Source organism: Panicum virgatum, chromosome 1K (assembly GCF_016808335.1).
Source record: "Panicum virgatum strain AP13 chromosome 1K, P.virgatum_v5, whole genome shotgun sequence".
Taxonomy (NCBI): Eukaryota; Viridiplantae; Streptophyta; class Magnoliopsida; order Poales; family Poaceae; genus Panicum; species Panicum virgatum.
This window is the reverse complement of record NC_053136.1, coordinates 35853378-35915522: the sequence shown is the minus strand read 5'-3', so window position 1 is coordinate 35915522 and position 62145 is coordinate 35853378. Positions and strand designations below refer to the sequence as shown.

General features: G+C 50.2%; 5 protein-coding genes across 9 annotated transcripts in view; 3 read left to right on the top strand and 2 right to left on the bottom strand.

Moving 5' to 3' along the window:
- Positions 1-5319: 5319 nt before the first annotated feature.
- Positions 5320-9841, top strand: LOC120704686 (DDT domain-containing protein DDB_G0282237-like). 3 transcript variants are annotated; one of them, XM_039989183.1, is made up of 10 exons: positions 5320-5468; positions 6204-6335; positions 6493-6665; positions 6969-7327; positions 7400-7476; positions 7570-7906; positions 7991-8407; positions 8604-8765; positions 8853-8941; positions 9418-9841. In XM_039989183.1, the coding sequence occupies exons 2-10, from the start codon at positions 6223-6225 to the stop codon at positions 9566-9568; spliced, it is 1878 nt and encodes a 625-aa protein (XP_039845117.1). In that variant the 5' UTR covers positions 5320-5468; positions 6204-6222; the 3' UTR covers positions 9569-9841. The 3 variants fall into 3 exon arrangements, with proteins under 3 accessions (XP_039845117.1, XP_039845105.1, XP_039845111.1); XM_039989171.1 differs by having other exon boundaries at positions 7400-7481; positions 7572-7906; XM_039989177.1 differs by having other exon boundaries at positions 5357-5468; positions 6209-6335; positions 7400-7481; positions 7572-7906.
- Positions 9842-10282: 441 nt separating this feature from the next.
- Positions 10283-11636, top strand: LOC120704712 (protein MAINTENANCE OF PSII UNDER HIGH LIGHT 1-like). Its single transcript, XM_039989197.1, has 3 exons — positions 10283-10689; positions 10832-10966; positions 11031-11636. Exons 1-3 carry the CDS (start codon positions 10465-10467, stop codon positions 11376-11378), a joined length of 708 nt encoding a protein of 235 aa, XP_039845131.1. The 5' UTR covers positions 10283-10464; the 3' UTR covers positions 11379-11636.
- A 54-nt stretch (positions 11637-11690) lies between these two features.
- Positions 11691-15712, bottom strand: LOC120704703 (eukaryotic initiation factor 4A-III homolog B). The gene is made up of 8 exons (XM_039989189.1): positions 15290-15712; positions 14042-14282; positions 13880-13960; positions 13396-13503; positions 13202-13321; positions 12950-13117; positions 12720-12806; positions 11691-12160 (listed from the first exon to the last, which is right to left on the bottom strand). Exons 1-8 carry the CDS (start codon positions 15592-15594, stop codon positions 12047-12049), a joined length of 1224 nt encoding a protein of 407 aa, XP_039845123.1. The 5' UTR covers positions 15595-15712; the 3' UTR covers positions 11691-12046.
- Positions 15713-17337: 1625 nt separating this feature from the next.
- On the bottom strand, positions 17338-28592 carry LOC120704666. 3 transcript variants are annotated; one of them, XM_039989145.1, is made up of 12 exons: positions 28217-28592; positions 22210-22331; positions 21684-22128; positions 21341-21447; positions 20441-21236; positions 19835-20284; positions 19443-19631; positions 19130-19357; positions 18801-19034; positions 18561-18636; positions 18295-18481; positions 17338-18178 (listed from the first exon to the last, which is right to left on the bottom strand). In XM_039989145.1, exons 1-12 carry the CDS (start codon positions 28400-28402, stop codon positions 17683-17685), a joined length of 3516 nt encoding a protein of 1171 aa, XP_039845079.1. In that variant the 5' UTR covers positions 28403-28592; the 3' UTR covers positions 17338-17682. The 3 variants fall into 3 exon arrangements, with proteins under 3 accessions (XP_039845079.1, XP_039845087.1, XP_039845093.1); XM_039989153.1 differs by lacking the exon at positions 28217-28592 and adding an exon at positions 22502-23977; XM_039989159.1 differs by lacking the exon at positions 28217-28592 and adding an exon at positions 22410-22625.
- Positions 28593-60441: 31849 nt separating this feature from the next.
- Positions 60442-62145, top strand: part of LOC120704658 (ran-binding protein M homolog) — a 6268-nt gene continuing 4564 nt past the window's right edge. The window contains exons 1-3 of the mRNA XM_039989137.1: positions 60442-60584; positions 60750-61142; positions 61510-61656. Of these exons, the coding sequence (XP_039845071.1) occupies positions 60754-61142; positions 61510-61656 (536 nt within the window). The 5' untranslated portion in view covers positions 60442-60584; positions 60750-60753. The remainder of the gene's footprint in view (positions 60585-60749; positions 61143-61509; positions 61657-62145) is intronic.

The following is a 62145-nucleotide window of genomic DNA, read 5'->3' as shown; positions in this document are numbered from 1 at the left end:
GCTTATAAGCACAAAACTTACTCCGTTCATCAACATTAGAATTTATTGCATGCAAACACTCAAAAGCAATAAGGGCATTGTCTGTTATCAAGCGCCCCGGGATAAAAGCGCTTTGGCTAGGAGATATCAGATCCTGTAGGAGCGGTCTCAGTCTATTTACTATGCACTTAGACACGACCTTGTAAATGACATTGCACAGACTTATTGGCCTAAAGTCCTTAAGGTGTTCTAGGTGGGGTACCTTGGGGATGAGCACGATACATGTATCATTAACTCCAGGCGACATGACTCCGGAGGCGAACTGCTCGTATGATATCCTCTTTCAGTAAACCCCAGTTTCACTGAAAAAAATCGTGCCGGTAACCCATCCGGACCTGGTGCTTTAAGTGGGCCTATTTGGAACAAGGCATCACCGATTTCCTCATCATTGTACTCTCTACAGAGATCCTCATTTGCTTGAGGCGTGACAGACACCTCCAACAGATCGACTAGCTCCTGTGGATTAACCTGTACATCACTCGAGAAGAAGTTCTCAAAATAATTAACAGCCATACCTTGCATGGATTTTTGGTCTGTGCACTAGCTGCCATCTTCCTTCTTAAGCTTCTTAATGTGATTTTTCCTTGATCTCCATCTGGCTTTCCGATGGAAATATTTAGTATTACGATCTCCCTCCTTAAGCCAACTGATTCTTGACCGTTGCAGCCACATCATTTCCTCTCTATATAGCAATTCATCTAGTTCTTGCTTTGTCTTTAAAATGGCTCCTCGATTAGATAAGGGGTCATCCCTTTCCAGCATCTCTAAATTGTTCCTGAGCTGTTCCAGCTGCCTGGTCACATGACCAAATTTCTCCTTGCTCCATGTTCTCAAATCTTGGGTGATGGTTTGTAGCGCCACAGCTAGAGCACCCAAATCACTGCCCGGATTTCGCTTCTTCCAGGCATTTTCAACAACAACACCTAGTTCTTCCTCCCGTTCCCACATGATTTCGTATCTGAATGTATGGCAGCGTGGCACTTGTCCATCGGAGCGAGGGACAAGTAGCAGCGCTTTGTGATCAGAGCGCGAGGAGGTGAGATGCTTTAAATTGGCCCCTGGAAATAAAGCCGACCACACAGTGTTCGAAACACTCCGATCAAGCCGAACTCGCACATTACGGTTGCCTCCCTGGTTATTGTTGTATGTCCAAGGAAGACCGGAAAAACTAAGATCATGTAAATCACAATGGCTAAGAACTTCCCTGAAATCCATCATTTGTCGCTCCGCGCACGGTGTTTCAGAAAAGTGTTCGTACTGCCACATAGCTTCATTAAAATCTCCAATAACCATCCATGGCCCAGTCCATGCCCCACACAGCAAGCGCAAGCGATCCCACATATTCCTTCTATTTTCAACTCGAGGCTCCCCATAGATAAATGTGGCTCTCCAAGGTGCTGCATTGGGGTTCTCATACACCAACACGTCGATATAACGCTGACCTTGTGACAGCAAAGACACGTTTATATGTTCATCCCAAAACAAAGCAAGACCACCACTCAGGCCATCACTATCTATTGCTAAACAATGCTTTAAACCTAATTTCCAGCGCAGATTCTTACTTCTATTGGCACTCATTCTTGTTTCTGAAAGAAAAACAAGCTTGGGGTGATGCAACTTGACAAAGTTGCAGAGTTCCTGAACTGTCCGGGGGTTCCCCAGCCCCCGGCAGTTCCATGCTAGAGTATTCATTGCTCCTGACGGGGCTCCTCTCGAGCTCCCGTCAGGGGTGTCGCGTGTGCGGGGGAGCGCCTACTGCGTTTCGCAGGAGACTCACCTTCCTCCACCTTCGCCTTGGTTGTTGCACCAGCTGCTGCATTACCTTCCTCCCTTTTCTGCATGTCGTCTGCCATTAAACCGTTGCGCTCGAGTTCCTATATGGAAGCTGCAATGTTGGAATGCGCAATTTTCTTACTTCGCTTTGGCTTCTCAATATCTTTTGCAGTGCCACGTAATCCCATCGCACTCTTCTTTTCAGTTGCAGCGGCTGCCTTCATGTGTTTTGCTCCCCTTAATCTTTCAAGCATACTCAGATGCTCGGTTGATTGCAGTTCTGTCTTCATGTTCTCCGATGTGCCACTTGAATCAATAAAGGAATCTAGACCAGAAACCTTCCCACCCTCAATATGGGATGGGTGTTCATTTAAATCAGGTATCTTGGCCTCCATTGCCATGTTCTTCACGCCACTAACAAGTTCATCTGGAATTTCTCCTTGTCTGTTAGCCTGCGGCACATGATCCGCCATATCCTCTTCCCTATTCCTTCTCCTTCCACTCATGACTTCATGCTCCCTCCAACTATTGGCTGAACTTGCAACCGACATCATTCTCCTTCGCTGGTCACCACTGAAATTCAGGGCGTGCTTGGCTCCCTGGTTATCTGCAGTAATAGTCATGCTCCTTCCCATGCCCTTTTTCTGAGAGGAGCACCGCAGTGCTTTCCCATAGCGAACTCCTCCAGCCACAAGCCCCTCATCTGGGCATTCACGCTGTGCATGACCTATTCTGCCGCATCCGAAACAAAAGTGAGGCACATTTTCATACTTAACTACGAACTCCAAAATTCCTTCGCCCCTCACTTTCTGTTCAACGGTATGCATAATAGGTTTTGCTAGTGGAAAGGCCACTCTCACCCTTTTGTAGTCCTACACCGCCTTGCCCACTTGCAAAACTCTCCCTATCTTAGCTCCCAGTGCCCTAGCAAACCCCTCCGTCATCATGTTCTCTGGAATATCATAAATCCGAACCCATAAAGCAATGGATTCTATCTCCACCTCCGACATACGTTTAATACCATCGTATGGAACAAAAATCACCGCATCATCCTTGTGCTTCCAAGGACCTCCATCAATAACACGCTTCCACAACTGTTCAGAATCAAACTCAACGAGAAATCTATTCTCTCCAAGTTCCCTCACAAGAATTGACACTTTCTTACCCCACATTGCGCTTAGCTCACTGAACATACCCCAGGTAGAGTAATCCTTACCAGAGTAATATCTAGCGATCGCCATCCAGCGGTGTTTCATTTGGACTGCTTCCTGTCATCCTCGAAGGCGTACTCCTCATCATCTACTCCTGTCTCCTCTTCATGGTGCTGCAATGCCAGAACAATCTGCCGCTCTGAACTAGCGATGTTCTGCATATCCAAAACACCTTTACCTTTTGCAATCTTGGCCTCCAGTCTTGAAGCCGCCGCCGGAGCACCATCAGATGCAGAATGCGCTCTGCCCTGCTTGGTGCTCAAATCGTCCCGTCCATCTTGCTGCGCCGGTCCTGCCATCAGTGCGAAGCTGTAACCCTAGATTGGTGCTCCAAAACAACTTTGGCTTCGGGTGGGCAATTTCCTCACCGGAAATCCCTGATCACCCCCACCGCAGTGCGTTAGGAAGACAATCAGAGGAAAGCAGCTTTTACCAGGCAAGTAGGCAAGAAAGGCGCTGTGCTATCAAAACCTAATCTCGCAGAGAGAAAAGGTGAAGACGCCGAACAGCCCGAGTTGCGAATAGCTCCAGGAGCCGACTAGAGATAGTAGATCTCCGAAACCGATCGGAAAGAGTCCAGCCGTGATATGAGCGAACTCCTCTCCACCTGTCAGCGAAACAATCCGCTCCCAGAATCCTAACGGAAGGACCTGCAGCGGTGCAATCTAGGGACTTGTTCCTAGCTTCTGCCCGACGAGCATGCCGGTAGTAGACCCCGAACGCCGGGGAGGATCTAGATCGCGTGCTCGTAGGCGGCGTCGCCCCCGAGTCGCCTGCTCCGTCATTTCCGCGAGTTCGGTTCACGAGCTCGGTACCGCGTACCTCGCTCACCTTTTGACTACACCACATAGAATCAAGCCATGTTTACCCATAAAAAACACGCCGGTGCATCAAATCAAAGTTTACTCCTTTGCTTGTTGTAACAACGCTGTTGCAAATTATTTACACAGCGGTCGCGAGACTATTTTTTTTACTACTTTGGTTGTTGTAGCTTCTTTGGATGGTAAGGAATATCTGAAGCCTGAAACTCCTCTGTTTGAAGAGTCCGTTGTTGCAGAGATAACACGTCAACTAAACCTTATACTTTGTAGATAAGAAATGATTTTTTTTTGCGGGTAAGAAATGAAAATTTGGATGATTCGAAAAGCAATAACGGGAGTTTTTTTCATCGTAGACAATTACGAGAGTATTTGAATGAAGGAAACTGAAATGAGCCACGAGTGCGGTGAGATTTCGTTTACCGCCTTCCCTCTCCTCCCAACCCCCCTATAAATTTAATAAAAAAACCTATAAATTTCATTTCACCCCAATTTTTCCCCACCCCGCACTTTTTCAACCCCCGCTCCTCTTCTCTTTCTCTCCACTTCGCGACCCTGAAATGAAGCAGCCCAAGGCTGTGTTTAGATCCACAAAAAGGTGGTAAAAAAATCACATAGGATACTCTAGCACTTTTTATTTGTTTATGATAAATATTGTTTTACCATAGACTAACTAGGCTCAAAAGATTCGTCTCGCAACTTACATCAAAATTATGTAATTAGTTTTTTATTTATCTATATTTAGTACTCTATGTATGAGGCAAAAGATTTAGGGAAATTGGTGTTTTTACCCTTGCCGAGGAAGCCAATTGTGTTTTTACCCTTCTTTTTGTAACTTTGTGATTTTACCCTCACGTTTCAAAAATGAAGCTTCTATTTGCCCCTACTTTGAGTGTTTTTTAAGTGTACCTCTGTTAAATGAATTTAAAAGGTAATAAATTTTTTAAAAAAATCATAAAAATATGTAAGTACCCCTTATTCAACCATCCCAACCCTAGATAACTATCTAAAACTCTCCTGCTCCTTTGCACCACCTCCACCTCCCTTCTAAGCCTAGCAGCTTCTGCGGCCAATGGCAGCAAACTAGCATTCGCAGCGGCCGGTGAGCGCACATAGGGCGGTCGAGTATACTTATGCAGACAGATTTGCTGAATGTGGTTGGACATAAAGTTTTTCTTTTGCAGTTAAATTGATGCCATTAGCTTTTTCTAATAAAATAGGGGTAAACTAAATCTTCAGTTTAAAAAAGCAAGGGCAAAATCACCAAGTTAAAAAAATAGGGGCAAAATCACCATTATCACTTAAAATAGGGGTATAAACGCAAAAGCCCCAAAGATTTAATATGATAGGTGAATAGTGAAATTAAGAGAGAAAGATTTTGCAATAAACACAGCCCAACTCGAAAACGAAGGCGCCAAACCAATTCCCCAAACGCGCCACCAGCTCCGCCCCCGCGGCGACCCCCTCCGCCGTCGCCGCGTCCCTCGCCGCCTCGCGCCCCCGCGCCGGCGGGGGGACTCCTCCCGCGCGGACGCCACCCCCCCGCCCCCCCCACCGCCCCCGCGCGCGGCGTCGGCGCGTCGGCGCCTCGCCTCGGAAGGCTCCTCCGTGCCCGCGTCGAATCGAGGTACGTGTCGGTGAGATCCGGGAACCCTAGTGCTCTCCTTGGTTTCGCGTCCTGTTAGATTCGGGCTGGATCGTCCCGCGGCAAGCGGCCGCGGCGGTCCGGGGTTCCGCGGGGAGTGGCGCGGTCGGTGCAGCCGTGGTCGCGTGCGTGGCCGGCCGGCGAGCTGGGGTAGAGGGGAATCGGGGATTGGGTTCTGGAGGCGAGCTGAGGTGTGGGTGCTGCGGGGAAAGGCGCCGGGGTTGGGAATCCACGGGCGTGGGAAGTAGAGTCTCGGGATTGGTGGGGTTTCTGGGTTCCCAGATTACGGGCCGCCCTGCCCATTTTGCCAGTTTAGGGTCCAGGACTGCTCCTAGATTTGTTCACCTTGCACATTATTCATGTCGCACGAGTGAGGGTGGCTCATTGTGACCCATGATGGTGTTGCATTGAAGCACCAGGTGCTGTGTACGCGTTATGTGGGTAACAAAAAGATGAGTTTATGATTTTTCTGCTAGAATCGTGTCTAAATTAGATGCTACATTAAATTGCCTTTCTTGTGGGTACAGGAACAGAGCGTTAGATCCTACCACTATATACACCCTTGTTACTGTTCACTACTCATTCGTAGGCCCATTCGTGACCAGATGCTGTTGGCTGATTGCATTACTAACCAGCTTCTTTGCAGCATTCAAGAATTTTTTTCCATGAAAGAGCTTTACTGGAGTAATGAAAGTTGTCCTTTGTTTTCTTGGGCAGGTCAGATCATAAGGCCCAAATGCCTCTCTTCAATAGGAAACCTTTCTCCTTGCTGGAGCCCCCTAAGGACTTGGATTCAAAGGAGAAGGTGTTCCAAATTCGCTTCACAAAGGAGATATTCCGAGATTATCAGTATCCTTTTTGCATGACGCTGCTGCATGCCAATTTGTTAAAGTCTGTCCAGAAGCATCGTTGCAAGTTGAATGCAAGATTTTTGTGCCTTTTGCATTTACAGAAAAATAATTTAGCAATGCCAATTCGAATGCTTGTATCCTTAACAACCCATCAGAGAATATCTAAAGAGGCTAAACCTCTATCGCCAAAGAGTTTGGACATGTAATTTGTCTGGGAAATCTAATTTAACTTTCGAAGAAGCTTTGGTGTCTGAGCATAACGCGATGGAGAAGGCTCAAAATATGCCAACTGAGCTGATGGCTTATGTTCTTCGGATGACTCAGTACAGTAAGAAGATATTTTTCTGTATTTATCATGTGTCATGCATCTTGAATTTTGATTGTACATTATAACTTATTTTTGTTTCCTCAATAATATGTCTTTGTGATTTAGACTGTTCCATGGCATTGATTAGCTGTGATGACAAAACTAAAACGTTACTATTTCCATTCAATTGTACCATATAGCTTCAAGTCATATGCTTGGAAGCTGGTAAACTGGGCAAATAATGGACTGCTTTTTGTTTACAAAGCATCTATGTTATTGCACTAATCAGAGTGGAAATATATTTCATGCTACCTTTTGTTTCAGGCACTCTTGGCTTACATGAGCTTGTCAACAAGATTTATGCTAGTCTGCTGGAAGAAGTATTTGAAGGAATAGAGTTACATGCTAAAAAGGATGGTTCTGTGGTACCTTGCAAGATTTTGAAGATTCTAGATTCTGATGGCACAAAGATGTGTGAAGTGGGTTGGCTTCGTCGAGACAAGACGTTGATCAACACATCAGTAGTCAAAGCTGCGGATCTCTTCTACCGGAGAGCGCCTGTTAGCAGGAATACACTGAAGCTTTTTATTAGGGATTCAACAACACAGACTATCCCGTGGGTTATACATGAGAATCTCGCCAAAAAATATGGGATACCTACTGATCCCCCTAACGATATGATGGTGAGCACATTTAATTTGTTTCTCATAAATGTTACAGATTTATATAGTGTTAAACTTCTATTCTTTCTCTAGCATTATGAAGGTTTGCACAAGAAAGGTAGAAAAAGAGAAGAGAATGGAACTATTGAAAATGGGAGAAAAAAGATGAAGAAAGGTGATTCAGCTGAACTCATACGACTTCTAGCAGCAGTTTTTTTTTTCATTCTTCCAAGCTTCTAACCTGTGATCCTTGTGTGGTTGGCAGATGAAGGACATGTGCCAATTAAGTATCCAATCGACGATCTGTTAGTAAGGCCCGATGGAGATGATCCAGCTTTATCTAAAAGACCTCCTCTGGCTACAGATTTTAGAGTCCCAAGATGTTCTGTGGGCGATCTCCTTATGGTATGGGACTTCTGCTTGTCTTTTGGAAGGGTTCTGAATCTGTCCCCATTTCTGCTAACAGATATGGAGAATGCAATTTGCCACAAAGAAAGCAATGTTCTTGTTGTGGAAATACATGCATCCATGTTTCACTTGCTCATTAAGGACAAAGGTGACTATTTCACTGTCCTGCAGAACCAGAAACGGAAGTTAAAGGTTCTCCCTTAGACTTTTAAGATTAACTCCCTCTCTCCATTGAATGTGCCCTTTATCCTTTTTTTTACTGTGGATCCTCTGCAGGTAAGTTTAGTAACATGGGCTGAATATCTATGTGACTTCTTGGAAATGACAAAAAATGAAGAACTATTGAGTAACATTGCAACAATAAGAAGGGGTTATTATGGTCATATTGACACTGATATAAAGCTTAAGATCCTCCATGAGCTAGTGGAAGAGGCTATTAAAACCTCTGCCATAAGAGAGATACTAAGTGAGCGGGTGGACCAGAAACAAGCCCTTAATGCAACAAGAAGAGAGAGTATTAGAAAGGGCAGAGAAGAACAAAACTTGAACACTGAAATTGCTGTGAAAAATGAAGAGAGCCAGACAGATGCCGTGAAAGATGGCAATGAGACTATTGATGAGCTGGCTAGGGGAAAAGAAGAAAAGGAGAAGGGCAATGTTTCTCGAAGCAAGACAGAAGGCAAACGACATCTGGTGAGCACGGTGTATTTGCATGTGCGGATGTGCCAATCTATGTGTTTGAGCCATTTTTTATTTTAAGTGACAATGATTAGTACTCCCTCCATTCCAAATTGTAGGTCGTTTTTGGCAAATCTAGATATATAGATTTTGCTATGAGTATTAGCCTTGCTGTTTTGCTTACTATATTGAAATTTCTGTGTATTTGTAGGTACGCCATGTTGAGATGGAGTTTGATAAACTATCCATCCGTTCTAGCCCTCTTGGTAAAGACAGACACTACAATAGGTACTGGTTTTTCAGGCGTGAAGGAAGGCTTTTTGTTGAAAGTGCAGATTCCAGAGAATGGGGTTATTACAGCTCCAAGGAAGAGGTGACTGCAATGCTCTAGTTTCAAATCTCTATGTTCAGAATCTTCGATTGATATGATGATAAAGATATTTCTTTTCTGAAATGACAGCTTGATGCACTCATGGGTTCGTTGAATGTGAAAGGTATAAGGGAGAGAGCTCTGAAACGGCAGCTAGAGAAGTTCTATAATAAGATAAGGTATGTAGAATCTGACTGTTCGTCACTATTGGGCATTTGGGCTATGATTCTGTTGATTGTGGAAAGTGACTGACATTGTACTTTTTCCTGGTACGAAAATTTGTTCTTTTGCCTTCATAGCCCCCATATTGTGGTTTTTTAGATAAGGCTTTTGTGACACGCGATGGTAGCTGGCACATTTTGACTATTGTAATGGCAGGCTTTGTGTTCAGTTCATGAATCTCTTAGTTTATCTTTTTGATACTGGAAGAATTTGCCCTTATACTCTTTATTTGCTCAGAGTTTCATTTTCTGGTCAAAGGATTTCTGCCACTTCTGATTCTGCATCGCCTTTTCTGCGTGGCTTGATGCTAATATTTTTGGCTCCTCATTTTGTAATTGACATCTTTTTTTTTTCACGTACATAAGTCGAGAAGGCATCACGGCCTTGTGGTTTCACTATTACTGGGTAATTCTTTTCCTGGTCCATGTTTCAGTAACGCCTTGGAGAAGCGAACAAAAGATATTGTAAACAAGATGTTACTTGAAGAGGGCGTGCTGCGCCGCTCCACGCGAGTCCGAGCACAGCCGAAGGATAACCCTTCCATGGCATTCCTCAAGTACGTCAACAAATGGAAGGATAACTGACCTGCTTCAAGTTGACAGTGTATCTCAAAATAAGATGGCAGTCTTAACTCGGTCGGCTGGAAGAACTGAGCAACCCAGGTGATAGGTTTGGCCGTACGCCGGTACCCGTACCGCCGTAGTAAGTTATGTAGGCTTGCGATTCCCCGTGGCTGGTCAATCGCGTCCTCGCTAGCTCCGATTTTTCCTTTCCTTTTCTGTTTTGAACATTGATTCGCAAATGAAAACACTTCTTTTTCTCTCCTTGAGTGAGCATCTATTGAGCCAGATTTCACATGTTATTATGCAAACGTGACGCCGCCTGGAGCTCGATGCATGCGGCTGTGGAGAAGTCTGCTCTGCTGAGACTTCATTTTTTGAAAAGAGTCTGCTGAGACATCGATTTGCCATGTTGGCGTGTTCGTTTGTCGGGTAAAGCAGTTGTCTCCACGATGACTTTCGGAGTTGTCTGTGGTTGCAGTCTTGTAGCAGCTCACATCCATCTGCCTTGCAGAGTTTCAGTATTTCTGCGTTTTTGTATATATAAGAAAGAAAAAAGGGATTTGTGTTTATACGGTGCCTGTGCGATTCCTGAATCGGATTCAGGAAGGCCAAGGCCTTGGGTCGCCGCCTGGTTCGCTGGACGAGCCGCTCCGTCCAGCGATCTCTGCAGCGGCCAGCGCGGCAACGTGGACGAACTGGCGTCCACAGATAACGAGCAGCTGAAGTACCAGCAGAAGATATTTATTTCTCCCCCTCACGCCTGCTCACAGAACAGAAGCCACCGGCAAAGAGAGAGCCTCTGCCGATTCAGTAGCAATTCTCTGGTTGGTGTTCGTCACTTGATCTCAGCTGCTGCTGCTGCTGCTGCTGCTGTGTGTGTGTGTGTGTGTCTGGGAAGAAACAAGGAGAGGGGAGAGATGGCTTGCCCTGCGCAGTACATGCTCTCGTCCAGCGGCTGCATCTTCCTGGGGAGCTGCAAGCCTCAGACGAGCCTCGTCCGAGGCGCCGTCACCGGCGGCGTCAGCGGCAGCAGGCCGTTCCTGCTCACCTGCAGCGCCTCGTCGTCTCCGTCCCCTTCCTCGCCGGTGCCGGCGCAGGAGGACTCCGACTGCAACGAGGAGGAGTGCGCCCCGGAGAAGGAGGTGCCGCCTACTGCCACCTAGCTCCTCTTCTTTCAATTCCTACTTTCAATTCCTTTTGGTAGCAAAAGCCAGAAGGAGAGGGAAGAGGCAGGCAGGCAGCAGCAACTGAGACGTGCCTTTCGTGTGCTGTGCGCGCATGCAGGTCGGGAGCCTGAGCGCCGAGTGGCTGGCGGAGGAGCGGACCCGGGTCGTCGGAACCTTCCCGCCCAGGAAGAGAGGGTGGACCGGCCTCGTCGAGAAGGACACCGCCGGCCAGACCAACATCTACTCCGTCGAGGTACGCCAGCCATAGACGAGATAAGATAGCACTAGCTCTGCAACTGACGCCTGGACCTGCGCAGCCGACGGTGTACGTGGCGGAGAGTGCCATCAGCTCCGGCACGGCGGGCACGTCGGCGGAGGGGGCCGAGAACACGGCTGCCATCGCGGCGGGGCTCGTCCTCATCACCGTCGCCGCGGCGTCGAGCATCCTCATCCAGGTGAGCAAGCAGCAGCCGCAGGTGCCCGAGGCCGCCTACAGCGGCCCGCCGCTCAGCTACTACGTCGCCAAGTTCCAGCCTGCGGTGGAAGCGCCGGCGCCGGCGGAGCCCCTCGAGGCCCCCGCCCCCGCGGAGGCGGTCGTCGCCCAGGACACCCCCGCCATCGAGGCTTCTGCGCCGGCACCGGAGGCTGATCTGCTGTCCTCGTGAGCTCGTGTTGTAGTCAAGATTCAGTTTTCGTGGCAGCTTACACACATGAGCTTGTAGTGAAGGATACGGTGGGAGAGAATACAGATGGTCCTCGTGAGCATTTCCGAATTGTAAAACTTTCGTGCATGTATATATATACAGTGCATCAGCATGGCTATATGCTTGTATGAAACCCCACGACACTCGCACAAACCAAGCATATTGTTCAGCTGTAGCTGTAACACAATGAACATACCTAATTTTCCAATTCAATTTGCACTACTACCCCTACCAATTCAGAATAACATTAGTATTCTTTCTACAAAGGATGCGTTGCTGCAAACAGTCAAAACCATCATAATAAGCAAAACAAATCCAGATACAGATACATTAAACATGAACGCAACATCAAATCCAATTGTCTCGCTACAACCTAATCGACACAAGTCACAGTCCCAACCACAAATGCAGTAGTAAGTTACATGAGCTGGAGCAAGCTAAAATATATACAGTTCATGCGATGACCAAAACAGAAGCAAATCTCTGCTCTACTCCACTCCACTTTGGAAGCCCCTCGTCCAGTTTACAGCCACACCAAACGTTTCACCAATAGCAACATTCAGGAACTAAGCCAAACGTTGTGAAGGCATGATTAAAAAAAACACAATAGCACTCTCCCAGTCGTCTGCTCAGATAAGATCAGCAACATTCATTGGCATCTCATCAATTTGTGTGCTGTAGTACTGCTCTATATCTCGCAGGATACGGATGTCGTCCTTGCGCACGAAATTGATCGCCACACCCTGAAACACCACACAAGCAGCGTTGCAATCAACCCATTGTTATATACACATATACAAGCACTAAATTTGAGATGGCAATCAGACTAGTAGCCATACGATTGCAATTAGACAACTAACAGACTCCTGCTACTAGTAAATATGGATGACACATTTCACCTTCTCGTAGCCAGCATGCATTGACAGCTGTATTCTGCTGTCATGTGCCTAACCCAACTAAAATGTGCATTTCGGATGAACAGCAAACGCTCAATTCAGACATGTGACATCTAGCATGTAAATTTCCTCTGCAGTCTAAAAGGAAACAAAAATGCAATGTATTCCCACACGTATAAACAAGACTCTAGGTTTTTTTTGCTGCCATATACTGAATGCCAAATATATGAAAATATTTTATTTGTAATGAAGAGAACACAGCTGTTTACTTGGTTTGGTTCTGTTAATCATAACATCACACATAACAGTAAAAGCACCCTGGAAACCAAACTTTTGCCGTGAAGTTGTCCAACGGTATGGGAGGCGGTACTAGTACAGAATAAAAAAGATCAGTGGCAAATATTACCTTGCGGCCAAAACGACCAGAACGACCAATGCGATGGATGTAAAGCTCACGGTTATTTGGGAGATCATAATTTATGACAAGAGAAACCTGAAAATGGAAACAATTCAATCTATTACACCAAGCATTAATGCATAATTCGTAGCAGCAGGATGCATTATTATATAAGGCAACACTACAACAGTATAAAATAAAATGGAATCTAAACTAAAAAAAATGCTAGCAAGACTTGCCTGTTGAACATCCAGTCCTCGGGCCCAAACATCCGTAGTGATTAGCACACGAGTTGCGCCAGATCTGAACTCAGACATAATGGCATCCCTTTCCTGTTGGGGCATGTCACCATGCATAGCTGATACCGTGAAGTTATTGGCCCGCATTCTCTCAGTAAGCCAATCCACCTGGACCAAAAGACAGCTTCGCTTAATCCAAACCATCAATCATGGCAAATGACCATACTTTTTTTTAAGCCAATTGCAAGTTACCTTTCTTTTAGTATTGCAGAAAATGACAGCTTGGGTGATGGTCAATGTATCATAAAGATCACACAAAGTATCAAATTTCCATTCCTCTTTCTCAACAGCAACAAAGAATTGTTTGATGCCCTAAAAACATAACATATAAATATGTAGTTGCCAAAAGGACACCAAATTGATAGAAGCAAAACTAGCATTGGTACCTCCAGGGTCAACTCATCACGCTTCACAAGGATCCTAACTGGTTCGGTCATGAACTTGCTAGTTATCTCCAGGATCTCATGAGGAAGGGTGGCAGAGATCAAAACCACCTGGTTAAAGGATATCAAATACACAACCACGTCAGTTCAAGTAAAAGCCTATATCGTTTCTTATCATCAAAAACAGGGTTCACAAAAGGTACTCATTTTCTCATAGTTTGTTCGTTCAGCAATGTGGCAAATGCTCAAAATGTCAAACAGGTAATAAAGTAACAGGAACTGAGCAAATAATCAGTATATATTTGCACAACTGGAGATGCACTAATCATGAAAATAGAGAGAAGCTCCAGGCACAATGACCGGGATTAATAGGAAGGAAATTTGCAACATGTACACGACGAACCATGGTAAAATTATGGCAGATTGGATAATCATAAACCATGGATTTGATGACATTTGCCAAGAGGACATAAGGTCTGAGAGTAACCTGAAGTTCTGGTGGGAGATATCTGTAGACATCATAAATCTGATCCTTAAAGCCTCTGCTCAACATCTCATCAGCTTCATCCTGCATGATGGAAGGAATTAGTCTGGCGTGCCATGAGGAGATGGCAAGGTGGGGGGCAAGAAAATAAGAGAGTGAACCAACCAGAACTAGAAGCTTGATGGCTCTTGTTCGCAGGGTCCTTCTCTTGATCATATCACAGACTCTGCCTGGTGTTCCTGAGACAACATGCACCCCGTTCTCCAGCCTCCTGATATCCTCACCAATACTTTTTCCACCAATGCAAGCATGCACTTGGATGTTGAGGTAGTCACCAATAGCCAGCATAACTCTCTCCGTCTGTGAAGCAAGCTCCCTAGTAGGTGAGAGGATCAAAGCCTGAACCCTGTGAAACAGGAAAACAAACTAGGGTAGGTCACGTCCACTCTCATACATACACGAACAAAATAGAGAATGAAAACAGGCAGTGCGATTACTCCTAGGCCGATATTCATCGGCTTCTAATTCGACTTTCTGTAATCGAATCTGAGCTTTTCCAAGTTGTTCAAGGTTCCCTCTATGCAATTCTTCCGAATTTCGAAAAAGTACTTAAGATCTTTTGTTTCCGATTATCTCATAAATCTTTTAATGAAAGTGGATTATCTTGCTATTAAATTTACAATTTTTATGATCGCTTCCCGAACCAAACATGAATCTTTGTTTTCGTATTTGGTCTGTTCCCATCGCATGACAAAGGACAGATAAATAAAGCAGACCAAATATGAAAACAAATCTGTGTAATCTCCTTTTTTTCTTGGGGAATCCCCAAATTCGAGAACAATCCCTGACTACAGCAGCGGAGCTATGTGCAGGCTATACTCGGTCCTCGCCCCCCTTTTACCCAGAAAATCTGTTCAATACCAGGATACCTAGGCTAGTAGATCAACTCATTGTTTAGCCACAAACCTAAGTCACACATTGGAAAGGCCATTATCTCCATTCACGCATCAGCTTTGTCACAGGATTATGCTCAGCTGCTCGCTCACTTGTCACTGCCTCCGCTTTTGCCAGCTGCTGCACTATACAAGTCCACATGCAGCATGTTCTTTCCTAATCAATTGCTCCTTTCCAGTTCTCAACGATAGACAAATAAATTTGAATGCTAGTATATCATTGAAACTGTTTCCTTTTTCTCTCAGAACTTGAGACGCGTTTCTACTTTAACAGCTATCCTTACAGTTTTGTTTCTTGTTCACTCAGAACTTTGAGAAGCTTAGCTAGTTCTCACCGCTAGCTTCATAGTTGACACAGTTTGCTCTAGCACAAATCCTGCTAAGACTACTAGCACAAACAGTTGAGCGATTGCGACCACTAGCCCGACAGATGAGTACGGAAGGAAGGAGGTTTAATTACTCGCGCACGGCGGTGTCGACGATCTGGCAGACGGTGAGGGAGATCATGGACGTCTTGCCCGTGCCGGACTGGGCCTGCGCGATGACGTCCCGGCCGTTGATGATGGGGAGGACGGCGCGCTGCTGGATGGCGGAGGGCTTCTCGAAGCCGTAGCCGTAGATGCCGCGGAGGAGGTCGTCCTTGATCCCCATCTGGTCGAAGCTGCTGACGACCTCGACCCCCGGGGAGGTCTCGAAGGTGAGGTTGTCGTCGTCCATGTTGCGGGCGGCGCCGGGGCCGCGGCGGGAGGTGGTGGGCGCCGCCATGGGTGGAAACCCTAGCTGAGGAGGTTGGGGACGACGAGACACGGAGAGGGGAGAAGGCGACCGGGCGACCACTACTTTTTTCTTTTTCTTTTCCTTTTTTTGTGCGAAGGACCGGGCGACTACTATCGGGAGCTTCTGTTACCCTTAAACCCAACAGCAACAAGCAGCCCACCTGACGTGGCGGCCCACGAGCAGAGCCTGGGATGAGCACAACTAGAACTTTCCTAAAAAAAACTAGAACGGACAAGGGCCTCTTTGTAGAAATAGGCAAAGAGTTATTTTAAGAGCTAAAATTTAGCTAAACAAAATAGCCCTTCATGGGTGTTTGGATTCAAGGGCTATTTGTCTCATAAAGCACTTTTCCAATCATTGGGATGTTATTTTTTCAAGAGAGTGAGAATTAATGGGCTTCACACGAAATAGCCCCAAATAGCACCCCTTGGGGGAATATTTTTTTGGGTAGGCTATTTATAAATAGCCCTCCTGTTTTGCTCCCTTTGAACTATTTAAGGCTATTTGGAGTGGGCTAAAAAATAACTCATAGATCCAAATATGACCAAAGATGAGCGCGAGAAGACCCACGGTAATCCCTGGCTTCGTTGGTTCATTCCAGAAAGGAGGCAAAAGAACTGAGACAAGAACAAGAAATCAAATCTTATAAGTTGCCGGGCCAATAATTTTTAAAAAATGACCCAACATTTCAAAATAGAATGAGCAAACATTCATAAATGTTGAGACGGGAAGAAAGGTTGTATCCAGTAGATTCAATGGAAAAGTTGATGCAACCTTTTGAAAAAAAAAATGTTAAGCCAACATTTTCATATAAATGTTTAGTCAACAAGAAATCTTGGATCAACTAGTCATATATAAACGTTAAGCCAACATTTTCAGGGAAATGTTGGATCGAATAGCCTTATAAAAAGTTGAGGCAATCTTTTGAAAAAAAATAGCAAGCCAGCATTTTCAAAGAAATGATTAGTCAACAAGAAATCTTCAATCAACTAAATCTTATAAAAACAAGTTGACCAACATTTCCAAAAAAAATGTAGAGTCAACAAAAAAAAGCTGAAGCAACGTTTTTTAAGCTGAGGAAACATTTAAAAAAAACAATGAGACAATTAGAAACACTTCTTGTAATAAAAGGCCGGCCCAACATTTATAGAAAAATGTTGAGTCAGCAAGAAATGCCAAAGGGACTGGTTATTAATTATGTTATTTTTTGAAGAACTAATAATCAAGAAAAGGTAACTTATTAAGGGCATTACCAATCAAGAAAAGGTATATGCGGCTGTGAGCACAACTAGTACTAGGGTTATGATTTATTTATCAACTAATGGAACTGGTTTTGCGGCGAAAGAATAGGACATGGATGGAAAAATGAAAACAAACAAGAACGAAGTGCAAAGGAGACATCACGGGCATGCACCCACCAATGCTCGTAGTCGTATAGGGAAGACCACTCCTACACATTACATATATCGCAAACAAGAAGTACAAAAGCATTTTGATGCCAAGGTTTGGATATGTGTATCACTCAACTTTGAAGCAAATAAGCCGATAGAAGATATTGAAAAGCACAGCCCCCCAAAGTTACTGGTGAAAACGACATAGATAACGCAGTCAAGGCTTCCGCGGCGGCACCGGAGGCAGAGCAGCTGTCCTGGTGAGCTGACGTTGTAGTCAAGATTCAGTTTTGTTGCAGCTTACAGATGAGCTTGTAGTGCGTGATGGTGGAGGATAATATACATGGTACTCGAGAGCATTTCCGAATTTTATTAAGTTTCGTGTATATATACAATGCATTCAGCATGCCTATACGCTAGTATTAAACCTCAGACACTCGCACAAACCAAGCAAGTTGTTCGGCTGTAAATGTACCACGATGAGCAATACCATCCTCACACAAGCATCGCCCAATTACATGCTTCCCCAAGGATGAACTTATCCGGCGTTCTGATCGGCATCAGAGAGATTGATTACTCACGCTGCCATAGGGAGATTGAAATCTTGATCTTGACTCCCAAACACTCGCAGATCACTGTAAAATGCTGTTTCCGGCTTTCCGCAACCTCGACAAGCTATCAACTATCAACACTCAGTACTTGAACCATTCACAAACAACTGCTTATACCACGGTCCGTGCACCTGTTCTGACACCATTGCTGCTCTGATTAGCACTTCAGCTGCATTCGCCACTCGCTCAGTGAGTTTTGTTGCCCCGATGCGCCTCAGGGATGCATCAGCGAGCTTCCGGCCTTTCTCCCCACTGCCACCCAGGGTGATTGCCCGGAACGCACAGTACACAGACCGAGAGACCTTCTTGAAGACAGTGTCATCAGTCTGAAGGCTTTTAAGGAAGACCCTAGCCAAAATCTGCTTCCTGGTCTCCATCATTTCGTTTGATGAAGAGTTCATTGAGGCTGATGAACGCATCATCGCCTCAATGATCTTTTCAGTGCCAACATCTGCAAAGGTGTCTAGTAGCTTAGTGAGCATGTTGAACAGTTCCAAGGTTGCATTTCCCATTTCTGAAGAAGTTATCTTCGGGTTTTCACTCACTAAGACCTGATGCAAGACAAGGATGCTGCAAAAAGAAGAGAGGGGTAGGCAATTGGGTTCAGTCATTCCTTTATGGCAAATTATAGTGGTACCTCGTAAGAATGAAAACATGAAAAGTAGAATTTAGAAATAGTTTTTCACCTTGTCGCTATCACAATGACTTGTTGGAATTTACTCTGAACAGACCGCAACCTCATCCAATTGAGCATAAATGTCTCAGGAACAGACTGGCTTTGCACACCCTCCGTGCTGCTGATGAGTTGCAATAACCCGATCCTTATCAACCTGCCAAGTCTTTCTCCCCCGCATTCTGGTAGAGCTTTACTGTCTGCTTTGCAATATGCAGCATCAGCAGTGAAAACGGCAAATAGCAACTTGTCTGAAAGGAGAGAAAACAAAGAAAGTACCTGCTGTAGGTACCGCAGATCGTAGCTGACCTGGAACTGCAAGCCCACTTCGGAGAATGGCAACAAGCGGCTGGACCTGTTATGATGTTTGGGAAATCTCAGAACTTTTCAAGTGTATTCAGAACAGGAGAAAATGGTGGGTACAAACTAAAAAGCAGTTAACCTATTGTTAAAAAAGGTGGATGGGCATGGCATTGTGACTACAGGACCAAATGAAGCTGTTAGAAGTAATGTACTAACATGGTCTGCTGCTGGTAGAATCGATGGCGAACTGGCATGTTCATTCCACTGTTCTTCCACAATATCTTTCATGGAAGAAATCCAACAGGCAGTTGAAGGGAGAGAAGCTAACGCAGCAGAAGGGGAACCATAGCGAACAGCAAAAGACTTCTGCAGGTACTCTACTCCACCTGATCCCTTAATGATTGGTTCCAATAGTTGGAGGCGTGCTCTACTGACTTCTGCCTTTAGAGCCTGTGTTCATTAATGATTTTAGTCACGAGGCAAAAATGTAATTTCACCATATAACCCATCAATTTATTCAAAAGCAAACTCAATATAGTAAGGACCTTTAATTCTTCCATAGTGAAGCGCAAACCCTTGATGACAGAAAGAACAAATGAATTTGGACCTCTACAATCTGATTCAGGGACTTCAATCAGCTCTGCCAACAATTTATCATGAATCTTCTTCATCTCGTCTTCCTTTGAAGGAGAAGATAGTTTTCGCAGCTTATCCAGAGAGTACTGCAAAATTTGTCCTAGGTAATGTCTGTCCTGGGAGCCTGACTCAAGTACCTTTTCCACCAAAAACAACATAACTTGGGTTAGATATGCTTCATGATTCAACGTAAGTCCATAATACTAACCAAACTCAACTTACCTGGGTCAAAATTTCAAGGTTAATATTGTCATTTATTTCTTCTTTCCACCCTGTTGGAGCTAACTCTTGCAATGCTTCCCTGACTTCCTTTACCAGGCTGACCAGATAACTGTAATCTGGTGTGTCTCCTCGCATTGAATCCGCAACCACGTCCCAAAAAGCTTTCTCCATTGTTTCCTTGACTTTTACCTGACAACAAAAAGGATAAAGAAATAAAATTACACAGTAAGAAAATCATATCATACTGAGAGACCCACACCCTGAATTCAGACATTTGAGTTCCCCAGAAAGACCTCAATAATAATAAATTTTTTCTTCTACGATATACATTGCATTTTCTTATATTATTGTACTGCTGAACTCAATAATAATTTTACAAGACCGGAGCTAACCTTGAAATCACCTTCGACAGTACCAATACCATCAGAGATATCAGCAAAAGAGCCATGGATGTCATGGAGTATCTCATTGACTATTTGTTCATTTTCAGTTGGCATTTTTTCTGGAACTGCACTGCTCAGTCTGCTACTCATGTGTTTGCCTCCTTTGCTACTTTCAGATGAGGAACCGGAAGATCCAAACAGAGATTTGACTACTTGACTTGTCTTTTCAGCATCAATATTAGAATTCTTCTTAATTTCAGAAACAGTAGACTGTCCAGAAGAACACACAACTGAAGGAGATGCTATATTTGCAGCTGTAGCTGCAATGGAGCTCCTATCCTTCTTTGCTTGAAAGAATTTTGACCTTGTTTCAGATAAAGCAGATTCCATCCTTCCAATACCAGCTTCACCACCCAAGTGTTGAATCCTCTCCCTTAAAAGTTTCTGGTCTTCTGCAACCTGGATGAGGAACAGAAACTTAATTCAGCAGATGGTTCAAAATTGAAGATGTCAACAAACTTGATCCGCTTCTGTCAATAGATGAATTAAATGCACCCCAAGGCTCATTGCTAAAAATGATCAAGAAATAATTTCCACTGAATATACAAATCATACCTGTTTCTGAATGGCTTTAAAATCACCGCCTAGGTTATCTGATTGGGCTTCATTAGTTATTTTGCATGTTTGGATCATTGACAGTTCAAGCCTGCATGCGACTTGAATAAGATCTTCCTCTAGTGATTTCGCATCTTTTGCTTTCCATGCCACAAAATGGTAAAGATAAGCACACCAAGCTTTATCAAAGGCAACCAACTGAGTTCTGAATTTCTTCCGATCAGCAACAATGGACGAGGACTCCTCGTAACTAGAACATCCAGGAGAGGCAACATCTAGCACTGACTGACTCAATATGCAAGCACCATCTAAGGCATGAAGTATTGTTTTAACCAGCAATTCAAATTCCTTCACAAAGTTTGTTGCTGACTCCACAAGCAATTTCTCTCGCTCACCCTGTCCACTAAGAACAGATTTTGGATGACCTAGTATCATGTATGCACAAAGTGCAATCCTTTGTGCATATCTAGACAGCTTGCCAGAGTCATGATTTCCAACCCTTTTAGGTGCTGATTTATTTCTTGGGTGGATCCTTCTCTTTGGTGATCCCAGGTGCTTTAGAAGATGGTCAATATTTTCTGGTATTGATGAATTTGATGACTGAGAGAGAAGAAAACGACTCTCCAACCGGTCAAGCAACGCCTTGGTGGTCTGGAGAACTGTGGGGGATTCAATGCATATAGCTAATTCTTCAAATGGCATAGAAACAACTGATTGCTGATTTATTCCCAGCGAATCGAATGCCCTAGCCAACACCACTGTTGTTTTCCTAGAAGTTATGAATCTTCTCCAGCATCTGAAGCACAAAAAAATGCAATGATATTTTTTAAATGAATCATAAGCTACACATGGAAGCCAGACAATTATTTGGAAATTGCAGAATGTACTATAAGATGATACCTTGCCAGTTTTCTTGAAAGAAATTCTCCGTTTTTAACCGAACTGCTGCGCATAGATCCATGAGGACTTCCTCGCTGCTTCAGATAATCAGCCCTCTGCTGCTTTGCCTGCTTTTGCATATAGATGGTTATGGCATAAGTTAAAAAGCTGAAAAAAATCAGTGACGGAGCTAGGATTGGAACATGAGGAGGGGCCAATTAAGTCAAATTATGGGCTAAATATTAAAACATGCAGTTAAATCCTTCTCTATCTAAATAATTTAAATGCAAAATAACTGGACCACAAGGTATTAGCTCTGTCCCTGGAAAAATTTACATTAATGCTGCATCAAAGAAATGCATACCCTCTGAAGTTTGTCTTCCAATTGCTCTTTTAACTTGCCCCTCTCAGTTTCTTTCTGGTTAGAGGCAGTCTTGGCAGCAACTTGGACCTGCAAGAGCCTAACCTGTGCCCGTCTTTTCTCAGATTCCAGCAGCCCTGACTGTCTCTTCTCAGCAGCAGTACGCTTCTGCTGGATTGCAGAACGTACACGCTCCCTGTACTTGTTCTCCCAAGTCAGTCTTTGCACGAAAAACCTTTTGGTTCTCTCCTCCAATGCAGCCCGCCTCTGCAAACGTGCATGCAGGAGTTCCATACGGTTCTTCTCAGCCTGCCGAACCCGCGATTCGACTCTCATTCCGAGTTCTTCCCTTTCCCTCTCAAACCTCGTCTCAGCATCATTTTTTGCAGCCTGTCGCAGCTCGTCCAGCTTAGCCAACCGGCTCTGTTCCTTTGCCAAGAGGCTCAACCTGCAGTTGACATAAGTTTTTCTATGTTGCTTTTCCAAATAAACAGAGTAATGTAATCTACTGTGTTCCTCTTTTGAATACCTCTTCTGCTTGGCGGACACAAGCTTTGCTTCCAAGAGCTGCCCACGATCCTCCTTCTCAGATAACCCTGAAGGACTCCTAATTGAGCGCCTTGCTTTGGAGGACAATATTTCATGGAATTGCTGGGGGATAACAGCTCATATAAGATATAGACGATACCAAACATATACAGATTTCTACTCTACTGACCTAAATCAAACCTTGCAATAAGTAATCGACCAAGCATGAGCTTCATGAGTCCATAGAGCTGGCAATAACACCTAAACTGTAACTCTAACACTCTAAGATATACCTCAAGTCGAGTGTCATGCTGCACCCCAATTTGATCAACGAAGCTAATCATGGTGTGTTAAGACTGCTACTTGCTCAAGGTAACACAGAGTTCGCAGTGTCACCTTCTGATTCACATACTACCGACACATTGCACATGTACTAACCCCCCCCCCCCCCCCCCCCGCTCTTTGATGCTACTCCGAGTCTCCGACTCGCAAGTACTCCACCAACCAACACGAAATTTAAACAGCGAGTCCGGTTTACATCGCATTAACATCTCAATCGATCCACCGACAGACCCAACAGGGACGAAACTGTTACTACTGTTCCTGAGACTGACTCTGATCCAACTGGGCCTCGGCGCTCATCTCGGCCCAAGCTCCCAAACATGCGTGTATCCGGCCGTGAGTGGATTCGGCCCGAGTAGTGGTGTGAGTGAGCTGGCGCCTGCGTGCGCGTCGCGTTGCCGGGTTCCTTGCTTAAGAGGAAAGAAGGAGCAGAGCTCCGGCATGTATGAACAAACACAACAACTCTCTCATGGAGTAACCTGTCCTCCGACCGAATTCCCTCTCTTCCTCCCGCGAACTCTTCCTCTGATCCGCTCCTCTCCTCGGTAGCTGACATCCTGGTATCAGATTCACTATCCTGGATCCCCTTCCCCCTCACGATCACTTTACCCGACTCCAAAAGCGCGCTGGTGCCATGGATCCCGCCGTCAAGCTCGTCCTCGACGAGATGCAACAGCAGTTCTCCGAGGAGCTCCGTAAGGGCCTCTCCGAGCACGACGACAAGTGGGATCAGCGATTCCTCAACCTCGAGCACACCCAGAGCGCTCGGTTGGATCGCCTGGAGGAGGCGGCGCAGGTGTTCGACGATTGGCGCCCGCGCATCAAAGCCACCGTCGACGACGTCAAGCTCGAGCTCGGGAAGGTCACCCGCTTCTGGGATCGCTCCTTCCGCGAGCGCGCCGTCCAGGAGCCTCCGATCTTCCCCACCCCGCAGTCGGCGATGGAGCGCCTACCTGCTCCTACCGGCGCCGACGGCCCCAATGGGCACCGCGTTGATCCACAACCCCGGGATGCAGGATTCGGATCCGTGCTGATCCAGTCCCACATCCCGGTCAAGGGTGCGTCCTCTCACTCATCCCCCAGCCCTCACCCCCATCCCTCCCTGGTGTCCTCTGGTTTCTCGCGGGACAATCCGCTTCTCGGCAAACTCCCCAAATTACACTTCCACCGATTCGATGGCGACAACCCCCGCCTCTGGATCTCTAGATGTCAGGATTATTTTGAGATGTACTCTGTTGATTCCAGTTTTTGGGTTCGCCTTGCTCTGAATCAACTCGATGGTGCAGCCGCGCGTTGGTCCCAATCTGTGGCCAAACGTCTTAAACAGTGTTCGTGGTCTGAATTTTCGTCTATGTTGCTTGAGCGTTTTGGTCGGGATCAACAGGAATCCTTGATCCGTCAGCTTTACCACATCCGCCAAACCACAACAGTCACTGATTATGTCGATCGATTCTCTGAACTTGTCGACCAGCTCATTGCTTATGAACATACCACTGATCCCATGTATTACACCATTCGATTCCTGGATGGCTTGCGAGATGACATTCGTTCTGTTGTACAAGTTCAGAGACCGTCTACTCTCGATACTGCTTGTTCCCTCGCTTTGTTGCAGGAGGAAGTGGCCGGTCCGGCGTCTCGACGGGATGCTCGTCGTCCTGATGCTGGGTTTCAGTGGAGGCCGCCGCCTCCCAGAGGGCCTCTACCACTTCCGGCACCGCCTCGCGTGGACAAGCCGCCTGCTCCATCCCTCGTTTCAGCAGACAAGCACGCGGCCGACTCCGACAAGCCATCGGTCGACAAGTTCGCGGCGCTCAAAGCCTATTGGCGCGCTCGCGGTCTCTGCGACAAGTGCGCTGAGCGTTGGCGTCCGGGTCATCAGTGCGCGACGACAGTACAGTTGCATGTCGTGCAGGAACTCATGGACCTCTCTTTGGATGTGGGTGATCATGTTGGGCTGTCCGATTCGGCAGACACATATCCCAGCTCTTCTACTTCGAGTGATCAGGCACACTTGTTTGCCACTCTCTCCTTGGATGCTCTCGCAGGCTCAGATGGTCCCAAGACAATGCGATTCATGGGCTCTCTTCAGGGACAGGACATTCTGATTTTGGTCGACTCCGGCAGCACCCACTCTTTTGTGAGTATTTTAGTGGCCGTTCGTCTCCAGGGAGTTCAGCCTCTTTCTCGGCCAATTCGAGTGCAAGTGGCCAACGGCACCGTTCTGCAGTGTTCTCACCATTTACCAAATGCAATTTGGTCGATCGATGATCACAATTTTTCAGCTGATCTGCGGGTGCTCCCTCTGCAACATTTTGACTTAATATTGGGCATGGATTGGCTTGAAAGCTTTAGCCCTATGAAGATTCACTAGAAATCCAAGTGGATGGCTATACCATATGATGCTTCATCTGTCACACTCCAGGGTCTCTTACCTCATGTTCCCACTGATACAGTGGTCCAGCTTTGCAGTATTGCTGTTGCAACCTCTGATGATCATCCTTTGCAGCCTGAGGTCTCCTCCTTACTTTTTGAATTTGCTTCGGTTTTTTCCCCAGTTTCTGGCTTACCACCGTCTCGTACCTGCGACCCCCTCTGGTGGCGAGGGCCAAACCGGTTTTCATTCGGCCATATCGTTACCCTCCGGCCCTGAAATCCGAGATTGAGAAACAAGTACAAGAAATGCTGGATAAAGGACTGATCCAACATAGCAGCAGCCCGTTTTCTTCTCCACTGCTCCTCGTCAAGAAAAAAGACGGCTCCTGGAGACCGTGTGTGGATTACCGGTACTTAAATGCCTTGACAGTTCGCGGCCAGTTTCCTATTCCTGTGTTTGATGAGTTAGTGGACGAATTGGCCGGCTCCTCCTGGTTCTCCACGCTGGATTTGAACTCTGGATTCCATCAGATTCGTATGAAGGCTGGAGAGGAGCACAAGACGGTGTTCCAGACGCACTTCGGTCATTTCGAATTCAAGGTGATGTCATTTGGCCTCTGTGGCGCTCCTGCCTCCTTCTAGGGCGCCATGAACTCTACTCTGCAACCCCTCCTCCGCAAATGCGTTTTGGTGTTCTTCGACGATATTCTCGTCTACAGCAGTTCTTTTGCAGACCATTTGGCCGATCTGCGGGTAGTATTTCAACTCCTCTCTCGTGATCAGTGGCAAGTGAAGTTATCCAAATGCACATTTGCACAGCGACAGATCGCTTATCTCGGGCATATCATCAGTGCAGAGAGGGTCGCCACGGATTCTCGGAAAATTGATGCTGTTGTTTCATGGCCTCCTCCTTCCAATACCAAGGAACTTCGCAGCTTCCTCGGGCTCGCTGGTTATTATCGCAAATTTGTCCGTCACTTTGCCATCATTGCACGGCCCCTTTCTGATCTCAAGAAGAACGCTATCTTTGTTTGGACTGTCGATCATCAAGCGGCATTTGACGCCCTCAAGACCGCTCTGAGCTCTGCCCCAGTACTAGCTACACCAGATTTCAGCAAGCCGTTTTGCTTGGAAACAGATGCTTGCGCAAACGGCATTGGCGCCGTGCTTATGCAGTCCGGCCACCAGCTGGCGTACATCAGTAAACCCCTCGGCCCCAAGACAGCCGGTTTATCAACCTACGAAAAAGAGTATCTGGCGATTCTGCTGGCAGTAGAGCAATGGCGTTCGTACTTGCAACACGCCGAGTTCACCATTTTCACATATAAGCGCAGCCTGGTTCACTTGACCGACCAGCGTCTGAACACTCCCTGACAGCAGCGGGTTTTCACCAAGCTCCTGGGCCTCCAATACAGAATCGTGTACGAACAAGGTACCGACAACAAGGTCACTGATGCTTTGTCCCGCCGACCTCACGAGCCCGACAGCTCTCTCTGTTCTATCTCCTCTTGTGTTTCATCCTGGACCTCAACTATCATTCAGGGGTATGCCGTCGACCCTGACGCTCAGTTGCTTTTGGCCAAGTTATCTGTCGATCCTTCGGCTGTTCCACAGTTTTCCCTCCATGATGGGGTACTCAGGTACAAGAACCGTTTATGGTTAGGTTCTAATTCTGCTCTCCAGCATCAAATCATGTCAGCTCTGCATGATTCTCCGGCCGGTGGCCATTCGGGCTTCCCAGTAACTTACTGCCGCATCAAGCAGCTCTTTGCCTGGAAATCAATGAAGTCGGCTGTCAAAACTTTTATGGCTTCTTGTCAGATATGCCAACAGGCCAAACCAGACTGCTCCAAAGCTCCCGGTCTTTTGCAACCACTCCCCATACCATCTGCGACATGGCAAATGCTCACCATGGATTTTGTCGAAGGCCTTCCAAACTCCCAGGGCAAGAATTGTATCCTCGTGGTGGTCGACCGTTTCACCAAATACGGTCATTTCTTAGCTTTGGCTCACCCTTTCACTGCTGCGGGCGTCGCCAAGCTATTCTTTGACAACATCTACAAGCTTCATGGTCTTCCTGATTCCATCGTCTCCGACCGTGACAAGATCTTCACAAGCTTGTTCTGGCAAGAGTTGTTCAAGCTCGTCAAAGTTTCTCTTCGCCTGAGCACCAGCTATCACCCGCAAACAGACGGACAATCTGAGCGTGTCAACCAATGTCTGGAGACGTTCCTTCGCTGTTTCGTCCACTCTTGCCCCTCTAAGTGGATGGACTGGCTCAGTTCGGCCGAATTTTGGTACAACACTGCTCCACACTCCGCCATTGGCTGTTCTCCCTTTGAAGCACTATATGGCTATGCTCCCCGCAGTCTGGGTCTTTCCTCCCCTTCCAGCCGTTCTGCTGATGTCTCCTCTTGGGCTCAAGACTGGCAACTGATAAACCGGCTTCTCCAGCAACATCTTTACCGCGAACGGAACCGAATGAAGATGCAAGCCGATAAGCACAGGTCAGATCGTTCCTTTGCTGTGGGCGACTTTGTCTTCCTGAAACTCCAGCCCTATGTCCAGTCCTCCCTCGCTCCACGGGCTAATGCCAAGTTGGCATTCAAATACTTCGGCCCCTACCAAATCATTGGCAAGATTGGTTCTGTCGCTTACAAGCTCCAGTTGCCTCCGACTGCTTCAATCCATGATGTCTTCCACGTGTCGCAGTTGAAGAAGGCCGCCTCTTCCAGTGCTCAGGTCTCCCCTACACCACCTTACCCTACAGACTCTTTGCAGATCCCGGAGCGTATTCTGTCGAAGCGCATGGTGTCCAAGGGCGTTCGTTCCGTTCAGCAGGCCCTCATCCTGGCCGGAATCCATGGCCACCTGGGAAGATCTTGAAGCTCTCCGCCAGCGCTTCCCTTCTGCTCCCGCTTGGGGACAAGCGGGCTCTTTACAGGGGGGGCGTGTTACTACCGTTCCTGAGACTGACTCTAATCCAACTGGGCCTCGGCACTCATCTCGGCCCAAGCTCCCAAACATGCGTGTATCCGGCCGTGAGTGGATTCGGCCCGAGTAGTGGTGTGAGTGAGCTGGCGCCTGCGTGCGCGTCGCGTTGCGGGGTTCCTTGCTTAAGAGGAAAGAAGGAGTAACCTGTCCTCCGACCGAATTCCCTCTCTTCCTCTCGCGAACTCTTCCTCTGATCCGCTCCTCTCTCCTCGGTAGCTAACAGAAACAGTGCGGTGAAGTAGTGGTGACGTAATTTAATTTCTACGTCACGTCAGGAGGAAGGGAGGACACAGACCCACCTGCCTCCGGAGATGCGCCTCGCTGAGCTTGGCCTCGATCTGCTCGGCCGTCGGCGCCCCGCCGCCGGCGCCGCCCCGCGCCCGGAGGAGCCTCCGCCTGATCCTCGGCGGCACCCTGGCAGGCGGCGGCGACCCCTCCTCCGCCGCCGCCGGTATCTCCAGCGCCACCGCCTCCGGCACCACCATTCCGCCGACCGGTCGCCGGATCACACCCACGCTCCGTTCGGAACTCGCCGATGCCGCGCCGCAACCGGATGAAACGAATGCCGGCGGGATCTCGAAGGCCACTCGGGACTCGACTCTTCTCTTCGCTTCGTGTTTCCGGAGGGCTGCTGGCGCCGGCCCCGGGCGTCTCGCTCGCGAGTCGCGAGGGTGTTTGGAGCGGATCTGAGGGTGTTTCGGTAATCTTCACATGGATGCTTTTGATTCCAAACTTTCAGGGGCCGGACCGGGAGAGGGGCGCGTACGCCATTTCTGGTTTTCCACCCGTGTGCGGACGAAAATGCCATTGCTCCAAGATTATCATTAACTTACGATAAATAATTTTGCATTATGAAACCCGTGAATCCTCTCTAAATTCACTTCAGGAACCATACAGCAGATTGGAACTAAAAAGTAAATTTCCATCTTAATTGCCTCCATCATTTTTAAATGTTTGTCATGTGGCGTGGTGTTGCTGTCCCGGAGATTATTTATCATCTCCGTCACAAAATAGCGATATTGATTATAGTGTCATTTGTATATTGCTCTAACTCTCTCACGTAGAAATTTGAGTTTGTAAAATAAAATAGTTTAAATATATCAAGAAATTATATTAAAAAAGAGTGCTAGATCAAACATCTTCACTACGCCTAAAGCTCCAGCTCCAATTTTTTTTAAAAAAAAATCTTAGAGTTTGGGGATGTGTCAACTAGCCCTATTCATATTGTGTTATCTATATTCTCACTCCATAAACTCCATCTAGACCCCTAATGAGTTTTGGTTAATTGAATGACAACATAATTAAAGGACTAACACTTTATTTGAGATATTATGAGTACGGATTTATTTGTATATCATTATGTGTATTATCCCATGTATCAAGAAATCAAATAAAAGAGAGCTTATTGAACAAAGTCAAGCATGTTGTGATGAGAAATGAGAAAAAGTTTTCATGTAATGACAATATATGGTTTCTATTCATGGTTTGACATATTTGAAGAATATTTGAGATATAAAATTATTAAGAAGTATTATTGCAAGGCTTCATGGAGTTAAACAAAAAGAGAAGACATACACCTATGTGCTACATATTGGTCTTATATTGTGAAGCTTGCAATGCTTGGAATATTATTATCAAATCATGGTTACAAAGCAAGACAAGCACATTATGAAGAAAAAAATAGAAACAAGTGTTTATGCGTTATTTGTTAATTTCTTGTCGGGTTCCATGATTAGGGGCACCCAGTCATGGGACTCAAATCGCCCTAAAACGCGGGCCCACGAAGACATACAGCCTCCTTCCAATCTGGAAGAAAAGAAAAGACTCAAAGAAGCTCAATACGCGGCCCACGTGCACAGTGTGGCCCATCCGCACCCCCTCGAACCCGCGGGACGATCTCCACCTCGCTCGAGGGCTCCCCGCTGAGACCCTCGACTGCGCCCCGCATCTCCGCCTCGCTCGAGGGTAGCGAACCTACCCTCGGGGGAGCGGGTTGTCTCTGCCTCGCTCGAGGGCAGCGAGCCTACTCTCCAGAGAGCGGATCATCTCCGTCTCGCTCGAGGCCACCCCTCGACGGAAAGGACAAACGGCCCTTCTGCTCACCCGCTCGCCGTATGGAAGCATTAAATTCCAACCACTCCTCCACAGCGCCCGGGTCAAACGGCGTCAGGCCGCCATTCCTCACAGTGGCTGTGACCGGAGTCTCGTCCCCCAACTCTGGTCACTGCTCTGCCATTCCGGACGTTGTGGCGACACTGTGGGAATCTGCGACGCAGTGCAAGACATGCTCGGCACTGCTCCAGCCACTGTGCAGCCAACTCCCCATACCACCTTCGTACTTTCCCCTCCGCGGAGCCCTCGAACGGCATGGGCACGACCCTCGGAAGCGGCTCCGGCCTTGACTAGGACGAGACCCTGGCCCGTAGGACCCTCGGAACGTCGCCACGCCACGCCTGGAGGACGGTACCCCCTACAGCAACGACCACACCACCTGCTGGAGCTACAGGGACACCGGCGCGATCTCCACAAGGCCCAGGACGACGTCCAGGACGACGGCCACGCCAGGCGCCATACCCCACAGTGTACTTTCCACAGCGCTCGACCACTGCACTCCCGCGATTCGGGGAGAAGACGACGACTTCCACGACTTCCTATGCATGTACACCGCCCCTCCTTGTGTCTATAAAAGGAGGAGGCGGGCTTTCCTTTAGGGGGATCGATCCATCCGGTAGAACACAACACCCAGCACTACTCACGGAACACATGCGCTCTTCTGAGCCCCGATATTGGTACTAGCCTCAATCAACTCCTCCTCTAGCAGAGACCTGGGACCTTCCCTCCCTCTCTCGCCTCGCTTGTACCCCCTACTACAGGCACCCCCGGTGCAAGACAGTACAGTGCTCTCGCACACTCTTTGCTGGACGTACGGCCCCACGGCCGAAACCAGGATAAACCCGTGCGTGACTGTGTTGCCTCTTGCATCAACATCTGGGACGAGGAACACGCAGCATCATCACTAGTTGGGTCCGGACCGCCGGGTCAGGACAGTGACAGTTGGTGCGCTAGGTAGGGGCCGCTGCGTGACATTTCTCTTTTGTTCCCATTTGATCTCCAGGGATGGCGAGCAGATCCAACCCATTTCCAATGGGCGCCTCGGATCCGCTCCCAGCGGGATACGTGATTTGGTTCAGGAGTCTTGAGTTCAGGGCAACCGGCAACGGTTACCTCATGGAGCTCCTCTCGCCCGGACGCAACCCCGACACTCTGACTTCACCAGCCCGGCGCAACAGGCGCTTGGGCCCGCACTCGCGACAAGCGCGCATGGAGCGGCGCAGGGCGGCACGCCTCAGCTCCCCCACGTGGGTTGAGGGTGGCATGTCGCAGCTCAGCGCCGCGACCGACGGGGCCACCGCTTCGTCATCACGCTGCCGCCTATGCCTCTTCGTCCAGCACCAACTTCACCGAGTATGAGGATCTGCCGGGTCATCACCTTCTCTCGATCCGTAACCTCATCGCATCATCTCCTGACGACTCCTACCCCGAGACGGCGAGCTCGATCGCCAACGACATCAACTTCTTCATGAACAACTTCACGGCCGAGGAGGCCGAGGACTACTCCGAGGTCCGCGACCCCGACGTTTTCCGATCGTTCCAGCTTGCAGCGGCTTACTGCCTCACCTACTCCGAGGACTCCAGCGAGGGGGATTACGATCCCACTCAGGAGTGCTTCATGGCCGAACTCGCGGACGGACAGAACGACAACGCCCCGGGCAATGACGGGAACGGCGGGGCAGATGCGCAGGCAAATCAAGAGGTGGTGCCTGTTGCGACCCCTTCTTCTTCGTCAAGCTCGGCGGCGCGGCAGGCACAGCTGGCGCAACTCAAGGAGCTTCAAGCCAAGCTCGACGAGCAGCGTCAGCAGACACAGGAGCTGCGCACCGCACTTGAGCAGCAGCGCACCATGCATGGCGCGCGTGCCCAACTTGCGGGACACGCTGCCCGGGAGCGGATCCTAGCCGACGACAACATCGACAAACCTCCGGAACTAAAAACGGCCGGCGAAAAACTCGTCGCTGCGGCCTACCTACTCCAAGCAATGCCTGAGCCATCGACGACTTCGGGTCGCAACCTGCGCCGCAAGACACAAGTGCTCATCAAGCAGGCAGCCGTGCAGCAGGCCGAGAGCTCTACGTCTCGCATGCGCTCGATAGTCCCGAAACACAGAGGTACAGCACACCAGGGCCATGAGGCTTCAATGCACACTCCGCCAGGAGTGTAGGGAAAGGCAGCCGCAGCGGACGGTGCGAAAGCACCCTCGGTGCACGACCGCATCGGAAAGACTCCCGCAAGGGAGCTACTCCACGACACGCGCGGACACGCCGGCGACGGCGACGCCCGTAACATCATCAACGGCAGGAAGTACACCCCTCGACGGGGTGGCCGCTTCGACCCCGAGCACGACAGGGGCGAGTTACCGGAGCCTCCGGGCACCCGTGTGTTCAGCCGGGAGATTCGTACCGCTCCCTTTCCCCCGCGCTTTCGACAGCACACCACCCTCGTCAAGTACTCGGGAGAGACCGATCCCGCGGTCTGGCTCAACGACTATCGCCTAGCATGTCAGCTGGGCGGTGCGACGGACGACGCAGTTTTCATCCGCAACCTCCCCCTTCACCTCGCCAACGCCACACGAACGTGGCTCGAGCACTTGCCCGCGGACCAGATCCACGACTGGGCCGACCTAGTCAAAATCTTCGTGGGTAACTTCCAGGGCACTTACGTGCACCCTGGGAACTCCTGGGACCTCAAAGGGTGTCGACAGAAGCCCAATGTCACCCACGTCGAAGTCATCAACGCCTTCCTCGAAGGCACGACATGCAGGAACCTGGTGCAAGAGCTTGTGCGAAGCCGTCCCGCCAATACTAACGAGTTGTTCGATGCCGCCACCAACTATGCCGCCGGCGAGGAGGCAGTTGGTGCCATCTTTGATGACAAGGCGAACAAGCACTAGGAAGATGCACCCGCAGAGGGGGGCAGCGCCAAGACCAACGCCGACGCCAAAAAGCAAAAGTGGGGAAAGAAAGGAAAGAAGCCGGCCCCACCGAACCAGGGCGGGCCGGGACAGGCGGAGGACTCCGACGAGGCCTTCATCGCTGCCTCTGACCGCAAAGGGCCTCGAGGCCCCCCTCGAGGCGGTGGCGGCCTTTTTCGACGACATGCTCAAGAAGCCGTGCCCTTACCACAAGGGCTCGGTCAACCACACCCTCGAGCAGTGCGAGATGCTCCGGAAGTACTATAACCGCGTCGCGCATCGCGACGAGGACAAGAAGAAGGATGCTGGCGACAAAGGTGGAGACGACGAGTTCCCCCCGGTGGAGAACGCCTTCTTCATTTTCGGAGGACCGACGACGAATATGACCTCTCGGCAGCGCAAGCGTGAGTGCCGGGACGTCTTCTCCGTCACCAAGGCCACGCCATCCTACCTCGACTGGTCAGAGGACACCATTTCCTTCGGCCGCGAGGACCACCCTGACTACGTCCCGCACCCGGGACGGTATCCACTTGTTGTCGACCCCATCATCGGCAACACCCGCTTCTCCAAGGTGCTCATGGACGGAGGCAGCAGCCTCAACATCATGTACGCCCACACCTTGGAGCTCATGGGGATCGGATTGGACAAGCTCCGCCCCAGCAAGTCGCCATTCCATGGCGTTGCGCCGGGGAAGCGAGTCTAACCCCTCGACCAGATCGACCTACCCGTCTGCTTCAGCACGGCAGCCAACTTCCGCAAGGAAGTGCTCACCTTCGAGGTGGTGGGGTTTCGGGGAGCCTACCACGCCATCCTTGGCCGTCCCTGCTACGCCAAGTTCATGGCCATCCCCAACTACACCTACCTCAAGTTGAAGATGCCGGTTCCAAAGGGTGTCATCATCGTCGACTCCTCGTTCGAGCACGCCTACGAGTGCGACGTCGAGTGCGTCGAGCACACGGAGGCTCAAGCGGAGGACGAGGCCCTCGCAGCCACCCTCGACAAGATGGCAAGCGAGGCTTTGGACTCCACGCACCGGCACGCAGGCAGCTTCGAACCCGCCGAAGGTATCAAGAAGGTGCCCCTCAACCCGAACCACCCCAACGACAAGGCATTGCAGGTCAGCGCTACCCTCGACAACAAATAGGAAGTGGTGCTCGTCGACTTTCTCCACGCCAATGCAGACATCTTCGCGTGGAGCCCCTCGGACATGCCTGGCATATTGAGGGAGGTCGCCGAGCACTCCCTTGACATCCGACCCAACTCCAAGCCAGTGAAGCAGCGCCTGCGACGCTTCGACGAGCTCAAGCGCCAAGCGATCGGCGAGGAGCTGCAAAAACTTCTGGCGACCGGATTCATCAAGGAGGTATCCCATCCCGAGTGGCTAGCTAATCCTGTATTAGTAAAGAAAAAGAATGGAAGCTAGAGGATGTGCGTGGACTACACTAGTTTAAATAAAGCATGTCCGAAGGTTCCCTTTCCTTTGCCACGTATTGATCAAATCGTTGATTCAACTGCGGGATGCGAACTTTTATCCTTCCTTGATGCATACTCTGGTTACCGCCAAATCAAGATGAAAGAGTCCGACCAGCTCGCGACCTCTTTTATTACACCTTTCGGCATGTACTACTATGTCACGATACCTTTTGGCCTCAGAAACGCTGGAGCTACATACCAGCGGTGTATGCTCTACGTATTCGGGGACCATATCGGGCGCAACGTAGAAGCATATGTCGACGACATCGTTGTAAAATTCAGGAAGGAGGACGACCTGGTCGCTGATGTTAGGATCGCGTCGATTGCCTAAGGGCAAAGGGGGTAAAACTCAACCCCGAGAAGTGCGTGTTCGGAGTCCCTCGAGGCATGCTCTTGGGTTTCATTATCTCCCAGCGGGGCATTGAACCCAACCCTGAGAAAGTCTTAGCCATCACTCGGATGGGACCAATTCGGGACCTAAAGGGGGTACAGAGGGTCATGGATGCCTAGCGTCCCTCAGCCGATTTATCTCGCGCTTCGGCGAGAAAGGCTTGCCTCTGTACTGGCTCCAAAGGAAGTCCGAACGCTTCTCGTGGACCCCCGAGGCTCAAGAAGCCCTCGATAGGCTGAAGGCATCACTCACTCATGCCCCCATTCTCACACCACCCATAGACGGTGAGCCCCTCTACCTGTACGTAGCCGCGACGACCCAAGTGGTCAGCGCGGTGATCGTTCTCGAAAGACAAGAGGAGGGCTATGCTCTACCTGTCCAACGGCTGGTGTACTACATCAGCGAAGTGTTGTCTGAAACCAAGACACGCTATCCGCAGATCCAGAAGCTGCTATAAGCGGTAGTCTTGGCTCGGCGCAAGCTGCGCCACTACTTCGAGGCCCATCCCGTCACCGTGGTCTCGTCTTTCCCTCTGGGAGAGATAGTCTGCAACAGGGAAGCCGAGGGTAGAATTGCCAAGTGGTCCGTAGAGCTGATGGGAGAAACTCTCACCTACACCCCTCGCAAGGCGATCAAGTCCCAAATCTTAGCCGACTTCGTTGCTGAGTGGACAGACACTTAGCTGCCCCCGTCGCAAATCCAAGCTGAATGCTAGACCATGTACTTTAACGGGTCGGTGATGAAAACCGGCGCCGGCGCCGGCCTTCTCTTCATCTCGCCCCTCGGAGAGCACATGCGCTACGTAATTCGCCTACACTTCCCCGCGTCCAACAACATGGCGGAGTACGAGGCCCTCCTCATCGGCCTCTGCGTCGCCATCGAGCTTGGCATCAAGCGCCTCGATGTACGCGGTGACTCTCAGCTCGTCAACGACCAAGTGATGAAGGTGTCTAGCTGTCACGACCCAAAAATGGAGGCATACTACAACGCGGTACACCGCCTCAAAGATAAGTTCGACGGCCTAGAACTCAACCACGTCCCGCACAAGTACAACGAGGGCCAAGCCCTCCATCGATTTTAAGGATCCGGCGGAACCGGGCCTCTCGAATGCCGAGCCCCCCGGCGGGAATCCCTCGGCGGATGAGGCCGAGCCCATGGACACTGATTTCGAGACCTCCTCCATGGATGAGGCCGAAGCAATGGAGATCGACGAGGCTCCACTTTCGCAAGACTGGCGCGACCAGTACCTTGACTGGATCAACCGGGGGGTGCTACCCTCGGATCGCGCACAAGCGCGACACGTCGCTAGGCGAGCCAAGTCTTTCATCGTGATTGACAGAGAGCTGTACAAGCGCAGTCCCTCGGGCGTCTTGCAATGCTGCATCCTGATCGCCAAGGGCAAGGAGCTGATCCAGGACATCCACGCCGGCATCTGCGGTCACCATGCCGCACCGCGCACCCTCGTTGGTAACGCGTTTCGGCAAGGCTTTTACTGGCCCACCGCGGTAGCCGACGCCACCGACGTTGTGCGGACCTGCGAGGGTTGCCAGTTCTACGCCCGGAAGATGCACCTCCGGCCCACGCTTTGCAGACCATCCCTATCACGTGGCCATTCGCAGTATGGGGATTAGACCTCGTTGGCCCATTGCAGAAGGCGCCCGGGGGCTACACCCACTTGTTGGTGGCAATCGACAAATTATCCAAGTGGATCGAGGCTCGACCCATCGGCAAGATCAGATCCGAGCAGGCTGTTCTGTTCTTTACTGACATTGTCTTCAGGTTTGGGGTCCCGAATTCAATCATCACCGACAACGGCACCCAGTTCACAGGCAAGAAATTCTTGGCGTTCTACGACAGCTACCACATACGCGTGGACTGGTCGGCTGTGGCGCACCCACAGACGAATGGGCAAGTGGAACATGCCAATGGCATGATCCTCCAAGGCGTCAAACCAAGGATCTTCAACAAGCTGAACAAGTTTGGCCGAAGGTGGCTCACAGAGCTACGCTCGGTTATCTGCAGCCTGAGGACGACCCCAAGCAGAGCCATGTGCTTTACCCCATTCTTCCTCGTCTATGGCGTCGAGGCCATGGTCCCCACGGACTTGGAGTACGGGTCAGCGAGGCTCCAGGCATATCAAGAGCAGCAGAACCAGCAAGCCCGCGAGGACTCGCTGGATCAGGTGGACGAGGCTTGAGACATGGCGCTCCTACACTCTGCGCGTTATCAGCAGTCCCTGCGAAGATACCAAACGCAGAGGGTTCGACGCCGAGACCTCAAAAAGGGCGACCTGGTGCTGAGGCTTCGACAGGACAACAGGGGATGCCACAAACTTTCACCACCGTGGGAAGGCCCATACATCATTGCCGAGGTGCTCAAGCCCGGCACGTACAAGCTGGCGAACGAAAACGGCGAAGTCCTCACCAATGCTTGGAACATACAGCAGCTACGTCGCTTCTATCCTTAGAGTTCCAAGCTATTTGTACATCGTTTGTACTCGTATTTACGATTTCCCGAAACAATAAAGGAGTATGCTTTACTTGTTTATTTTTTGGGAACTTTCCAGACCCTCGGGGGCTCGGATGCGCACGAACACTGAGGTACGCTCGGCTTTACCCTCGGTAAAGCCGAGCCTCCCTCGGGGCTACTACAGGGGGAACCCCCGAACGTCCCCAAAAATCGCCAATGTTTTTTCGAAAAAATTCCCATTTCTAAGTTTCTCGCATACTTGGGAAAAACGGACGCAAGGCATAAGCAACTACGGTACGGGGCCGGCTGAGTCGCGGGACCGCCTACGCCTCCGGGATACGGCACCCCCTCACCACCCCATGCCTAAGTCGCTTATGAGCGCGAAATTCCGCGTAGAAGTTTACCTAAGTCGCATACGAGAACACGAAAATAGAGTAAAGAAAACGAGGGCTCGAACGCACAAGGCCTCGATGGGCCACACTGTCGATTTACAATAATCAATTTCTTACATCCACAAGTATTGCTACGACAAGTATTATCTTATTTACATGGGCTCCGAGGCCCAGACTTCCTACAGGTTATCATCCCCCTTGTGGGTCTTCAATAGCATCAAATTCGGCTATGGGGGGATGTCGGCTTCAAGCTTCCCAGCCAGGACGGTGGCGAACCCCTCGATGGTGGCGTCGGCGTCGTTCATGATGGTCGACGCAGTGTCCGGGCTGGCGTCGTTTGGGACCACGTACGTCGAGGCCACGGCGAGGGCTCGCAGGACACCAAGGCGGAAGGTGCTCTTGGTGTGCTCGGCGATCCGGCCACCTAGTGCTCGCAAGCGGCTGATCACCGAGCTACCAGACACGGCGCCCTCCCCCTTGAGCTCCTAGCACACGCTCACAGCGGTCCGCTCTAGGTTAGCGTATTTAGCCTGCGCCGCCATGAGTGCAGTGTTGACAGCCTTCTTCGCCGCAGTCTCGTCTGCCACTTTCCGCCTCAGATCTGATCAGAGGAACTAAGATAAGCTGCGATAAATTCAGATCGAACGACAATGAAATCTCGAGTACTCACCCGCTATATTCTTCTGTGCCTCTTCCTGCTGGACTCGGGTGGCCTCCTCGAGCGAGGACAAGGAGTCCTCCTTCTCCTTGAGGGCGGCCTCCGCGTTCCGCACAATTACCTCCTTCTCCTCGAGGGCCTTGCCCTTCTCCTCGAGGGTCCCGGTGAGCGTGGTGATGGTCGTCTTCTCGCGCTGGAGCTCGGCCTCCTTGCCTTGGAGCTCGGCCTCCTTGCGCTGGAGCTCGACCTCTTTCTGCTCGAGCGCCATCCTAATGCGCTGTAGTTCGGCAGTTTGCACCTCGGCCTCCTGAGCCTTCTGCTCCACCGCGGCCTTCTGGACGTCGCGCTCACCGACGGTCCGCACCAGCTCCTCCTCTAGCACGCACTGGCGCGCTCCCAGACTTGTCAACTGGGTGTTGGCGTAGATATTCTGGAGCACCAAATCGGCGTTGTACTGCCCAAGCCATCGCATTTGGGAGTACAGCCGGGTCAGCTCGGCGCTCTTTTTGCACGAGATGTCCCTCAGCCGCTGCAAGTGGAAGAGCATGAGTAAAGCACACGAAAACAAAACCTAACACAAGCGATTCCCAGGGAAAGGCGCTTACGTTGCTGATCTGGAAATCCGTCGTTCTATGGAGCTCCAATGCGCGATCGAGATGGTCCAAAATCCGAGAGCCGACCTCAATCTGCGCCTTCCAGACCGCTTCCTCCTCCTGCTCGTTGCGGAGAAACTCCAAGGGGACCCCGGACTGGATGATCGCCCCGTGACGGGGCCCCTCGGACGTCCCCGCGCTGAGCATCTCTTCGGAGGCCGACACGAACTCGGCGAACCGGTCGGCGGCGCTGGCAGCAGCTGTAGGGTCGATGTCCCTCAAGTCCCCGAACTCCTCGTTGCTCTTCGGCAGCTGCACCACCAGCACCACGCTCTCCGGCGCCGTTTGCGCCATCGCTGCTGCAACAACACCCTCGCCCCCGGCCCTTGCAGGCCCCGGGGCGCAGGTTTCCTCCACTGCCGGTGCCCTTGGCACCGACTCCTCCTCTGTGACACTCTCAACCCCAGCCCTTGGGGGCTCGAGGACAAGGGTCTCCACCTCTCTTTGGCTGGCGGGGCTCTCCTGCGCGCCCCCACCAGTTTCTCCTCCTGCGACTTGCTGGGCGGCGCTATCCGCGTCGTCCCAACCGGCCTCGATTTCGATGTCCGGCTGGGCGATGTCATCCGTGCCGCCTCGGCCGACCTCCTCCTCGGCGTCGGCCTGAGCGGCTGTTACAACGCCACTCTGGCCGGCGTCGCCCCCACTCTCCGGCGCCCGAGTCTGTTGGGCCCTCTGGGCCCCTCGGACCATCGCCTCCTGGAGCTTCGCGGTCTCCGCCACGAGGTCCACAACGGGCAGGGGCTGCGGCGCCGTGTGCGGCGTTGCGCGCGCCCCGGTCTTGAGGTCCTTGGTTGGCGCAAGCGGGGCCGCATCCTTGGCAATGGCCCCGGAACTGGGTGATCGGGGAAGAGGCGTTGAGGTCAACAAGACTGGAGGGTCGATTAAAAAAATACGAAGGATGAAATCAAGATCACTTACCCTGACCGGGCACTCATGCTGCACTTGCCCGTGCCGCTCCTCAGGGCCCGCGGCACGCTGACGCCTCCCGATGACTGGCCCGAGGGCGCCACCCTCGGGTCGGCCTGGAGCCTCGAGACCATTTGTGCGGGCGTCTCTGCGCTCACCGCGGACCCGCCACCACCTGCCGACACAGCGAGCACGGGTATCCTCCTACTCGTCGCCGGTGGGGGCGACCTCTGCCCCGTCACGGGTGTGGGCGATCTCCCGCCCGCTGCCGTCATGGGCGACCTTCGTCCCGCCGCCGGCGCAGGCGACCTCCGCTCTGTCCTCGCGGGGGGGGGGCAGATCCACCAATGACCCTGATGTGAGCCTCGCCTCACCCAGCTCACTGGCACATCCTCATCGCCAGCCCCTCGATAGACTTGCGGGGAACCCGTGCCTGTCGCCCCCTCGTCGTCGTCCGAGAAGTTGAGCTCGGCGTCCAAGGATGCCTCCTCCTCCTCCTCGGGGGACTCGGGCGTGGCGGGCCGCGGCTTTCCCTCCACGTGTGCAATCTTGCACGCCTTCTCGTGCTTTTCCTTCCTCTTCCTCTTCCTAGCGGCGGCCGCCTCTGCCACATCCTTCTGCTTCTTCACCGCCTCTGCGTGCAGGCGGTTGACTTCGCGTTCCTCCGGGACCGGGGGCTTCGAGGTGTAGCCCTTGCGGCTCACCCCCTGCAAACGCAACCAAGTTAGAATCAACAAGCGGGGAGAGGAGTAGCACAAATCGACAATGAATTAAAGCTTGAATTCACCACATAAAGGTACCCCGTCTCGGGGCGCATCTTGATCTCCCAAAGATTGTTTGGGTTGTCGGGGAACTCCGCCACCGCATTCCTCGCCCTCCGGGCGGCGACGTCGCGGGGAAGCAGCAGGTACGACGTCCTCGGGCCCGCGCTCGGGGCGTCAGTGGTGAGGTCGAAAATCGGCAGGATCCTCTCTGTGAGAGGAATCACCCTCTGCCGATGGAAGTTTGCAATGACGGCCGCCGCCGTCAACCCTTTCTTTGCCAGGTGTCGCAATGCATTGGTGAGCACCTGGAGCCTAGCCTGATGCGGTGGGGGCGATACCCCCCAGTCCCACTTTTCCGGCCTCTCCCGGAGCACCCTGTTGGTGAACGCCGAGAGCCGGTTCCTGAAGTTGCGCAGGTAAAACCACCCTCGGGTCCACCCGGCGTTGTTCGTCGTCATCCTGTTGGGGATGTACAAATTCTTTCGGGATGGGCGCAAATGGAGCATCAGACCGCCAGCGCGGGCGAACCTCTTCGGCTGGCCCCGCACGTTCTCGACGTAGAGCTCACCGCGGAACAAATGGATCCACATATCCCAGTGCGCCTCGATCCCCAAATACCCCTCGCAGACGGCGACGAAGACCGCCGCCTGCGAGATGGAGTTGGGGCTGAAGTTGTGCAGCTCCACTCCGTAGTATTCGCATAGTGCCCGCATGAATCTGCCGACCGGGACGCCGAATTCCCGCTCATGGAGCCGCACGAGGCTCACGACGTAGCCCTCGGGGGGATTCGGCTTGGTCTCCTCCGGCCGCGGGGGAATCCACACCGGCCGCTCCGAGCTGATGTTCACTGGCAGCAGCCTGTCGGCGACCAGCTGCTCTAAGACCGCAGACATCCCCCACGACAACGGCTCCTGGACATCCGACATCACTTCGAACCGCTGGGGAACGCGAGGAAGCAAGCTCTACGCTGGCTAAGGTGCATTTTCGCTCTCTCCTTCTTCCTCCTCTCGCTCTCGGCTCTTTGCTCAGGATGCAGGGGAGGTGGAGAAGGCAGGGGAGACGAAGGCAAAGAGGCCAGGTGAGCCCAAACAATCCCCCTTCCTCGCTTTTATCCATCAAGACGGCAGATTTGCCGTCGTGGCCAAAATCCACCGCACTGAATGCGATCGATTTTGCTGTCACTGACAGCTGGGCTCCACGACCGCGGAGTCCCCCACACGCGTAATGGGCAATAATTACGGCATGGCAAACGACGGGTGCGGCGCGACTGTAGCACTGTTCCATCCGTCAGCCACCGCCCACGTCTCTTCGCCTACCCGAGGCAGCCGCCTGAAAAAGCGTGCCCACACTGCACCGCACGTACCGAGCCACGTCGCCCACGACTAGCGAAAGACCCGCGCGTACGACCCGCGACTCCGTGCCGTTTGCACACCGTGACGGAATATTTCCTTCGGGGGCTCTCCACCCTCGAAGGAACCTTATTCCGAGGCCTTTACTGATCAGGGGTTCGAAGCCTGGCCCGGCGAGGGTTCGACAGGCGCCTCAGATCGCCAGAGTCAGGGACTGCATGGATGTGCCATACAAGCTACCCTCGAACGCGAAATTCGAGACATCGTACGCAGTGTTCAAGGCCAGTCGAGGGTGCCTAGCATGGGGATCCCATCGAGGGAGAGCATCGAGCCCTCGGACCTTATCGAATGGGTCCGATCCCCGCCTAGCGAACTTTTACGAGCGCTTTATGTGATGTGTCCACGGACCATGAGCCAACCCTTATCGAATAGGGCACGAACGTCCACTTGAACCACCCAATAACAGCTCACAGAAGCAGACATAGCTGGCGGCCCGGGCATGGGTAGCATGGTACGCTTCACCCCTCCTCCCTGCGGAAGGGCGACGAGGGTCGTAATAAAAGTTGAGGGTCCCCTGAATGCCTTCACATAGGCCAAGACTCAGGGGCTCCTCGCACACCGCGGCTCAGGCCGCACCCTCGAATGGATCGACAACCGTCAATTGTGAAGCTCCACGTGTTTAGCCAAAACCCTCACTCTTAACGCGCGCCCGCTAGATGGTTCAACAGGACCAGAGTCACTGCGCCAGCACAAAAAATGCCGAGGCCGGCTAAAAGGAACAATGATTCCAGCTGAAAAGGAAGCCGAGCAGCCTCCCCAGTTAAGCAACCATGCAGGGCGACGTTTATAGCCCTTGGACGAGTGCAAACACTCCTCCAAGGCCTCGGGGGCTACACCCGCGGGTGCGCGGACACGCCCCCACGGAGGAAACTTCACACATTTGAGGATCAAAATCCTCTGCAGACCTGCTCGAACGCCCTCAGCAGTACGACGTCGACATGCCCAGTGGCGGCACCATGGTGCTCGAGGCGACTATGATCTGCATAGGCAACTCGAAGTGGCCACCTCACTGCTTCTCCAGCGGCAAGCCCCGATCTCGTATCAGACTCCTCTAACAATGCTCCATGGAGCACCGTCGCGCCCCCGCCGGGCAAACCGAGACCACCACGGTCAGTACCCGAGTCACACCCTCGGAGGGTTAAGCCTCTGCAGGGCCGATGCTCACCTTTACACCCTCGGTCATCCTCTCCGCGAAGAAGAAGGAGACTTCATTGCTCTTTGCAAATAAATATTACAAAGGGTTGCCGGCTCGAAGCCGTCGAAAGATACAAACGCATTGCCTCCTGCGTGGCAATTTTCCCTGTCTTGGGGAGGAGCGAGCGCCGATGAAGTGCATCGAGTCCTTGGCTGACATTGCGAGGAGGGGCATACTAGAAAGGTGTAGGGATCTATTTAATATTAAGTTTACATGGTGGAGGGTCAGTTTCCTAAATAGCTAAAAGTAGAAGGGCCCTTAAACAAAAGTGACACAAAAAGGAGGGTTCTTTTAGGAAATAGAGGGAAGGCCAGGGGGTTTTGTGGCAAAGAGCCACCCTCTTCCTCCTCCCTCCACGAGAAATAGAGGAGGGGAGGGGGAGCCTCTGCGCCGGCCAATTCCGGCAGCCCGGGGCTCGGTGGCGGCCCGGAATAGGGGGAAAAGGGAGAGGAGGAGGAGGAGGAGGTGGTGGTTTGATTCCCCTACCTAGCTCAAGCTGGGGTGGAGCAAGGCGGAGGGACCACGAGGGCCAGCGGCGGCAGGCGGAGACGCTTGCGGCGGTGGCGTTACAAGGCCGGGGAAGGGGCTAGGGGTGGCGATGGAGCTCGTGGGGGAGGTGAGCTGCGCGGGGGCGCTACTTATAGGCCGGGAGAGGCGGTGGAGAGGGAGCGAGGCGGTGGTGGCGGCCGGCGACTGGCGCGGGCACCATTAATGGCGTTAGACCGCTTGCGAGTGTCGCGGAGTGGCGCGCGGGTGGCGAGGACGACAAGACGGCTCGGGCAGGCGATGGGGCAGTGCTGTGCAAGGCGAGCGACGCAGCGAGCTCTGCGGAGCGTGTGGGGATGGCCGGCGGCGAAGACGGGGCACGCACATGGGCATGCTCGCTGGAGGATGCGGGAGCTCGGGCATCGAGGGCGTCGGTGGGCACATGGAGGAGGGGCCGGCGTGGCTAAACGACGCCGAGCACTGTTCGCGAGCAGTGGGGCTCGCGCGGCGAAGCAATGGCGTTGCGCCGGGCGGCGCGGCGAGCTTAGGGCGCACGCATGCAGCGCGTGGGGCGCGTGGAGGGGAAGGCGGCTGGCGGGCTGAGTAGGCGCGCGTGCACGCATGGGCGGGTGGCGTGGCACGGACACGCGCGCGGGCGAGCCAGTGTCGCGACGGGCGTCGCGGCACGCGGAGCGCGTGCGCGGGGCGCGCGCGTGGGTGCGTGGAGGTTGCCGTCAGTGAGCGCGCGCGAGCTAGGCAGGGAGCAGGGGCCGGCGTGCGTGGGCACGGAGCGGCCGGGGTGAGGCGGTGGCCGGCGCAAGGGGCACGGTGGCGTCGAGCTGCTCTGCGCGTGCGCGAGAGCGTGGTAGAGGAGGGAGGGAGGGAGAGAGAGAGAGAGAGAAATGGAAAAGGAAAAGAAAAATGGAAAAAAGAAAAAAGGGGAAAGAGAGAGAGAGAGATTCGCTCGGCGGATTTCGCGGCGGCAACCGCGGCGGATCGGGCGCGGCGCGGCGGTCGCCGGTACGCGACGCGCGGAATAGGAAAAGAAAGAGACGACACAGTGATTGATTTCGGGTGTCGGTGCGGAGATCCGATGGGACAGGTTTTGGGAATTAGGGCTCAGGGGTTTAGGAAAGTTTTGAGCTCAACGATGAAAATTATTTTAGTGCGTGATTTAATTTTAGTGAATTTTTCGGGATGTCACAAACCTACCCCACTTAAAATGAATCTCGTCCTCGAGATTCGGCTGGCTTCTAAACAGATGGGGAAATTCCTTCTTCAGGGCATCTTCATCCTCCCATGTACCCTCTTCTATGCCGTGTCTGTTCCACTGAACTCTGCAAATCCATACTTCGGAGTTTCTTGTCCTCCTAGTGACAGTGTCCAGGATCTTGACCGCTATTTCCTGGTATCGCAGGTCTGGCTGCAGATCTATTGCTTCTACTGGCACGTGTTCTGCTTCGGGTACCTTCAAACACCTTCTTAATTGCGAGACATGAAACACTGGGTGTATATCCGACATTTCTTCTGGTAGCTCCAGACGGTATGCTACGGCTCCGACCTTCTTTAGAACTCGGTATGGTCCAATGTACTGAGGGGCAAACTTTCCTTGTACATGAAACCTTCAGGTTCCTCGAATGGGTGAAACCTTGAGATAAACAAAATCTCCTGGGTTGAAACTTATTTCCCGTCTTTTCTTGTCCGTGTAGCTCTTTTGCCTTGACTGGGCTGCTTTCTGCTTTTTCTCTAATCTCGGCAACTCTTTCTTCCGCTTCCTTTATGAGTGCGGGTCCGACTAGGGCACGTTCTCCAACTTCTGACCACATCAGAGGAGTTCTGCATTTTCTCCCGTAGAGAGCTTCGAACGGTGACATGCCCAAGCTTGCTTGATAACCGTTGTTGTATGAAAATTCTGCATAAGGTAAACTCTGCTCTCAATCCTTGCCATAGGTAAGGACACTTGCTCTCAACATATCCTCCATAATCTGATTCACCCTTTCTGTCTGGCCATCCGTTTGCGGGTGATAAGCGGAGCTGAAATCCAATTTGGTGCCCATGGCTTTATGCAAACTTTTCCAAAATCTAGAGGTGAATTGGGTTCCTCTATCTGAAACAATTCAGCTAGGCACACCATGCAACTTTACTATGTTCTCCACATATAGCTTGGCTAGCTTTTCTCCACCGTAGTTGGTCCGTACGGATATGAAATGAGCCGCTTTAGTGAGTCGGTCCACTATTACCCATATGGAGTCGTGTCCTTTCTGTGTTCTGGGCAAACCCACTACAAAGTCCATTCCTATCTCATCCTATTTCCAAACCGGAATGGGTAGGGGTTGCAACAATCCTGCTGGCTTCTGATGTTCGGCCTTGATCCTTTGACATGTATCACAGTGGGCGACAAATCGTGCAATATCCGCCTTCATTCCATTCCACCAGTATTTTTGTCTTAAATCCAGATACATTTTGGTGGATCCTGGGTGGATGTAATATGCTGTGTTATGAGCCTCGTCCATGATCACTTGCCGGAAGCCCCCTTCTTTGGGTACGCAAATTCTATCCTTATACCACAAGGTTCCCTTATCATCTACTCGAAAATCTGGTACTTCGTTTTCTCCAGTATGTTTGCGGATCTTCATTAAATCCTTATCCGAACCATGAGCCTTTCTGATTCTGTCTTCTAGTTTGGATTGGACGTTCAGCACGTGGCTGGAGCCTCGAGGGACAATATGCACATTCAATCGTGTCATTTCCTCTCGCAGATGATCATCCTTGGGTCCATAGGATTTCCGGCTTAAGGCATCGGCCACTACGTTCGCTTTGCTGGGGTGGTAATGGATTTCCAAATTATAATCCTTAACCAATTCCAACCATCTTCTTTGCCTTAAGTTCAAATCCGGCTGGGTGAAGATATACTTCAAACTCTTATGGTCGGTGTAAATCTCACACTTATTTCCAATCAAAAAATGTCTCCAAATCTTAAGGGCATGCACTACGGCTGCAAACTTCAGATCATGTGTTGGGTAATTCTGCTCATGAGGCCTGAGTTGGCAGGAAGCGTATGCAACCACTTTCCCATCTTGCATGAGGACACACCCTAATCCTTGTCGGGATGCATCACAATAGATAACAAAATCCCGATGAATATCCGGTAGGGTCAGCACTGGGGCAGTTGTCAATCTTCTCTTCAATTCCTGAAAACTTCTTTCACATGACTCTGTCCAGTTGAATTTCTTATCCTTCTTGAGCAGCTCTGTCATGGGCCGGGCTATCTTGGAAAATCCTTCGATGAATCTTCGATAATATCCAGCTAATCCGAGAGAGCTTCTGATTTCACTAACATTAGTTGGTTGCTGCCAATTGGAAACCGCTTCGACTTTCTCAGGGTCAACTGCTACTCCTTCTACGGTCAGAATATGTCCAAGAAAAGCCACTTTCTCTAGCCAAAATTCACACTTGCTAAATTTTGCATAGAGTTTGTTTGCTCTCAACTTTTCCAAAACTACCCTCAGGTGTTGCTCATGTTCCTGGACACTCTTGGAGTAAATAAGTATGTCGTCGATAAAGACTACGACAAACTTATCTAGCTCGTCCATAAATACCTTGTTCATGAGGTTCATGAAATAAGCAGGTGCATTGGTGAGCCCGAAAGACATCACCGTGAACTCAAACTGCCCGTAACGGGTGACAAAAGCTGTCTTTGGAATGTCACTTTCCCTAATCTTGAGCTGAAAATATCCTGATCTCAGATCAATCTTAGAGAAGTACTTGGCTCCTTTTAGCTGATCAAAAAGGTCATCAATCCTGGGGAGGGGGTACTTATTCTTGATGGTAACTTCGTTTAACGCCCGGTAATCTACACACAACCTCATACTCACATCCTTCTTTTTGACAAATAGGACTGGGGCTCCCTAAGGCGACGAGCTTGGCCTGATGAAGCCAATTCGTTGTAATTCCTCCAGTTGCTTCTTTAATTCTGCCAATTCAGAAGCATATAGGGGAGGTTCCAGGGACAAGGTCGATGACAAACTCTATATCCCTATCTGGAGGCATTCCAGGAAGTTCTTCAGGGAAAACATCCGGGTATTCGTTTACTACCGGGACTTCTTTCAAGGACTTGGCTTCCCTGCTAAACACCATTGGGTTAGATCCACTTTTCTGGGTATGGCAGGTTACTCGTACTCCTTCGAGGTTCGTTAGGTGTACCACTTTGTCAGTACAAACTATGAGACCATTGTGTCTGTTTAACCAGTCCATTCCAAGGATCACGTCTATTCCCTTAGACTTAAGTACTACTAGGTCTGCTAGAAATTCTACCCCATTTAAATTGATCCTTACCCGTAGACAACCTAGTTGACACTTGATGTCACCTCCAGGCGTCCGGGTTAATAGGAGTGTTTTTAGTAGTACTGTAGGTATATTGTGCTTTTCCACAAAACTTGATGATATGAACGAGTGTGATGCTCCAGAATCAAATAGTATTGTTGCAAGAGCTGAGCTGACTAGGTACTCACCGAGCACTACGCCCTGTGCTCCTTGAGCCTCCTGCGCGTTGATGTGGTTGACGCGGGCTCGTCCAAATGACTGCTGGGGCTGCCTCATCTGCTGACTGTTGTTGTTGGTGTTGCTGTTGTTGCGGATGGGCACTCGGTTGGCACCTAACAGAACTGGTTTTGGTCCATTTACCGTGTTGGAGAAGGCTGATGTAGCAGGCTTGTTCTTGGCGTATGGGCAGTTAGCAATGAAATGTCCTGTCTCTCGGCAGTTGAAACAGACTCTAGCATTGCTGTTGTTGGTGGTGACTTGACTGGCATTACTCTGCGGGGCCTTCATGGTGTTCTGGCTCCTGAACTGTGTGTTAGGGGACTGTGGGCCTGTTACCTAAGACTGGGTCCTATACTGCATTGGGGCCTGAGATCTTGGTGCAGTATAGCTAAAGCTTCTGGGTTTCTGAAAGTGGTCCTGTTGGCGGGCCTTGCTTTCCAGAAAATTACGCTTGTTATCCTTCCTTTCTTCAGTTTTGGCCATTTCTGTACGAATGGCCTTGTTCATCAGGGTGTTGAAGTCCGAGTAGATCTGAGGGGTAAGCAGGGTCCGGAGTTCTGGGTTAAATCCCTTCTTGAACATGTCCTACTTCTTTTTATCATCGTTCACTTCTTCTGGTGCATATCGGGCCAGCTCCATGAACTGGTTTGTGTATTCTTCCACTGACATGCTTCCTTGCTACAGTGCTCAGAACTCATCCACCTTGCGCTTCATGGTGGCTGAGGGGATATGATAGCGGCAGAATTCCCTCACAAACTCCTTCCAAGTGATCGTGGAGGCGTCTTCAGCAGCTGCACAGTAATTCTCCCACCAGGCTAAGGCAGTCCCGGTGAGTTGGTGGGCTGCCAGAAGGATTTTGTCTCAATCCTGGCATTCGAACGGTTCGAGCTTTCTCTGGATCACACGCAGCCAGTCATCTGCATCCAAGGGGTTGCGGGATCCGGCGAAGGTGGGCGGCTTAGTCCTCAGAAAAGCTGTCAGCTTGTCGTTCATGGTTTGCTCTCGTGGCCGCTTGTTGACGAGGGCATTGGCCAGTGCTTCCAGTATGAGGGTTTGGTTGTGTATTATCTGGGCCAGGTCCCTGAGGGGTGGTGGTGGTGGTAGTGGCCCTTAATTTTCTCCTCGGTTCTGGCTCACTTCCTGTTCTTCCTGAGGAGGGTTCTGCCCATTAGGCTGTACTCCTGCATCAGCAGCTGCAGGGGTCCGGTTGCGGGAGGCCTTCATACCGCTTCGGGAAGCCATCTGTAGATGGGGTAGAGTCTTTGTGAGATTAGAATTAAGTGATGTTTAAGTTGTTTAATTCGTATCTTTGAAAAGGCAGAATCTTCCTTCTGCCAGAAGCACACAATTAACAACAAGCACACAAACAAGCAAACAGTAAGCACAAACGACTTTATTACTGCAAGGGAGGGTACAACACGAGGACAAGACTAAAACGTGTACTACACGTCCGGATACAGGGTCACACTTAAGGGTACAACTTAAGCCAGAGGGGCTGGGAGGGTACAACACTAGGATGGCATCGGACATTCTACTCGCGGGGCGAGCCTTCTTCTGGGGCAGAGTGTGCGAGTGGTCCTTGCTCGCCGTCCTCTAGGTTTCCATTTGCCAAGAGTTGCGTAGCAGCTTCTTCTTCATCGGCAGTAGTAGACCTTTCAGGGTTCTCGGGTGGGGATTGTGGGGTTATCACGAGTGGTCCCCATCCAATGACGGGCGTCCCGAGTAGAACATGGTCTTCCCCAATTGCTGGGACTGGCTTTCCGCTTCTGGTCCATTCCTGCATACGCCAGTCTCGGGCTTGTCTGAGGCTCTCCTGAGCAACCGCTTCGCTGCTGACCGCGGCTGCGGCTCTTGCCTCAGCTTGGGCTGCTCGTATCTGTTGCAGTCTCACCGCGAGCTCTGCTTGCTCGGCTCGATGGGTCTGCTCCCTCAGAATGTTGGCTTGCTCGTCAAAGAGCTGATCCAAGGAGGCTAGGTAAGTAGCCACTTGGTACAGGGGGTCTTCTTCATGGCGGCGCCGTTCCAGACTCCTCATGTGTGCTTCCCAACCGGGGGTCCTGATGGCTGGCGGAAAGAACCTCATTGGTGTGGGAACGAGGTGTCTTTCAAAAATCCGGCACACGTAACGGAGCGCCTTTCTGACGGCCAAGGGATAAGTGTCTTGGTGCCTAAACCCTGTAGCGGTCACTCGCCACGGCTGAATGTCGGGGTAGCGGTCACTTCTGGCGATGACCAGGATCACCCTGCAGTGGAGGGTACCATGGTGCTCGTACTCTCTGCTGTAGTACCTTGGGCGTTACGTAACGCCAAGGCATTCCAGGGCATTGATCAAGAGGCCGGGGAAGCCAGGCGCAGCTTGGCAATTGCCCTGGGTCCATCCTTCCTCAGCCATCTGAAAACAAAGATAGGGTAAACAATTTTTGCACAAGTATTTGGGTATGAAGGGGACAGATGGTACTTATTATTACAACATGGAGAGGGTACAGGTTCCATGGGTACATGATTATTAGGACAGGGTTCTAGCTTGGAGTGCTACTCCTATCATGGGGACTCTTCCTCGATCCGGATAGGGCGCTTCTTTGGTGGAAGACACTGATCCATCACATCATCTTCAGTCTGAGTACCTTTATCCCAATGGGTTTCTTCGGGTTCTTCTTCTTCCTCTATCCACCCACCTATTCCTCTGCGAGCCTCGTATTCTTGCATTTGGGCTTGGAGAGTGGCTAGGGAATACTCGGCGCGTGCGGCTCTTGTCCGTTGTTCCTCCAGTTCTTGGGTTGCCTTTTCTGCCCTGTGGATTTGTTGCTTCAATTGTGCCGCTCGTTCGCGGTAAAGTTCATCCAGGCCGGTGAGGTAGATGGACAAGTGGGAGACCGTATCTTCTAAGTCCTCTTCTTCTCTCCCAAGTCCTCTCATCCGGGCAATCCATGTGCGTCCTCTTCCTTCAGTAGGCGGGAAAAATCCCATAGGAGTCCGCTGAAGATGATGCTTGTAGATCACACGCAGACGTCGCAGGGCTTTACGGGTGGCTTTTCGGTAGGTGCCAGGGAAGCGAAAGCCAGTGGTGGAGATGAACCAAGGGTCCACGTCAGGGTAGCGGGTGCTCTTTCCCACGAAGATCATCATGTTGCACCGAAGAGTGCCCCTGGAGTCGTACTCCCGGTAGACGTACTCTGGTGGGTCCATCACTCCGACACGTTCCAGGCTGAGTATCAATAACTTAGGAAGGCCGGGCTCTGCGTGGTAGATTCTGCCACTCCATCTATTATCAGCCATCTAGAACAGGGCAAGAACCAATGGTGAGTGTTTGTGTGGAAAAAGGATTGAGTAAGGAAAAATCCTAATGTGAAAAGGGCCTGAAGATGGTTTCGGTCCTAGGGTCACGTCCTACGGCCAACCTACGGCTCTGATACCACCTGAAGCGTCCCCTCATGAGAGAAGACTTAAAAGTGATACATTATCAGTCCCAGGAGGCTGATAACACTTTTATTACATCAAATGGTACATCACCGTACACTTCTACGCGGAAGTGGGCAGTGAAGCGCCACTATCGCGAGGATAACAACTAACACCCACACGACGATATTAACTATGAAGAGGGGGTCGTTAGAGTCTTGCGCCATGTGGAACCTCCTGCGGGTGACCCTAATCCACATGCAAGGTTGGGTGCAGGACGGAACCTCTAGTCGACGTCTTCGGGAATGAAGTCTGGATCTTCCTCTGTAAAAATTAAGAATGGGGTGAGTATAAACGTACTCAGCAAGTCCAACCACACCCATGGAGGGGTATATACAGAATATAATGCACATGATAAATCAATGATAAGGCTAAGGTTTAATTTGCAGAAAGCTGAGTTTTATGCATGGGTTCATTTGAAAGAAAGGATTTTCAAAGCAAGTTTTCTTTGTACCGAATAACACATAATGTTGGCCCACACAGGACCCAAATTTTAAGCTGCTACCGGACTCCTCATCCGCCGTAGCACACGGCACAACTGCCGGACACATTCCCAAAACAACTCACGCCAACCCATCCCAAAATAAACACTAGTTATGTGACCACACCGTAACTCGCCCAGTACCGTGGGCACGGCTATTCGAATTGGTTTTAACTCTGCAGAGGTGTGCAACTTTACCCACAAGCGGGGTACCGAAGCTCGATCACCTTAGTATCGGTGCAGATCCCAACAAAGCCATTACCCACCTTAGCTAGACTTGACTAGCCATCACGGGATTCACCAAGGGGTCATTGACCTATCACAAAGATTTTAACCGGGGCACAAGTCACACAGAGCTAATCCCTTCTCCTTGATCACCCGTTGCTCTCAGCTCTCCTGATGGCTATCAGACTAACTAGTGGGGTTTATGCTAAGCCGTTGCCCATTCAACGGTTGATTGGTTTCCACGATAGTGGAGTTAGGTGAGATGACACACCAACTCGGTCCTTAGTTGTGACAAGATGGATATCTCCCTTCCTTGCTCTGCCACACACCCACGAGCACACCAATCGGCAAATCACACAAAAATGCCATCCATCCCGTCTAAACTCATCTTTCGAAAATTCCACATTTTCCCTTCCCACACACACTCACAGGTTTTCTTTTTATAAAACAAATTATACCGAGTTTAAAGTCCTAAGCGTTCTAGCAGCGGTTAACGTCCAAACGCATTCAGACATTAATCTAGGTGGTCAAGGAATGGTTATAATAAATCAAGGGGCGGCTATCCAACCATGTTTTCAGTAGGCAAAATATATGCAATTTTATAAAACTGGCCAATAGGTTGTGTTTATAAAAACTAGGACAAAACATGCATCAAAAGGGCGGGATTGAAATTGCCGTCTTCAAAGCCTTCCGGGAGGTCCTGATCGAAGTACTGTCCTTCGGGCTCGGGGTCGCAGAACTGGTCCTCATTCGCTTGCTCGCAGTACTGCTCGTCGACGGGTTCTCCCTCGTTCACACCATGATCTAGGATGCATACAAACAAACACACAATCAAGAAAAAGAAATAAAAGCTTTATCGTTGAGCTCGAATCGGAAACAATTAAGATATGGAGATAGGAGTAATGTTTTTGGGCGATTTCCTAATGGCATGGCCAAAACTATGTTAGGAATGGCGTGGTAAAGTTTCAGGTCAATCGGGGATTGTTTGGCGCATGAAATGATAGGTTACAAAGAGGTTTAGGGGTTAAACAAGGAGTTAGGGACCTGTTTGTAATCATTTATGAGAGGCAAGGGCTTGGTTATAATTTTAGAAAATATTTGGGGCATACTAGAAAGGTGTAGGGATCTATTTAATATTAAGTTTACATGGTGGAGGGTTAGTTTCCTAAATAGCTAAAAGTAGAAGGGCCCTTAAACAAAAGTGACACAAAGGGGAGGGTTCTTTTAGGAAATAGAGGGAAGGCCAGGGGGTTTTGTGGCAAAGAGCCACCCTCTTCCTCCTCCCTCCACAAGAAATAGAGGAGGGGAGGGGGAGCCTCTGCGCCGGCCGATTCCGGCGGCCCGAGGCTCGGTGGCGGCTCGGAATAGGGGGAAAAGGGATAGGAGGAGGCGGTGGTTTGATTCCCCAACCTAGCTCGAGCTGGGGTGGAGCGAGGCGGCGGGACCACGAGGGCCGGCGGCGGCGGGCGGAGACTCTTGCGGCGGCGGTGTTGCAAGGCCGGGGAAGGGGCTAGGGGTGGCGATGGAGCTTGTGGGGGAGGTGAGCTGCGCGGGGGCGCTACTTATAGGCCGGGAGAGGCGATGGAGAGGGAGCGAGGCGGTGGTGGCGGCCGGCGAGCGGCGCGGGCGCCATTAATGACATTTGGCCGCTTGCGAGTGTCGTGGAGTGGCGCGTGGGCGGCGAGGACGACAAGACGGCTTAGGCAGGCAATGGGGCGGTGCTGTGCAAGGCGAGCGGCGCAGCGAGCTTTGCGGAGCGCGTGGGGACGGCCGGCGGCGAAGACGGGGCACGCACGTGGCCCTGCTCGATGGCGGATGCGGGAGCTCGGGCGTTGAGGGCGTCGATGGGCACGTGGAGGAGGGGCCGGCGTGGCTAAACGACGCCGAGCACTATTCGCGAGCAGCGGGGCTCGCGCGGCGAGCTCAGGGCGCACGCGTGCAGCGCGTGGGGCGCGTGGAGGGGAAGGCGGCTGGCGGGCTGAGCAGGCGCGCGTGCGCGCGTGGGCGGGCGGCGTGGCACAGACGCACACACGGGCGAGCCGGTGTCGCGGCGAGTGGCAGGGCGGGCGTCGCGGCACGCGGAGCGCGTGCGCGGGGCGCGCGCGTGGGTGCGTGGAGGCAGCCGGGAGTGAGCGCGCGCGAGCTATGCAGGGAGCAGGGGCCGGCGTGCGCGGGCAGGGAGCGGCCGGGGTGAGGCGGTGGCCGGCGCAAGGGGCACGGCGGCGTCGAGCTGCTCTATGCGTGCGCGAGAGCATGGCAGAGGAGGGAGGGAGAGAGAGAGAGAGAAAGAAAAATGGAAAAGGAAAAGAAAAATGGAAAAAAGAAAAAAAGGGAAAGAGAGAGAGATTCGCTCGGCGGATTTCGCGGCGGCGACCGTGGCCGGTCGCGCACGTGCGCCGTCGGGCGCGGCGCGGCGGTCATCGGTACGCGACGCGCGGAATAGGAAAAGAAAGAGACGACACAGTGATTGATTTCGGGTGTCGGGGCGGAGATCCGATGGGACAGGTTTCGGGAATTAGGGCTCAGGGGTTTTGGAAGGTTTTGAGCACAACGATGAAAATTATTTTAGCGCGTGATTTAATTTTAGTGAATTTTTCAGGATGTCACAAAAACAAAATAAGAAGGGGCACGCGCCTCGGAGTACTTTTTCTGCGGGCGCGTTACCCCGACCGACGAGTTGTCACATCCGCCAGGCAAGCGCCCGGATGCGCCCGGCGGGAACGCACCGCCGATCGATCACATCATGGGGGTAAAAAGCCAAAATACCCTTTGGCCGAATCCCTTGACTCGACCAAAGGCCCGGGGGCTACTGTCGGGTACCATGATTAGGGGCACCCTAGTCATGGTACTCAAATCGCCCTAAAAACGCAAACACATATTAGTCAACCGGGCCCACGAAGGCCTACAGCCTCCTTCGAATCTGGAAGAAAGGAAAAGACTCAAAGAAGCCCAATACGCGGCCCACGTGCAAAGTGTGGCCCATCCGCACCCCCTCGTACCCGCGGGGCGATCTCCGCCTCGCTCGAGGGCTCCCCGTTGAGACCCTCGACCGCGCCCCGCGTCTCCGCCTCGCTCGAGGGTAGCGAACCTACCCTCGGGGGAGCAGGTTGTCTCCGCCTTGCTCGAGGGTAGCGAGCCTACTCTCAAGAGAGCGGATCATCTCTGTCTCGCTCGAGGCCACCCCTTGACGGAAAGGACAAACAGCCCTTCCGCTCACCCGCTCGCCATATGGAAGCATTAAATTCCAACCACTCCTCCACAGCACCCGGGTCAGACGGCGTCAGGCCGTCATTCCTCACAGTGGCTGTGACCGGAGTCTCGTCCGCCAACTCCGGTCACTGCTCCGCCATTCTGGACGCTGTGGCGACACTGTGAGAATCTGCGACGCAGTGCAAGACGTGCTCGGCACTGCTCCAGCCACTGTGCAGCCAACTCCCCATACCACCTTCGTACTTTCCCCTCCGCGGAGCCCTCGAATGGCATGGGCACGACCCTCAGAAGCGGCTCCGGCCTTGACCAAGAAGAGACCCTGGCCCGCAGGACCCTCGGAACGTCGCCACGACACGCCTGGAGGACGGTACCCCCTACAACAACGACCACACCACCTGCTGGAGCTACAGGGACACCGGCGCGATCTCCGCAAGGCCCAGGACGATGCCCAGGACGACGGCCACGCCAGGCGCCATACCCCACAGTGTACTTTCCACAGCGCTCGACCACTGCACTCCTGCGATTCGGGGAGAAGACGACGACTTCCACGACTTCCTGTGCATGTACACCACCCCTCCTTGTGTCTATAAAAGGAGGAGGCGGGCTTTCCTTTAGGGGATCGATCCATCCGGTAGAACACAACACTCAGAACTACTCACGGAACACATGCGCTCTTCTGAGCCCCGATATTGGCACTCGGCTCAATCAACTCCTCCTCTAGCAGAGACCTGGGAGCTTTCCTCCCTCTCTCGCCTCGCTTGTACCCCCTACTACAGGCACCCCCGGTGCAAGACAGTACAGTGCTCTCGCACACCCTTTGCTGGACGTACAGCCCCACGGCCGGAACCAGGATAAACCCATGCGTGACTGTGTTGCCTCTTGCATCAACATTTGGGACGAGGAACACGCAGCATCATCACTAGTTGGGTCCGGACCGCCGGGTCAGGACACCGATATTTCTAAATATGGCTTGTCAAGGTGAAGTATGCTTTGTCTAAAGGATCAAAATTTTATGACTACAAAGCAAGACAAAGAAATGAAGTATGGAATTCATTGTTGATGTACAAAACTTAGCTCAACATGGCAAGGGTAAGTGATGAAGAAATCAACCGAGATGACTAGTGCGAGGGACTAAGCAAGCTTTGGTGAAGCGACGGCTTACCATGTGTGCAAGTGCTAAGGTGAAGTGCTAGTATTCGTGGGGTGTTTGAAGTATCACATCCAAGTCTTGATTGAGAAAAGCAATGCAATGCATCAAATATTTTATTTAAGTGACTTGGGTATTCAAGGACAGGTTTGCAAGATGATTTGGAACTCTAAGCTACTAGCTCAAGTATGGATTTGCTCAAAAGAATGATGTGAAATGTTGGAATCTCAAAGTTAAAGAAAATTAAAGTATGGCAAAACTGAAGTAATTCAAGGCTCAAGTAGTTGAATTGTGTTTAATATTTAATCTTGAGTATAGATACGTCGTACTATCAAGAGGGATGCAACATTGATTGATTGACATAGTCAAAAGTGCTCATAGGTCACCGCAAGTGAGAATCCTGAGAGAAAACCCCCCGAGAACTAATTTTGTGCTACTTGTATGATCAAGTGTTGACTTGATGGACCAAGTAGAGCACCTAGACTTGGGTTTGGGCTTTTCTAGCCCGACCGGTCTGGGGCTAACGGCTAGTTGATTTAAATAGATCGGTCTGACCGGTCTGGGGACCGGTCTGCTTGACAGTTACAACGGCTAGTTTTTAGAAGTGGGATATTTATACCCCTCAGCCCCCTCTTGCGTGAGCTGCTGGTTCTTTGCCTTCTCTTAAACTTTCTGAAGTATTTTCTTGACCAGCTAGCTCTCCCCAACACTCTTTGTGAGTTGACCCCATTAGATTGCATATCTTTGGATTGGGTTGAGAAATTGAGCAAGTGTGAGATTGTAGAGCATTGTGAGAGCTGCAATTTGAGCAGCAAGTGAGCAACCATAGCTTGAGCACCTTTGAGATTCGTCAAAGCTTTCAAATTGCATTTGTTACTCTTGGAGGTTTTCCTCCTAGATGGTTAGGCGTCGCCGGCTAGCTCCCAACATTGTGGTGAGCAGCGGCAAGTCTGTGCGGGCGTGATCTTGCCCCCTTGGTGGAAAAGATTAAGATAGTGGAATCGAGGAAGTGGTTGAAAGAGACCCAACTCAAGGGATCGAGTTGAAAGAGGCTCACACCCAACGAGTTCCTCAACGAAGACGTAGGATTCACGGTGGTGAATCTGAACTTCGGGAAATAAATCCTTGTGTCTCCTTTGTGGTTTGCCTCACTACTTTGAGTTATAGCATTTGTTTTATAATTCCGCATCGATCTACTCTGGTGTATTGTTTTTGTGTGTGCAGGGACTTGCAATACATTTATAATCACCTGCAGGAACACTACATCAAGTTGAATTAGTGCTAGAGCTCGAGAAGAGGAGAAACTCTGATATTTGTACAGGTTCTGCATAGGACCGGTCTGACCGGTCACTCCAACCGGTCTGACCGGTTGCCTGTTCTACTCAGCATAAGTGTTAGACCGGTCTGACCGGTCTGCCTGACCGGTCTGACCGGTCAGTGTGCTGATAGTTTGGTTTAAGTATTGTAATTTGCAGAATTTGTTGAAACGCCTATTCGTTCCCTCTCTAGGCGACATCCGAGATCCTTTCAGTATGTTTCTAATTGCTTCTTTGAAGCCTCAACGCTCTACTCCGACAAATCTAGGGTCTTTCACATTATTCCATCCCTAGTTGTTTTGTTAAATTGTAGCCATCAAACTCATTATACGATCAAAGCCGATGACTTGATCAAACAATTTCGGGAAAATAATTTATAATAGTCAAAACATTAAATTTATGAAGTTGTTAACATGTTTTCGAAGGCCAAATGGGCCCAATGATTTTATTTTTAAAAAGTCCAATCCATCCATAGCTGGAGCTGGATGATACCTAATCTGGACCGTTTGACCAACCTTTTCGAAAAAAACCCGACTCGATCCAACTTGATCGGATCCGACCAATATGCGGGCTGGCTTAAGCCAAAAATTTCGACTCGCAACAAAAATAAGGACGGGTAAGGGCCTTTTTTCACCCGAATTCAGGAAAAAAACATAACCCAATCTAACCAGGTTTGAAAACTGAAGATGAAAAATTGGGTTTAATCTTACTCAAACCTAGCCCGGTCCGACTACGTGTCAAGCCTAGTCGGGTCCAGGTTCAGACCAAAGTAAAAGGTACCGGATTTTTCTTTGACCTAACCCATGATCGATCTAGGATAGGCCAACTAATCCATTTTTCAAATCCTCTATTTCATGTAGTTAAAGAAAACACTAGAAGATTGTTTAGTACATTTTATAAAATTTCGAACATATCGGTACCCTCTATCTCTTTTGTCTTTGGTGACAAAGATGGTCGAATAAATATTATAGAAAAATTTCATGATTTATTAAATTGTCTTCATACTTGTATTAATAATGTGTCTAATGATCTATAAAATAATATATTTTTAAATAATTGTAATATAAGACATTGCTACTTGTATAAATTTTTACACATAACCATATAGAGTCTAACTTATATAAAATCTACAAATGTAGCCATATATTTTCTTATAGATTATAGTGGCCATTTAATGACTTTGGTTGCCGTTATAATAACAGATAGAAAACCACTAACTAAAACATCATAGTTGAATAAATAAGAACAACAAAATTAGAATTTGCACCACTTGTTACTTAATTTCTCCTCAAAACTCTTAATGCTCCTTTATCATTATAGTCTCTTTTACTTTCATAAATTTTTTGGATATAACCATTCATCTAAATTAGGCAAAATAGATATTTTTGCTCCCTCAATTTTATTTTGGTGTTAAATTCATCTCTCAACTTTTAAATTGGCCAACATAGTCTTTCAATTTTCATTTTAAGATTTGTCCTTGTGCTGATACTATAATCCATAATGGCATGAGTTAAATGCAAAATGTTTTTTTAACCCTTAGCTTCTCAATTTCCATCGTTTATATCTTTAACGGTTTAAGTTTCTTCAATAATTTATATGATGGTACGTAGTTACTTTAATTTTACTTTTTATGTGTCAGCAACATAATGCGATGCATGGGATGAAATTCTATACTCCAAATTAAATACTTATGATGTTCAGCTTCTAAATGAATAGATGTCACTACACTGATTCACTTGTATTGTCTAAATACTTTTAGTAATACTAAACTGTAGAGGAATTTAGAAGGGAAATGAGCCAAGGATAAAGATTCTTTTTATAAATAGCATATTATCATGGAGCATAATATCAACATAAGGATGAGTTTGACCAGAGTTAAAATTAAAGGACTATATTACCCGATATTTCGCCTATAAATTATATCCTGAACTCATGGCATAGAAAATGATGGTTTGGAAAATTAGAATACATTTGGCCATCTTAATTATCTTATCACGAAAGGATGTGTAGCCTATTAGTTGCAAGAGCATCTGTAGCATTATGGAGTAAATATTCGTATTTAACAATGTTGTGCTTTCAGTGATAAGAGGTGCTGGTTTCGTCAATTTTGAGAATTCATCAACTCAGTTTTTGAAGATGCTAGTAGATGTATGGTTTGCAGACGTGAGTTCATAGCGGTGAGCATGCGTGTATTGTGTGAGTGACTGAGTTTTACCGTGTAATAAAAAAATCTTAATTATCTTACCGACTCGAAGCTTAGAAAAATCATGGTTTATCAAAGTAAAACATTTGTCAAGAAAAAAAAAACAGAGGCATCACAGTTTGATCGGAACACCAACGTCACCAGTTGCTTCTCCTGAACTCTTCGAGAGGCTTTCTTCATCCTCTCCGTCTTCCTTCCCCTGACCCCATCCACCCCGCCCGCTGCTACAAGCAACCGCCGATCCAGTCCGTTCCGCCTCCAGGTAAACCTCCGCGCCCATCCAATAGAAATCGTCATTCCCGCAGTTTGCCTGATGCTAGGGTTCGGTCGGAATCGGTGCTCGTTTTCCCCAATATTTTCGGTGATTTTCCAGCTTCCCTTAACATTTATTTTTGTTATTTTTTCCCCTTCTCGGGTGGTTGGGCAGGCGAATGGTCGCCAACCAGGAGGCGGAGGCGGCATCGGCGGCAGCGCCCGGGGCAGGGACGACGGTGGACCCGATGCGTCTGGCGTCGCGGTGGCGGTCCCCGGCGGAGTGGGAGTGTGCGGCGGCGGAGCTGGATGCTGAGCCGCTCCCGTCCGAGCTCAACACCGTCAACAGCTCGGGCCTTTTCGCCGTCGTCTCCATCGACAAGTTGTCCGTCAAATACCTTGGCAGCCATCATCATGGCCACGACGTCGGGGTCGTGCAAGCCGACCGCCCCGCGCCCACGCGCCGGGCCGTGTACTACTTTGAGATGGGTGTCAAGAACGCCGGCTACAAGGGGCAGACCTCAATCGGGTTCACAAGCGAAAGCTTCAAGATGCGGCGACAACCGGGGTGAGGGCCCTTGCCTTTCTGCTCCATTTTTCTGATTATTCTGATTCTGCGTTTCTGTTTTTTTGTCATTACCCTATTATGAAGTCTGTGCAAATTTTATCTGGAAAGCTGCATATGGTAGTGAAGTGGACGTGCTGGACAGACTATTTGTTCATAAGGTCTTTTTCATGCTGTAGATAATATGCCTCTTCAGCTATGAATGTACTACATTTGTAGTTATAAGTCATGTTATGCAATATTTGTAGGCTTATCATACCCCTTCTTTTCTATTTTGGGCCTTCATGTTGTATATGCAAAAATAGTTAAGCTGACTCTGTTTAATTGATTTTCTCTCAAAGCTTTCCTCTCTGTTATTTGTTCTTTCCAGTTGGGAGTCTAACAGTTGTGGATACCATGGTGATGATGGCTATCTTTACCGAGGTCAAGGGAAAGGTGAATCATTCGGACCCAAATTTACATCTGGCGACACAATTGGTGCTGGCATCAACTACTTGTCACAAGAATTTTTCTTCACGTAAGTTTGGTAGTTCTTTGTACCTTGATAGTGTTTGCGTGTTCGATTGGCTATTAGTAACCTTCTAGGTGTTATTTTCTGAACATAAGATGGCCATTATACTTTTCTGGTACTTCACCGCGAACCTTTATAGCTTTGCAAGTATTCTTAACTACTCCCTCCGTCCCAGGATATAAGACGTGGTCCAACTTGGCAAGGAACCTATAATAATATTTGACTCTTAATATCTTCTGTAATATAATGTTTGTAGCAACAAAATTATAGATATATGAAACTAGTTTTAAATATGAATACAATGATATGATTGTTATAAGACAAAGTTTTTGTTATACAAGATTAATCGTAGGTCAAAGTTTTTAAAGTTTGAATCTTGAATTACGTGTGCGCCTTGTATCCTGGGACGGAGGCAGTATAAATCTGTAGTATGCCGAATCTTGAATATGGAAAAAGAATGATAGTCTTGTATATGCTTCCTCTCAACACCTCACT

What these genes read in the sequence shown, in the direction of transcription:
- LOC120704686 (XM_039989171.1), top strand. Translation starts at nt 6,223, where the DNA reads ATGCCTCTCTTCAATAGGAAACCTTTCTCCTTGCTGGAGCCCCCTAAG. An exon ending in CAGAAGGCAAACGACATCTG is followed by an intron (nt 8,408 to 8,603) that starts GTGAGCACGGTG and finishes GTGTATTTGTAG; the next exon opens with GTACGCCATGTTGAGATGGA. An exon ending in ATTACAGCTCCAAGGAAGAG is followed by an intron (nt 8,766 to 8,852) that starts GTGACTGCAATG and finishes CTGAAATGACAG; the next exon opens with CTTGATGCACTCATGGGTTC.
- LOC120704703 (XM_039989189.1), bottom strand. Translation starts at nt 15,594, where the DNA reads ATGGCGGCGCCCACCACCTCCCGCCGCGGCCCCGGCGCCGCCCGCAAC. An exon ending in ATCTCCCACCAGAACTTCAG is followed by an intron (nt 13,504 to 13,879) that starts GTTACTCTCAGA and finishes TCCTTTAACCAG; the next exon opens with GTGGTTTTGATCTCTGCCAC. An exon ending in GAGGACTGGATGTTCAACAG is followed by an intron (nt 12,807 to 12,949) that starts GCAAGTCTTGCT and finishes TTCCATTTTCAG; the next exon opens with GTTTCTCTTGTCATAAATTA.
- LOC120704712 (XM_039989197.1), top strand. Translation starts at nt 10,465, where the DNA reads ATGGCTTGCCCTGCGCAGTACATGCTCTCGTCCAGCGGCTGCATCTTC. An exon ending in AGTGCGCCCCGGAGAAGGAG is followed by an intron (nt 10,690 to 10,831) that starts GTGCCGCCTACT and finishes GCGCGCATGCAG; the next exon opens with GTCGGGAGCCTGAGCGCCGA. An exon ending in CCAACATCTACTCCGTCGAG is followed by an intron (nt 10,967 to 11,030) that starts GTACGCCAGCCA and finishes GGACCTGCGCAG; the next exon opens with CCGACGGTGTACGTGGCGGA.
- LOC120704666 (XM_039989145.1), bottom strand. Translation starts at nt 28,402, where the DNA reads ATGGTGGTGCCGGAGGCGGTGGCGCTGGAGATACCGGCGGCGGCGGAG. An exon ending in TTCTACCAGCAGCAGACCAT is followed by an intron (nt 18,637 to 18,800) that starts GTTAGTACATTA and finishes ACATCATAACAG; the next exon opens with GTCCAGCCGCTTGTTGCCAT. An exon ending in GTCATTGTGATAGCGACAAG is followed by an intron (nt 18,179 to 18,294) that starts GTGAAAAACTAT and finishes TTCTTTTTGCAG; the next exon opens with CATCCTTGTCTTGCATCAGG.